This window comes from Cyanistes caeruleus, chromosome 23 (assembly GCF_971803275.1).
Source record: "Cyanistes caeruleus chromosome 23, bCyaCae1.hap1.1, whole genome shotgun sequence".
NCBI lineage: Eukaryota > Metazoa > Chordata > Aves > Passeriformes > Paridae > Cyanistes > Cyanistes caeruleus.
The window spans coordinates 5,616,993-5,682,239 of NC_141723.1; the positions used below are offsets into that span (position 1 = coordinate 5,616,993).

General features: G+C 48.6%; 1 long non-coding RNA gene across 2 annotated transcripts; it reads right to left on the bottom strand.

The window, feature by feature from the left end:
• Positions 1-30,438: 30,438 nt before the first annotated feature.
• Positions 30,439-41,583, bottom strand: LOC111939412 (uncharacterized). Of its 2 annotated transcripts, none has more exons than XR_002869273.2 (4): positions 36,935-41,583; positions 32,492-32,701; positions 31,239-31,638; positions 30,439-31,031 (listed from the first exon to the last, which is right to left on the bottom strand). It is a non-coding gene; the product is annotated as an uncharacterized LOC111939412 (long non-coding RNA). The 2 variants fall into 2 exon arrangements; XR_002869274.2 differs by lacking the exon at positions 36,935-41,583 and adding an exon at positions 36,420-36,924.
• Positions 41,584-65,247: the final 23,664 nt, after the last annotated feature.

A 65,247-nucleotide genomic window follows, 5' to 3' on the forward strand; every position in this document is an offset into this window, starting at 1 on the left:
CAGGAGCACCTTGGCTTCAAAGGGAAGGAGTCGCTGTGGATTGGGCTGCAGAACACCCAAAACCCCCTGGTCAGTATTGATCTCTATTGTAATAATTAGCCCAAAATTCACAGTTTTATCCCTCTCCTGACTCTGACACCAACCAGAGCTGCTGAATTACCCACCAGGGTCTGGAAATGTCCGTGGACACCCCTCTCCAAGCATTGTCCTTTGCTGTTTTCCCTCTGGCCCTTGTTTTAGGGGCCAAACCAGGTGGGAGAGGGAAAGCAGGAGCTCTGTCTTGGCTTTTTGGTGTGGAGAGCTGCTCTAATTTTAGCTCTCTGCTTTATAATTAAGGCTTTGAGCTGGTTTTTCTCTGCTTCCCCTCTCTGTGGTCGTGTTTACCAGGAGGAAAATAAATAGGAGCTCTCCCAAGGCCAACTCTCAAATTTTACCCTTAGAAAATGTTGGGTTTAAATTGCCTGTGGTCCTGAAGCTCTTCCCAAGGCCCTGCCTTGATCTCAGTTTAAGAGCAGCGCTATAAATAAGTACAAGCGATGGTAAATCTCCGAGTAATGTGGTTCTAAGCTCTAAAAAATCAGCACAAAGATGCTTTGCAACCCAGAAATTCAAACTGCTGTGTCAAGCGTGCTAAAGCTAAAGCATGGAAGAGGTAAAACCAAATACATCCTAAAGCCTTAAATTTAATCCACCCCATTCTGTGCCATGAGGAATCATTTATTGCTGTAAATCACCACAAGAGATGATTAATTGCCTGGCATTAGCACCACGTTCTCTGGTGAAAATATCACTCCAGCCATGGCATCAAAACATATTTCAGCTCCTCTCCCCAGGATGAAAACAGGAGCACGTTCCTGTGTGTTAATCAAGCCCTCCATTAATCAGGGTAAGACACTGTAATTGTGATTACAGTTAGGAATCAATTAATGCTCACCTTAAAATAAAACAGCGCTCTCAGCTGCAGCAGGTGCCCACTCTGTGGCTTTAAAGCCCTTTTTGGTCTCCACAGCACCCCAAGCCCTGCCTTGCTTTGCAATCAACTGGACTTTGTTGTCTTTTCATTTCCTCCCTTCAGAAGGTTCTGCTGCTGCTTCCAGAGCAAACAATTCTGTCAGTCAGGGGCATAAACATCCCTCAGAGGCAGGGAGATTTGGCTGGTGGGGCTGTTAGAGTGAGATGTTAAATGTGGGGTTTTGTCTCTCCTGATCCCTGGAACTAATGCCATTTTTGGCATCCTGCTCTGGCCAGCCTGGCCCTCTCTGCAGCCTCAATAATGTCCTGATTTTCCAGGCTCAGTGCTCAGCTGGGTCTCTCAGCTCAATGTAAACATTTGCAGCGCAGAGGAGAGGGACTGGCCCGGGACTGGGGTGTCACAGCAGCCTTGGGGGGGATGTTTATTCACTTTATACCCACCCAGACTCCGAGGTTCCCTCTCCAGGGCCAGAATTCCTGCTCAGCTCTGACAGACTCAGAGTGACCACCCACAAGGAGCAGCTGCCCCTCAGCCCCTGCTGGGGATGAGCTCTGGGACAGGACTTTCAGGACTTGTCTGAGTTTTTGGGAAGAGAAATCAGTGGCTGAGTAGCTGAGGGGGCTCAGAAGAGAAGGGAGCTGATGGTCAAAGGACGTGACCCCACATCTCCGGCTGGGAGGAACTTTCTGCTCAGAATAAAGTGGCACAGACAGCAAAGAAATCTCTGCTTTGGGGCTTGCCAGCCTTGCCCACAAATTGTTGAGAGAGGAAAGGTGACCATGGGTTCCCTGGGCAAGCTGTTCACCCTTTCTGTGCCTGCAAACAGCCCTTGCTGCCCAGTGCCAGCGAGTTCGTCCCAGGCTGCACAGGCAGAGAGCAGAAAACCCAGAGCAAAGGTAGAAAAAAGCTGGGCCACAGAAAAATAACAGAGTTTGGGACTGTTGGTTCAGCGTGAAACTTTCTTCTGGTGCTTCCCCTTTTCAATTAGCGAATCCAGATGATTTTTTTATGTCTAAATCTGATGAGCAAACGCTGCTTTGCTTCCTTCTCCAGCAGCTCTCCTCTCAAGTGCCACTCGCCTCAGTCCTGGCCGCTGGTGGAGAATTTCCCCGAAGGAAACTTCAGCTTGTGGCCTCTGGGAAGAGCTGTGGAGTAGGAATTGCCCTCCAGCAGCACCGACACCTCGTGTCCCCTGCCAAGGAGCCAGATGGAGGTGGGCTCTAATCAGGTCACTGCAGGAGAGGGGAACCGAAAGACTTGGAGGAGGCAAGAACTGGGAAAGGCTATCACAGCTATTTCTGATTCCTGAAGAGGAGAGATTAATTTAGATCGTCGGGTGTACACAAGGAAAGAGGAGGGGGAAAAAAAAAATCTGTTGGAAAACAAAGGGGCCCAGTCCTGACTGTTCTTCTGGGCTTCGTCATTAACTGCGCTGATGAAAAGGGGAACAAACGGCTCCTGCATCATTACCGAGCCCAGCCTGTCACACAAACTGCTCCAGACACGGGGCTTTGTTCCCAGCAGAAAGGGAAGGCACAAATTCCCTGCATGCAGAGAGAAATGTGGGATCTCATGGGGCTGATTAGGGGACACAAAAGTGACGCTGCCTCGCAAAAGACGGCGCTGCTGACGCACAGCGAAATCCAACGGCGCGTTGTGACCCCAGCCCAGAATGGGAGAAGGTCCCAAGGTTCACAAACTTGGAGCCAAGTGAGATGATTTCTGTTCAATTCTGTCCCTCTCCACCAGGGAATTTGGGGAGCAAACCCTCTTCTGAAGAACAAACCTCCAACATGCTTCCAGCTCCTCCTGAGGCTGCTGTGAAGCGGTGGATGGTCAGGGGTGCTGGGCTGTAAAGCAGTGAGAGGGGTAAAATCCTGTGCTCTGCGTGATCTGTGCTCCCCTGGCAAACATCCCAACCTGGAAACGCTGATGGAAGAGCAAAGGAAGAAGCTACAAAGGATTGTGCAGCTGAAAGAATTACAGAAATTCGGGTGTCACATTTTCAAGATTAACTTTAGAGTGATCCTGCTCCTTGCAGTTGAGGGAGGCGAAACACTTGAAGCATCAGGTGGCAGCAGAGCAAGCCCTTGGATCTCCTCCTCATTTTCTTGCCCCTTTTCTTCTACAAATTTCCCCAAATTAGCAGATTTTACTTTTCTGGAGGTGGCTAAGAGAGCTGTGAGCTGGGTGAAACTCTGAATGAATGGAAACTGCTCAAAATAGGAGCTGAAATACAGAAGTGAAGTCAGGTTGGGTGTATTCACAAGCCAATTCCAGGAGTTAGTAGCCCTCTTCTCCATTCATCAGGCAAAGGTTGGTAATTTCTGCCGTGGGAATCCTAACACAAACACAGTAAAAGAAGTGAAAACCTCATGTAAATGAAGTGAAAACCTCACATAAATGTGGTGTAAACTTCATTTTGGACTTAATTCCTTTGCCTCACCTTTTCCTGTCAGAGCAGAGAGAAGGAAGAGTTGATAACAGAGAGAGGTATTGAACCAACCTTTCCCCTCCTGAATTTAAGTTTAGCTCAGCCTCTGACCAAAGGCTCTGCAAATCAATTAAGGCTGACAAGCCCAGCTCTGAGTGCAGCCCCAGGGCAAACGGTGATGTCTCAGCGTGGAGAAAAATTCTCCAGTGTTTCTGACCTTGGGTGGAGTAAAACACTCAGAGCATGAGCAAAACAGAAGAAAAATCATTTATTAGTGAGCAGCAGAGCTGGAGAATAATCAGCTCCCTACAGCTGCTGGATGGCTTTGGCTGGGATGTGACCAATTGTAAGATTTTTGGAGGAAAAATTGAATTTCCAGCATGATTTCCATCCTTCCTGTAAGAAGGTCCGTGGGATTTCTCTGGAACACCCAAACTTAGGGCTCATTCCTCTCTGGGAAAATGCCATTTGGTGCTGATGTCAAATGTGCACGTGCCCTGTTCCTTTTGGTGCTGCTCATTCCCATTTATTTGGTTTGATCCCGGTCATTTTCACCTTTTGGGCGCACGAAAAGATGGATTTTGGCTGACAAAAGCAACCCCTCATCCCTGGTTTTGGAGCCAAAGTGTTTTCATCCCTCTGGTGATGACAAATTGCTGCTTATTGGGATCACTCTGATGGGATAAGGACAGCCTTGGGGGACTTCAAACTTCCATTATTTTTTAATGGGAGGAACTTTAATAGAAAGGCTGAAATGCTGCTTCTTATTGCGGTGCCTCAGCACTTCTGGAGCCATAAATTCTCCCCTCACCCCTCTGTTATTACTGATGTATCAATTCTTTCTACTTCTCTGAGCACTTAAATTGAAATAAAATAAGGTTTAGGCTTTATGTATTTTTAATATAATGAAATTCAGTTTAAAGTTGTAGAAAAACAGTCCTTGGCATGGAGTGCTTTAGATGAAGCCCTCGATAAATGAGAGCAGCAAGAGGGGAAATGCAGGATTGTAAATCTGGGAGGGGGAAATTCCCATTTTTGTCCCTCTGGCTCCCTCCCTTATTTCAGATCACCCCCTTTTTCCTGTTCATTCTGCCTGGGTGAGTTCATTCTCTGTTTTATCTGGTTTATTCCCTCTTCTCAGCCAAACTGCTGAGGCACAGAGAGTTTTTTACATTCCACGTCCCCCACTGCAACAGCAGAGGGGCGAGAGGTGATTTTAGGAATAACCAGGTGAAAATCTCACCTTTTAAACGTGGGAAGAAATGAAAGAAAACCATGTATTATTGTTGTATTGAAGCATTTTCTGTTTCAGTGTTTTTATTGTTGCATAAAATGATGTCAGCCCTTAGGAGAAGCTCTGAGATGATGAATATATTAAAAAAATGTATTAAAATTATATGAAATGTACATAGGACTAGAAATAAATATATAATTATAATATAAATCAATAGATAAAAATAGATAAATATAATATAAATAAAAGATATGAAATATAATAAATATATAATTATAAAAATGTTTATATAAATAATAAAGTTATAAATAAATAACTATAACTATAACTAAACTATGTAGATATAAAATAAATATATAAATATATATTTATTTATATATAATATCTATATATTTATATATAATTTTTATATTTATATATAATATTTATATATTTATTTATATATAAAATATATAAATGTACAATATTACTAAAGTAAATATAAATATAAATATTTATAATAAAAGGAGAATTATATTAACTATTAATATAATATAGAATTATATTAATAATTAAAATAGAATTATATTTATTCTCGATATGTAATTATATTAATATATTATATATAGTATTGTAATTATAAATATAAAAAATATATCTGTAGAATACGTTGTCCCAGGTTCATTAGAGGAATTACAGTTTCCATAATTGCCATTTGCCTTGTCCCATTGTCCCCGTGCTCGCCATGCCCGCCCTGGCACTGGGGGAGATGCATTCTTTTATTGTTCCTGATCATCTGAGGATTTTAATCTGCATTCTTTTATTGTTGCTGATCATTTGAGGATTTTAATCAAGCAGGAACTGACACAAAACACTCCCAGCGAGCTCTAATGGCTTTAACAATGATGGATACAAAGCTTTTCCCTCTGGAGGAGGTCAGGGAATGAGGAGTGGCTGCAGCTCCTCCATCTCTGGCTGGATGAAGTCACAGCAGCTCGGGGTCACTGGGGGAGCCTGGGGATAAAACTTGGATTCCTCATATTCTACTATATTAATCTTATATAATGATATAATTTATATATATATAATATATATAATATATATCTATATATATATAGTATATATCTTATATATAATATAGTATATATCTATTATATATAATATATTATTGTCCTGGAGTGACTTTATGATGCTTGTATCCCAAATTTTTGAAAGATCATGCTTTCATATGTTGGGATCTATCAGCACCTCCACCTGGGAGGATTTGTAAGGTTGGCTGCCATTTTTTTCCCCCAATAAATTTAATTGGTCCTTAAAATTTTTTTGTTTCTTTCCCTGTAAAGAATTTTGTGCCCTTTTGATTAAATCAGGAAGAGCTTGGTGGGAAAAACAGTGAAATCTTTTCTTTCCCAGCCCTCCTGGTGCTCCTAAATCTGATTTTAAGTGTCTTCAGTCAGGATCACACAGGATCTGAGAGTGCCAGTTGCTTCCAGGACTCTGTGGAGCAACTAAATAAATTAAAATGGGGGGGGGGGGGGGGGGGGGAAACCCCCAGGAAAAATAGAAATACACAAATTTCACAAGAAAATATCCTGTGTCCAAATGAGGAGCAGCATGGCAGCAGCTTGCAGGGAGCTTTCTGGGCAGGAATTTGTGGATTGCTTGGGAAGGACATCCAAATGTCAATTAACACAGGCAAAGGCATCATTATCAGTGTGCCCGGGGGTCCCAGCCCTTCCTGGCTGCCTTTTGGAGCAGTAATTGAGCAAATGAAATCACCCTGGGCCACTGCTGCTGCTGTCAGGTGATGCAGGAGTCCTCAGCAGGGGCTGTTTGCAGAGAGAATCCCAGAAAAGAGGGATAAATTGTGGGAAAGGAGGAAAAACGCTGCCCACAGAAGGTGGGAGCTCTGTGTCCAGCTGGGAGCATCGGCCTCAGCTTCTAGGGAGGGTCTGAGGTGCCTCCTGCAGAAATCTGCCTCGTTCCTCATCCTTTCCAAAGCCTCTGGGCCTCTTCCCTGCCCTCCCAAAACATCCCAGCTCACATTCCCTGCTCCACATCCCGTAACACTTGTTGGGCTGCGGGGAATAAAACCTTCAGGGACAGGGCTTGGAGCAAGCTGGGCCAGTGGGAGCTGATGGGATTTAGGATCCCTTGCAACCCAGACCCTTCCAGACTCCTGAGGATGCACAGAAATATCCCCCATGGATATCCCCCATGGATGGGAGACACAGAGGTGCAAACCCCCTGGAAATGGATCCAGCAGCAGGTCCAAACCCCCTGCTCCGGGTGTGGCACAAATCCAACTTTACCAGTCCAGGGAGGGCAGAAAGCAAATCCCAGCTGCTTCCAGTGCAGCAGCCCTGGCAGGGGGCCAGGCCTGCACTTAGTGGGATGGTTCTGGAAAAGGGAGGAGGCTGAATGACACTTTTCATATTAATATCTATTCCTTCCCTGTCCCCCAGAGTGCTAAATTCAACTTTGCTCCAGCCGTGCCAGCCCAGGCTTGTATTTTCACTTTCCAGCTGAGTTTTGGGATGGTTTATTAAGGCAGAAACAATTAAATCAAGTCCTAGTGTAGCTGTTAATTATAAGGAAATAGGGGCCTATTTCAATAATCCCACTGTTGTGTTCTGCTTTTCTTTTGAACTCAGTTTTTTAATCAGATAGAAATAGGAAATGGGGATGCTTGGAAGAATCTCAGCATCCAGATTTCCAAGCCTGGTGCCTCTTTTCCTTTAAGCCTTAACCCAAAAGCTTTATTTTTAAAATTGCTCTCACTCTGTGGTATCTCTTCAGAGCTTCTGTTCCATTTGGCAACTTGAGCAGCTCATTAGGGCTTCTTGCTTTTATTTTGACTTGGGTAATGAGGGCTGTAAAGAATTGCAAGTCTATATTGGTATTAATGAAAAGCAGAGTGCAAAGGGCAGAGCTGATAAATCCCGCTCTGTGAACGGGCTGAGAATGAGGCAGGAGAACATCTCAGCCAGGATTTGGCTCTAAGTTCCCTCAGCAGGGCCCAGCTCTGCCAGGGATGCTTTGTCTGTGGGGATAAAATCAGCCCCTTGATTTTCAGCCTGTTTGGTGCTCCCGGGCAGCAGGGAAAGCACTTCCCAGCGCCTCCCGTTTTCCAGGCTGGCTGTGAGCAGCAGGTGGGTGAGCTGTGTCCCAGACTGAGCAGATGGCTCAGCTCTCCCTGCTCCTCAGGCTTCCACCTTGACTCAGGGCTTTGCTTTTTCCAGGGTGAATTAGGGACAAGGAGGAAAATCCCTCCCCTGCTGCCTCTCCTTGTGGGCTCTGGCCAGCCCTGCTGTCCCTGTGCTTCCCCCAGCTCTCCGGGGCAGGGTGGCTCCTGTCTCACCTGGATTTCTCCCCGTTGCCATGGCAGAGGCTGCAGGCACAGCTTGAAATGCTCTGCTGTCCCCTCCACAGGCTCTGAGCACGTGTGGCTGCTTCTCCCGCAGTCCCCGCACATAAGTATTTCATGGCTGAGCCAGGAATCCATTTCATCAGTCAGAGTGCCAGCGTGCCCTGGTGAGGGCTGGCTTTGCAGGACTAAGCCAGGCTTTGTAGGCTCAGGGATGGTGTCAGGGCCTGGCTTTCCTTCCCTGAACCCCCCGTGAAACCCAGGCTGGCACTGCCCACATCGCACCAGGAAAAGGCATCATTTGTCATTCCCGGCGTTCTGAGGCTGGCCTGGCTCCAGAGAGGTCTGCCAGAGAGGAGGATCAGCTTGGAAATCAGGGAAAAACCCTTCCCTGCGAGGTTGGGGAGGCTCTGGAATGGATTTCCCAGAGCAGCTGTGGCTGCCCGACCCTGGCAGTGCCCAAGGCCAGGTTGGAGGTGTCAGTGTCCCTTCCAACCCCAGGCCAGTCCTTGGTTCTGGGAATGTCTGGAAAAAACCTCCGAGGACGGGCTCACAGCTCCATGACAGGAGTGTGAGCTCGTTTGGGAGGCTGCTGCTGCTGGATCTGGCTCCTGGCAGGAGAGCTTTGATCCACAGCTCCTTGGAGAGCCCACTTGTTGTGATAACCCAGCCAAGAGCTCTGAGCATCCTCCTGCTGTTCCCATGGCAACGGGATGCCTTCTCCATGGTCACAGGGACCTGTTTTAGGGACACCAGGGGTGCTGCTGAGGACACAGGCTCACCCCAGGGAGCTGCTGGCCCCATCACAGGAGCCCTCTCAGGGATTTGCTGCTGCTGCTTCCCTGGGGAAAAGAGATCTGGGTCACTCTTCAGGATGTGCCCCATGAAATTCCATTTATGCCACGTTTTAATGTGTGACATCTGTCCAGAGCTGCTCCATCACCTCCAGCTCCCGCAATCCTGGAGTTTTATCTCCTGTTCTATTCCTATTCCATCATTTTTAAAGCATTCAAACCCCCTGGGATTTGAGCCGGTTACGATTCCTCTAAAAAAAGCATTTAAACAAACCCGACCTGGAAATGTGCTCAGCTCCCCCAGTCAGGGAAAATCCCGTGGGCAATTCCAGAGGTTTTTAACTCCTTCCTGAGGAGCTTGGTGATGTTCTGCTGCTTCCAGGAAGGGCAGGATGAAAGCAGAGGGAAGCTGCTGGCTCCTGGTTAATGGAGCATCATCGAAGCCCTCACCTCAGCTCTGGAATTCGGGAGCTCCTTTGGTCACTCATCCAGCAATTCCTGGAGTGCTTTCCTCCTCTCTGCTTTAACTCCCTCACTGCTGGCATTAAATAAGGGCTGGGAAGCTCCAGGAGGTGAAGGGTGGCTCTGGAGAATTCTTTCTCTGGTGGATTTATCCCACCAGGCACAAATCCCAAAGGTTTGGTATAGCTGTCAGGGTTTTTTTTTTTGAGTTTTCAGGTGTTTTAGAGGAAAAATCCAGATTTTGATGGGAAAAGTGGTGAGGTGGAAGAAACAGGAGAGACCCTGTGACAGGAGAGACCCTGGCCCTAAAAATCCAGGAAATAGAGGCTTTTCCCTGATTTTTCAGGAGGTTTTTTATTTGTTGGTTCTGGACATTTTTTCCCCCCAATTCTTTGTTCTGCTTGGCTCCATCCACCCACCTGCCTTTCCCTTTTGGAATTACCCCCAGGAAAACCAGGTTTGAGGCACTGTCCCTTCCTCCCCAGGGGTCTCTCTGCCACAGTTTGTGCCAGGGAGGGATTTCTACCGTGGCTCCAAGCTCTCCTCTCTCCACCAGTTGATCTCATCTATCAGCAAAGCTTTTTTTAAACCTTTTGTTGGCAAAAAAATTGTAATTTTCCCTGCATTTTCTGTCATCTCTAAAGGCAGGGATGGTGCTACTGTCCCAGAATTGTAATAACTTATCTCTCCTTGTTGCCTTTGTGTCAGGTGTTATTATTAATCCTTATCAGTCTGTTGAGGGGAGGAAATTAAAAGGTCTGAAGGGACTGAAACTCAGAAAAATTTGTACTTTGGTCACAAGCAGAAGCAAAACCGAATGATCATGTATAAGATTGAGAAGTGTATTTCAACCTGATTTCTTTTCCTTTTGGAAATAAGCAGTAAAGAGGCCAAAAAAACAAAAAAAAAATTAAGGAAATTCTCCCTTCATCCCCCAAAAAGAGTGGGAAGCCAAAGGAAAAGCACAGCAAACCCAGACAGGGCAATTCAGTACAGCATTAAATTGCAGAGTTAAATATATTTAACTGGGGAGAAGTTATTTGAAGTTGCTGTGAATAAATAATGGATTTCAGTTTTCATAAACAACTCATTTTCCTTCACAGAAAGCACCCAGAGCAAACGTTGCTCTGAAATTGTTTAATTACCAAGCCTTGCACTGAGTTATTTGTTATGAACTTTCTGTCTTTCAGCATCTTTCCTTCTTAGATTAAATCTCATTTTCCCACTCAAATGCTGGGGTGTGAATGGAATCAGCATTTTCTGTATTTAGAATGGAACTGGGTTTCTGCATTATTAAATGAGGGATCAAATAGGGAAAAAAAATGGGTTTTTCAGGAATCCTGGAGCTTGTTTGGCTTTTCTGTTTCTTGTTTTCAGAAATGCTTTTCAATGCAAGCACAAGGAGTGGGGTCCACTTGTTCTCCAGCTGCAAAAGAAGAAGGAATTTTGCTCCAGTCCCATGTCCATGACCTTGTCCAGCTGCTCATAAAATGGGATTTATTCAACACCATTCCAGGCTTTGACCTGAAAGGTTAATTTTAACCAAACTGGCCAATTTACCTTTAATGGGATTTATTGGCACCCAAATAGGAATCAATAAGAATTCCCCATTACTGGGCTTGTAAAACCAGCACCGAAAATAGAAATAAATAGGAATTAGTAGAACCAAGAGAACAAAATAACAGAGCTATGCCTGGAGCTGATCCTTTGGTGCTTAGGTTTCCACACCCTGCAGGATTTTGGTGTGGGGTTGGTGACCAAATTCCCTCCCTGCAGTTATAAAACTTCGTTTTGAAGAGGATTTCCTGCAGGGCTTTGTGGAAATGCGATCTCTGCCCCAGGAATGTTCCTTTCCAAAGGCATCTCTGGCTTCTCCCCCTTTCTCCCTGCCGAGGCAGGAGCAGGGATGCTGTTTGTGAGCTGTTTCCTCCTTGCCAGGAGATTTTTGGGGCTGTGGGAACTCCCAGGGCAGGGCAGGGTGTCTGCACAGGTGAGCTGCTCACTGAGGCTCAGCTCTCATTCCCGGTGCTGCCAGAAATTCCCTGGATATCCCAGGGAAGTTGATTAATCCCAGAAGAAATTGAGTTTCTTCATCCCTGCCAGGCTCTGGCTGGGGCTGCTGCAATGATTTGTAGCTGCTGGAAGTTTTGGGGATGTTTAAAGGGGGCTCAGGGGGGACTCTGCACTCCACAATTCCCTGGCAGGAGGGGCTCTGCTCCCAGGGAACATCAGGAAAAGGGGAAACAGCCCCAGATGGTGCCAGTTTTCCCAGAAATTCCCCTGTGGGTGACTCTGGGAGCCTGGCAGGGAGGTGAGGGGACCCCCAATGGGACCCTGCCGTTTTTAGCTGTTTCTGTAAAATGCAAAGAACGCTGCAGTGAAGATGCCACTGATTTACCTGCTGGAAATGTGCGGTTTTTCCCTCTGAAAAGTTGTGTTTTCCTCTCTCCTCCCCTTCCTCCGAGGCTCCTGCCATTCCTCACACCTCCATTTGCAACATCACTAAATTCCCTGGTAACAAATCTCCTCTAAACCCTGCTCTTAAACGTTTCTCTGCTGCCATAAATCCAGGCCGAGGAGCAGATTGGAGGGGTGTAAAAAATGCCACATCAGGCAGCAAAAACGGGGAGATAAGGGGCTGAACAAGCTAACAGGTGTTTGATCATCCCTCACGTGCTGCCAGAGCAAACAAACCTTTAAAAATAAGTAAATGGACAACGTGTCCTTTTCATCTGCTTTATCTTGTCTGCTCTGAGCAGGGAGATTCATAACTCGCTCTCCTTGGGCCTCGTAAATTGTTTCTATTATTCATGATTAAAGTCCGGAGCAGAAGGTTCTTGCATATATCAGCAGACACTTGTTAGAGACATCCTGATGTTATTAAGACATAGATTCAGCCAAAGGTCGTTAGGAGAGCGTCCAAATGGAAACATCACATGGGAGACAGGGGAGAAAATTAGGGCTGAATGTAAAATAGGAGCGGGGAAGTGTCAGTGGGAAGCAGAGCAGGACAAAAAGGGGGCAGGGGGGCACTTTTGGGGCTGGGGGCAAGAGGGAGGAGGTGCAGCACATCACCCTCCCCTCCTGGTGGGGTTTAACCCCTAAAACCCCACCCAGTTTATTCCAAGCATCTTTAAGCTGGGATTTATCAGGGCAAATTTTAAATCTAAAGCCACACTAGAGCTTATCCCTGACATTTACCACAAACCCCTCCATGCCTGGCAGGAATATCCAGATGTTCCAAGGCCTCACAGGGGCTGTGCCTGCAATTCCAAGCCTCAGAATGCAGCTGGAGGCCTGGATGATGTGGGAATGTGCTGCTGCCGGCCCAGATGAGCCCTCCAAGCTCTGCCAACCCCCTCCTGCTCGAGCTGGAGGTGCTGGGAAAACAAAGTTATTGATTCATTGATTGTGCTTTAATTGGAACAGATCCACAGAGCAGGAATAGCTGCAGCTCCCAGGGGTCCCAGGGAATATCCAGGCAGGTGCATTTGTCACATGCTTGGCTAATTTGGAGATCTATAGGAGGAGCCTGAAGGGGAAATAAAGGGTATTGAGAGATGAGGAGCAGATTCCCACATCTGGGAGCAGATTCCTGCCTGCCAAGCCCCTCGTGTGTGTGTTTTGGGATGCATTTCTGTGTCCCTGAGAACAGCTCCTGGCAGGTATTGCAAGGAATATTCAACTGGCAAAGCATGGTCTGTGTTTCAAAAATGCAAACAGAGCTCCACGTGCCTTATCTTCGACTGGAGTCAAACCAGACCCGATAAAAGTATAAAATAATCATTGTTTACTGTAGAGCCTGCCCCTGTGTGTGCTCTGGGAACAATCCCTGTCCTGTCCCAGCTTTCTGGAGGTGATTCCTCACCCCCCAGACTGCCCAGCCCCAGCCCCAAGCTTCGCTTTTGTGCCTGGATAATGACATCTGGCAAAAACTAAACCAGGAGCTGGTGGGGAGCTGCTGCCCTGGCAGGGTCAGGAGGATTTTCCCAACTCTGCCATGACATGGGCCAGGGACAGTTCCCACACAGGGACCCAGCTGATGTTCAGGGCTTTCAGAGCAGCACCAGGTGGGGGAAATGTGATTTTTAATGCCAGGCACCACACTGAACTGACCACCCCCATGTCAGTTCTGGCCTGAAAGTGTCTCAGTGTTGGGGCAGGTGTTTAATTAAAGAGTTTGCCTGGCCTAGGAGCCCAGGAAGCCAAAAGGAGATGGGTTGGGAGCAGAGACCCAGCCCAGCTTTTGCCTTCAGTAGGAGAAGTTCTCCCACTGAGTTGGGATCTCAAACAGCATTTTATAATTAAAATTTAAGGAAAAAAAAGAAAAGTATTCCCATTCCTTATTAAAAAGGCAACTTCATCTTCTTTTCTGGACTTTCTCCCTGCAGAAAATGCTGTTTTTAAGGCACTGGTGGTGTTGGCACAGGCGTTGTGGTGAGAATTAACAAACACCCCACTGACAGCCAGCCATTGTCTATGGCTCCTTTCTAATGTGATTTAACAAAACTGCCAGCAAGTCAAAATTAATGCAAATGAGTGCAAATTCACATATTCCAAAAGGATTAGAATATCATTAATGTGGGCATTAAATATTTAAACAATATCTCTATGAAAGAATTATGAGCTTTCAAAGCTTGTCTGTGTTTTATGACCACATTAAAGCAGTTGTAATGACATCTTCTATGCTGGGACTTGGAATTATCCTTTTTTTAAAGGATCATCGTGGCCAGAGCCCCCAGTGTCCCCCCAGGCCGTGGTGTCCCTGGGTGTTGTTATCCAAGCTCAGCTCCCGTGGGTGTGTGGCTGTGAAACCCAACCCACGTCACCAGCAGAGCTCTCCAGGGTCATTCCAGCTCTGTTCCAGGGTCAGAGCTCGTCCCTGGCCTTCATCCATGTGGGATCCAAGTTCTGGGAAGGTTTTCCTGGCTGGGAGGGATCCTGTCCCGACAAACAGTGCAAGAATTCCCAGAGCTTTGTTCCCTGTGCTTTGCCACCTGCTCGTTCTGTGTTCCAGCTCCCAGGGATCTCTCCAGCCAGGGCCCTGCACGGACAGGGATTGCCTTGCTCATGGAATTAGTCTAATCCATGCTTTATTTACACATCTGCCAGCCCGAGCTGCATCTGATACTCTGCTTTCCCATCTAAGCCAAATTTAAGCTGAGTGATAAAACAGAGTTGGGTTCCATGACCAGCTGCAGTGAAAAGTTCTGATTTTTTGGGAATAACTTGATGGAAAGTCTTCCCAATTTCAGTTACAAGAGCAGGAAGTCTTGAGGAATTTCTCAGCTGAGAGAAGAGCTTGCAGGAAAATCAGATGGCCACAGATTAGATGGAGACAGGTGGGGATCAAGGCACTTATTTGAGTCCAAATGTAAAATTAAGATATTCCTCATGAAAGCTCAACCTATCCTGAGCCTGTCAGGCCTTTCCCTGGCTCTCCATGAGAACAGGAGTTCAGCAGGGTAACCTAAAGGACCCAAATGTAAATATTTGGGATGCTCCCAACACCCACAGTGATGTTTCCAAGCCCAGGAGGGCTGTGACAGGCAGGTCTGCAATGGGATCTGAGCTCAGCTCTTCACTCCTGGTACCAAGCACTTCTTCTGTGCCATTTCCAGCAGTGCCATGTGTGCCTAACAAAGGGATTAAAATTAAAAAATCAAAGGGAATCAAGTGCACTATTCCTCTCAGGGAAAGGAGAGAGGAGTGAAGAAGCCACTTGTGTGACTTAATGTGTTTTTTGAGGAGCACTCTGGCACAGTGGGGAGGATTGTTTGGGAGAGAGCCACAGATCCAGAGGAGGGGAAGATCTCTGGTGATGGCAGTGAATTGTTCTCGAGGCTCTCAGCTCTGCCAAGTGCTGGAACTGGCAGTGGGAAGTGCAGGAAGCTCGGTGGGCTGAGATGCTTTCCCAAACATTCTGTGCCTCAGAGCTCTGCTTCTCCTCACAGTTTAAAATAAACTGGGCTGGTACCTGTGCTTGGATTGAGGGAGGAGCTGGAATGAGGGAGGTGACATTGGATGATCCCCGTGGGTCCCTCCCAGCTGAGGATTTTCCAGGAGTGTTCCTTTAGTGGGGAATATTTCCCTGCTGAGCTCGTGGCCCTTTTCCACAGGGCTGCAGGGTGCTGGGAGGAACTGGGGAGCAGCAGGAAGCCAGGCTGGGTGCACAGGGCTGGGCTTTGGAATCGTGGCACTGGAAACCTCCCCCTTCCCCAGGAGGGAATTTCCTTGTGCTGCTTCCAAAGCCAGGGCCGGGCTGGGCTGCTCATCCCTGGAACATCAGAAAGAGCTTTCCATGGGGCAGGGAGGGATCCAGACAGGGATTCAGACAGGGATCCAGAGATCCAGAGAGGGATCCAGGCAGGGATCCAGGCAGGGATCCAGGCAGGGATCCAGGCAGAGATCCAGAGATCCAGACAGGGATCCAGGCAGGGATTCAGACAGGGATCCAGACAGGGATCCAGACAGGGATTCAGACAGGGATTCAGGCAGAGATACAGGAAGGGATCCAGGCAGGGATCCAGGCAGGGATCCAGGCAGGGATCCAGGCAGGGATCCAGAGATCCAGACAGGGATCCAGACAGGGATCCAGGCAGGGATTCAGACAGGGATTCAGGCAGAGATACAGGAAGGGATCCAGAGGTCCAGGCAGGGATCCAGGAAGGGATCCAGGCAGGGATTCAGGCAGGGATCCAGAGATCCAGAGAGGGATCCAGGCAGGGATCCAGGCAGGGATCCAGAGATCCAGACAGGGATCCAGGCAGGGATCCAGGCAGGGATCCAGGCAGGGATCCAAGCAGGGATTTAGATGGATTCAGACCCTGCAGCAGCACAAAATGCAGAACCCGAGGCTCTAAGGATGGTCAGACACCACCACCATCATTGTGTGACTAATCTGATCCATCTCCAAACGTATTCCTTGTAATCAGCAATCTGTTTCCTTTAACTACAGGCACCACTACGTGACCAGTACATGATCTAATTAAATGCAGCACATTAATGATCCCCTACGTGGATTTGTGATCCTGTAATGAACGGTGGAACTACACCACGACTCTGCTTGATTTGGCTGTGGCTTGGATTTTAAAATTATTTTCTCCATTTAATGGCCAAATAATTAATGATAAATCCGTGCATGACGCTGCTGTGAAATCCTTGATGAAACCTGCTCTGAGAAGAACATCAAGCTCAGCTAAGGTGGTAGAAATCAGAATTAATTCAGCTCTTGCATGGATAATAGTTGGTGGGAGGCTGAGCTGTGGCTCTGTGCTTACTTTGCCAGCTCCAGGTTTCCTGTTTTGTTGCCATATCCACAAAAACAGCGCTGGGAAATTGGGGGATGGAGCAGCGGTGACACCTGAGAGCTGCAGTTATTTGCTGGAATGTCAGCTCTGAGATTCTCTGTGATCTGCTGCAAACCTCGTGGTAGATTAAAGACAGAAACTGGGATGCTGGAGACAGAGCTGGCTGCAACTTGAAACAATCCCATAAATATTTATTTATGCACAGCTGCTCTCAGGGGTGACTTGCAAGGGGCCTCCATCCCCCTTCTCTTCTGATTTGTACAAGCCCCATAAATTGTCATTTTTTTGACCACTGCTTTCTTTAACAGCTAATCCAGCAGCTTGGTTTCAAGTTAGACATGAGGAAAAGCTGGAGGATTGTTCAAGGAATAAATAAATGCTTTGGTAAGAAGTTCATCACATGAAGGGAACAGACTTTCTCAGCAAGGGGTCAGGGAAGGCTGATCCTGCCTTGGGGCAGCAGAGAAGCTCTTCCAGCCCCTTCTCACCCCAGTTCCGAGGAATCTGTCAAATGTTTGTTGAATTTTCTCAGCTGTTTGTGTAAAGTGAAAAACCTAGGCCTGAACCTCAAAAAACAGAATGTCCTCACACAGAAGGCAGTGGGTGACACCCAGAGAAAAACAAGCCTGACAATCTGCAGCCCTGCTTTCTGCGCTGGTGCCATGGAGCCAGGAGGCAAATTTAGACATTTTCTGGGTTGGTTTGGGGTTTTCTGTGCTTTGTAAGTCTGGTAATTGGATTGGATTCAACTCTTCCTTGCTGGTGGTTGGTCCTGCTGCCTCAAACCTTCCCTGCAGAACCCTCAGTGCCGCTGCTTCCCCTCCTGAAACTCGGGTTCCAAAATGAGGTTTGGAGCTGGGTTTGTGTCCCCCGTGCCAGGCAGGCACAAATGCCAGGCAGCACAAAGTCACCGCTGTCCCTGGAGAGGGGACACTGCTCTGAGCCTCTCCTGAGCTCCAGGGGAGTCCTGGGGGCAATTTCTGGAGCTCTGTTCTCAGCTTTCCCCAGCTGAGATGGAGCTCAGAGAATCAGATCGATTTTCCTCTCCCTGCAGGCACCCGAATTTCCATCACAAAGGGTTTGGGGTGAGGGCACAGAGAACTCAGGCTGATCTCAGGCACACGGATTTTGGGAACGATCCCCTCTGGAGAACCTCAGGCAGTGGAAGAACCAGGCAGGGAGGGGGCTGAACCTCCACAAGGTTGCAGTGACTCCAAGGATGCTCAGGAATTGGTTGCTTTGCTTCTTTGAGCAGGCATTTTATACATGTATGTATAAAAACACCGGATAAATTGGGACGGTGCACGCTGCCTTTGCTCTGCTTTGATCAGGGTGTAGCTCCTCCAGAGCTGCCCTGATTAAATCAGAGTGAAAATAAATTGAAAGGGCTTCTGTCTGATTTGTGAGACTTCTTCAGGTGTTAAGGGGAGAGAAAAAACATCCAAGGAACCAGGAAGAGAGGATTTACCATTTCATTGCCGAGGCAAACTCCTGCTAGCACAGAGGACAGTGAATTGAGGGGTAGGAACTGTGGGATTTCAGTGTTCAGACAGCAAAGAACGAATCTGCTGAGGAAAACACCGCAGAATCATCACCACCACGTCCTGCCCAGCACAGGAAGGACAACAAAGCGATTTTTCCCTTCCCAGTGTGGATTTCCAGAGGTGCTGCAGGTCTCTCCATCAGCACCAGCACCTCTCCCCAGGGTTGGAATATTGAAATCCCCGAGCTGTTCATCTCACTTCCCCGCCGAGGACAAGGGATGTTCAATTCCCGGCCACAAAAAGGCTCTGCAGGGATGATTGAGTTACTCGAGTCGCTTAAAAGCTGCCTGGAAGCTCTGAAAGGCCCTGACAGGCAGGGAGGGGAGGTCAGGGGTGGAGTTCATCACCTCCCTAACAGAATTAATCAAGGGGACAAAATCAGGACACGTTTGCTATTGAACACCGAGTCAAAGCATCGCGGTGTGGTCCCGATTTAGAATTCCCAGAGGGGAGTGAGAAAGGCTTGGGGAGAGTCCAAGGAAGGAGAGCAAATCCCTTTGTTTCTAAAAGGGAGAGAGAAGGGTTGGTTCAGAAAAGCTGCAGAAACAGAAATTATTGTCAGGTCTCCCTGATTTTAACCTTTTGTGAGGTTATTAAAGGTCTGAAATCCAACGGGGGGGATTGGGAAAAGAGAGGAATAAATGCCAGGAAGGTGAGCGAGGCAGGAGCATCCTCGCAGTCCTGTTGTGCCAGCTCAGGGCTCTGTGCGGTCCTGGGAGCTCTGGCAGGGCACAACAAACACCTGCAAATTTCTGTTCAGTAGCGGGGGGATCCCACAGGGCTGACAGGAGACTTTCCCTGCCCTCCTTCTTCCCACGATTCACTTCCAGAGGGGCTCTGCAGGCACAGCCCTGTCCCTGTCCCTGTCCCTGTCCCTGTCCCTGTCCCTGCTCCTGTCCCTGCTCCTGTCCCTGCTCCTGTCCCTGTCCCTGTCCCTGCTCCTGTCCCTGCTCCTGTCCCTGTCCCTGTCCCTCTCCCTGTCCCTGCTCCTGTCCCTGTCCCTGTCCCTGTCCCTGTCCCTGTCCCTGTCCCTGTCCCTGTCCCAGCCCCTTGCCAGGATCGCCACCCAGCCTGCTCCTTCCCAATCCCTAAAACACCACCAGCAGCTCCGCTGGGCCACCCAGATCCCCAAAAATGATGCTTTTCCTCTCTTGCTCAGTGTCCAGAAAGCCTTGAAGCATCAGAAGGATGAATAAAGCAATATATAAACATTTCCTGTTGGCTGCCTGCAGGCTCCTTCCCCCTGTGCTGACCCCGGTTTGTTTGTGCCAGTTTGGGATGGACAAACACTCCCAAACCTCTCTCTGTTGGCTGCTGTAAAACACAGGCAGAGCCTCAGCACTGAGATAAGCAGAAATTTCACAGAAATAGGCAGGAGACCCTCAGAGGATGTTGCCTCTGGGGAAATTTGTTCAGCAAGAGGCTTTATTTTTAATGGGAAATGGAGGAACAAAACACAGAATTGAAGCTTTTTGCTAAACATTGCACGGGGCCCACAGCCCTGCTCGCTCTTTTGGCAGCGTTTTTGCAGCCTGCTGTTATTCATGCCCCAGATTTGCTTTTTCTCAATGGGTTTCCCGAGATAAAAAAGTGCATTCTGAAAGAAAAAAAAAAAAAAAAAGGATAAAAAACGTATATTTCTGCTTTGTAACCAACCAGGCTCTCTCACAAGTCTCTTTTTTTTAAAAAAAAATGAGCAGCACATTTCAGGTGTGCAGCTGGATTTCCTGATTCCCAAAGCTGCTTGGCAATATTATCAAGGCAATGGTAGCAGGCCCAGTTGCAGTAATTTGATTATTAGACAAAGCACGCAGAAATTTCCGTGTTTCCTTCCCCTTCTAAATCCAGTTGTTCCTGAACCTTTTACTGCTGCATTTGGTGAACTTTTGCTGAGGTTCAGGGCTCCTAGCAGAGCAGCAGAAGCCGTTCAAGTTTCCTTAGCACCAGACTGATTCCAGAAAAGCAAAGGCAGAAAAACGTGAGGAAAAGCTGTCTTTGAAATGGAGCCACGTCTTGATTGCACCCAGTGGCTAAAAGGGGAAGAAACTTGGACAAAAACTCCATCTGGGAGCTGTTCAGTCTGCATTTTCAGGCAGACTTGCACGTTGCTCCAATTTCTTTTCTTCCTGCCTCGACCCCAGCAGAGAACTTGGCCGATCTGTTTGGGAGATCAATGTGGAACGGAGCCTGGAGCTTGGAAAGCTCCTGAACAAAACAAAGATGTAAAAGCAGCGAGGAAACGACCAGGCCTGGAGTTCTTGAGGGGGCTGAGGGTAAGCACTCCCATGGAGGCAGCACTAATTTACACATTCCTGGGGAAAACACCCACACAGGGGCCACACAGCCAAATATTTCCTTTCATCCACTCCAGTGCTTTCAGCACGGAACAACCTCTTGCTCCTGAACCGCCCAGTTCTCCTCTCACTCCACGCCAAGCATCAGCTTTTCCTCCTTTCCAGCAGTGAAAGCAGGGCTGAGGAGAGCTGCAGAGCAGGGAAATATGAAAATAGATTGTTTTCTCAGGGTTTCTGCTGAGAGGACACACAGCTGATGTGTGAACTGCCCTGCTTTTTACAGCTCCCAGCTCCAGTGGGGCTGTTCAGGGTGAGCAGCAGGGATCCAAAGGCTGTTCCAGCTCAGAAACCAGGCACCTTGGGAGGAAAGCTCCAAACCCACCAGAACTCAGTGTGGACAAGGACTGAGGGCAGATCTTGGCTGTGGAGAGCCCTTGCCCAGGGCTCAGGACACCAAAGGGGGAGCAGACCTCACCAAGCACCTCCCAGCAATATTGGTGAGGGCTCTGTGTTTGTTTTCCCTGCGGGGAATCTTTGGTATTTCCACATTTGGTGACTCTGCTGAACACCCAGCCTGGAGATGCAGCCCTGGGTGATATCAGGGTGAGAACTGACTGTGCCAGGGCTCAGCACAAACATTCTGCTGAGCACCAGGAGAAATGGAAACCCGGGGAATGTGTTTACCAGACACACAACCCCGGAGATGCTGCTCCTCCTGTTGCCATGGTTACTACACTTGTCTGACAATATTAGGAGGAAAATGCTCACATTGATTTCTCCCCCCTCCCCTTGTTTTCCCTCTGAAGTAAAAGATGATACCTGGGAATTAAATGAATCCCTGGGCTAACTGCAGTTGTGTTTCCAGCACATGCACAGGGATGGATTTTTCCCCTTTGGACTTCACCAGCCCAAAGCATTCCCTCAAATTCCCAATCTGCCACTGCTCCTCTCCCCTTAACCCTTTGCCTGCCGTGCTTTCCAGAAGGAGGATCACTCCAGGGCTAAGGGAAGAAGGATTATTGAGGAATTGATGGTACTGGGAGGTGGGCATGGTTTGTTTAGAGGCAAAATTTCCAAGCAGTGTTGTTTCTTTGGTGCTCAGAGGAGCGTGGGTGCTCTCATTTCACTTTATAACTCCCATTCAAACCAAGTCAGCTGGGAATCCATTCAGAGACCAGCACTGAGCCGAATCTCCCGTGTTGTAAGGACAAATATAATCACAGGAAATGCAGCTTGGCCCCTCTGACCTTGTTAATGTAACACTCTGATGGCCCAGAGGAGTGTCCCACTTTCACAGCCACCTTCTGTCCCCTGGGCACACCTGATGCTGTTTGAAGCAGCCTCAGAACTGATTTGAGCCACACTGGTACCAAATTCCTCAGGTGTGAGAGGTGGAGAGGGACTTTTCACAAGGATGTGCAGTGACAGGACAAGGGGGAACAGCTTCAAAGTGACAGGGAGGAGATTTAGAGGGATAAAAACCCTTCCCTGTGAGGCGTGGTGCTGCTGCTGGTGCTGCTCTGGCACAGAGGGAAAAGAATCCAAGAGGAAGATTAATCCCTCCACTTAGCAATTAAAATCAATCTTTCCTTATTGGAATCTGAGAATCTGAAAAGCTTCCAGCACTGAACAGTGAGGAAGGAAACTTGCTGAGTGCCAGAGGCTCTCAGTCCATCCCATCAGCAGCACCCCTGAAAAACTACAAAATAACATTTGTACTCTCCCTAAATTAGGGGTTTTGTGTCTGCAGCTCATCCTGAAATGGGGCTGAGGGATATTAAGGAGCCACAGAGCTGAGGATGGGGTTGCTTAGCAATCCAGCACGAGGATTCCCAGGAATCGCTGCCAAGCTCAGGTGAATGGAATGTTCCTGTCACAAACTGGCACAGAACTTCTGAGCATCACTTCACTGTTCCATTTAAACCTGAAACATTTGGGCACAAAGATCTTAAACATCCCAGGCTTTTTTATTTTCTTCTTCTTTTTGCCCTTTTAACGCTTTCTGTCCCTCAGTTTATTCCTCCCACGCTGAAGAACTGAGGCAGCAGTACAAGATTCCAAACACATCGGTGTCATTTTTACCTTTGCCAGCTGCTGCAGCAAATTAAAATCACCTGCTGGTGATAATCCCCCTGCCTGGAGGCTTAATGATGCCATGAACTCTGCAAGGGGAGTTTTTGGTGTTTGATCCAATTATCCAGAGCTAAAGATGACTCAGGAAGGAGAGAGGGATGATGCCAGGCTTCTGTGTCATTAGATGGTCACGCACAAGAGATGAGCCTTTGAACAGGATGTATCACAGACTTTTACCACAAAATATGATTTAGGCAGACAAGACTGAAGGCTGGGGGAAAGGATTTCTCATTCCCTCAGCCCACCAATGAGAAAATGAGGTGCAGTGATGCACGAGGACCTTTAAAAGCCACGGCAGTGCCGAGCTCAGCTGGGGACTCTGGGATGGCTGATTTCAATCCTGCCTGCAGAGCCACGCTTTCTCCTCCTGTTTCAGTGGCTCCTGCTCTTTCTTTCTGCTTATAATTTCCACTGCACAATTTAACCGTTATTGCAGGCCTTTGGGCTATTTCTTCTGGGAGAATAAAAGCTGAATGGGAGCAACACGTGCAGGAGCTGCAGCAGCAGTGAACCCTCCCTGCTGCTCCCCCGCTGCCTGGCAGAGCTGGGGCTGCTCCCTTTGGACTCCAGACAGGTGACAATAAACAGAGCAGGGTTCCTGGAGCTGCCCCATCCCTGGAAATGTCCAGGCCAGCTTGGAAGGAGATGCTGCAGGTGGTGGGAGGTGCCCAAGGTTGGGATGAGATGAGCTCTAAGGCTCCTCCCAACCTAAACCCTTCCATTGTCTTAAACAATGTTTGTCATTTCCCCTTCCAATGTGTTTGAGAAGAATTCAGGTGAAAAACCACCGTGTTTGCCCCCTCCCTGTGATATTTAATCAAATAACACTTCCTGAAGCCAAGAGGAAGGTGCTCTAAAGGGCTGTGCTCAGCAGATGGGGTGGCAGGGGCTCAGGCTGCTCCAAGTGCTCTCCATCCCAGCCCCACACCTTTCCTGTCACTGCTGTGATTTTACAGCCCTGGGAAGTGAAACAATAACGTGAATTGATTTGGAGAGCTGCCCATGGAGTGGGCCATGAAAGGTGGCCAGCAGCTCATGGGGTCAGTGAGTGAGGCCTGAGAAGAAGAAGGAAAATGATGCTTTATTTCCTCTGACATCAGCACCAGCCCTCCTGCACCCGGCCAAAACACAGCCCTGGAAACCAGAGCTCCAAATCCTTCAGCTGGTTCGCTCCAGGAGAGATTTCTAAAATGCTGAATTTCTGTACAAGTCCTTTTTTTACCCCCGAAAACAACAGATGCAAGAGAAGAACACAAAGGGGGATGAAAAGATCTGTTTTGATGAGTAGGCCTGGGAGAATTGAGAGCGAGCTCTGAGTGGGCTCTCTTGGCCCATGTGCTCAGAGCAGAGCATCTCCCGTGCCTGGGCTGATTCCACATCCCACAGGACCCTTGGCCTTGTGCTTTCCACCAGCTTTGTCTTTTCTCGTGTAGTGGAGCAGGACCAGGAGTGTCTGTGCTGTGAGCAGGGCTGGGTGGAAGCTCTGGGCCGTGGAAGGGGACGAGGAGAAGCTGCTTTGTGCAGAAACCCACGTCCAGCACCGCTGGGGGCAGGCACAGCGGGGTCCTGGTGCTGTTTGCCGTGGGGTGACACCCCCAGTGCTCAGCTCCCCCCAAAGGAGGCTGCCAGCAGCCAGCCAGGGGCTGAGGCAGCGCTGGTGACGCCCAGCATCGCTCCAGGAGAGCTTTCCTGGCCCTTTCCCCCCCTGACCCTCAGCCCAGGCTGAGCAGAGGAGCTCCTCATCTCCCCAGGCAGCTGCTGGGCTCCACAATTGATTTGTTTCTCCTCAGCAGGTCTTGGGGAGGCTCCCAGGGAAGCCCTGGGCTGCGAGGGAAGGCTGCTGGCCCCCGTGACAAGTGACATGATGGAGAAAATTGCCGTGTCAGCCCTGATTAGGGACAGAGTTTCCCTCCAAGCCCGAGAAGGTCCAGGCCACGGGAGCTGGGAATCACCTGGAGCTGCTGGCCCTGGGCTGGGTGGGGATGTTTGGGAGGACACCCAGGGGAGGCTGCTGGGGCCTGGGGGGATTTTCGAGCACATTTTCATGCTTGACCTGCTCGTCACCCCTCCCTTTGCCAGGAGACACGGGAACAATGTGTTCCTTTCTGGGCCAGGGTGCCTTGGTGCTTCTGGCTGCTTCCTGGGGATGAGATCATGGAGGGAACTCAGGGAAAACAATTCCTTTTCTCCCTAATTAGAAACTACCAGCACCTCTCACTCTCTCTAGGCCCACTGAAAACCATTTTCTGGCTCTTGCAAAGCCCCTTCCCAAGGCCTGGCTTTGGAGACACGAGGCTGGGCTAAGCTGGCTCCAGCTGCAGCCTCTGCCACTATTTTGGGTGGCTCTGAGGGCATCATCTCCCTGTTCATCAGCCCCAGAGCACCCTCTGCTCCCTCCTTGCATCAGCTCCTGATGCCTCCACACACTCCTTCCTCCATTAGACAGGAAGAACTTTGGAAAAAGTTCCAAACACCACCCTAAAATCTGCATCCCAAGCCCGCCTAGAAAGCCTTTTTATACCAATAAATTTCCATCCCACCTGACAGGGACCATAGGCAGCCGCCACCCTGATTATTCACAGCACAGAAATCTCCTTTGACAGGTTTTGGTTTCCTTATTTCCCCACATTAATTGTTTCCCTGGGAGCCTGGAGCAAGGTTCTGTGCTAAGGAAAAGGAAGATCTGGCAGCAGAAGTGGGAACAGTCCTGCCTGGGCTGTGTGCTGGGACACCCACGTTGTTCCTCCACCTCCAGGGAATATTCCTGCTGATGAATTTCCTTGGAAATGCCCATTGCTCTTCCAAATTCTTTTAACTCCATTAGTTTATCACAGCTTTCTGATAGTAGTGTTTGGCAGAGCTGGTGAAGAACCTCACCGGGGTCAAAAGAGAAGGAAAGAAGCATTTCCCAATTTTCTCTTTTGCCCAGTTTTCTCCATTCCCAGGGCCAATTCACTTGCCCTGCAAATAAATTTGTCAGGAGCTGTGTTGGGCACCCTCCCACCAGGGCTTGTTGGCCATCATCAGATCCAACAGGGAATTTTAGCTGCAATTTGAACATTAAAAGCAGCAGCAGCCCCGTTAAGGGCAGGAGGATGGGGAAAAGGGGGAGAAGAGCTGGGATGGTTTCCAGGGAGGGAAGTGTAGGAATCCCTGGAGGATCTGCTCCCCTCTGCTCCCCTGATGCTCCTCAGGACCCACAAAGGGATGAAGAGAACCTGAGCAGCTGGAAAATGTTTCAATTCTCAAAATCCAGCTGCCACTGACATTCCTGGCTTTGCCTTCCCTCCTTTGCCCTTTGGATCTCCTCTCTTGTAGCTCCTGCCACGGAACCCTGCAGGAAAGAACAATTCCCTTATTCCTGTGGAAAGGGAAAGGAATAATCCCCATCCCAGACCAAACAGATTTAAAAGGATCTTTAGTGTCTGGAAGTGACAATAACGACCCTCACCAGCAGCAAAGGGAGGCTCCTCCAGGAAGGCCAGCAGCAGCCTAAATGTTGTGTTTTTGTGGGGAAAAGCGATCTTTACAAACACAGACTGCCCAGGGAAGGAATATTTGCATGGATATTTTCCTTCTGGCTGATATCACATCTCCCTGCCTGGGAAATGAAGCGAGGGGAGGTTTTTTTGCATGCTCTGCATGGACGAGGTAATGGGAGATTTTGTGCTCTAAGTGGAGATAGCGGGATCACATCGGGCAGGTGAGAAATTGCCTCTCGCTTTCCTGCAGCCACTATCACCATCCTGAAACAGGGAGGGGGGCTGGACACAGAAATTATCTCCAGAAAAAATAAAACAGCTTTTAAAATAGCAGGCCTGGAGGAACAGGTAACTCATCCACAGGAGCAGTGCAATACAAGAGGAAATCCAGATTAAATATTTAGCAGAAGCAACAAACTTTTAAGACCACATTTTCCCCCAGAACATTCTTTTTCTCCTCTTTATTGTTCTTTTCCTTCAGCTCAGCTTGAATGCTTTGGAAACAACTCAAGTGATTCTTTGCAGATTAAAGCAGGGATAGGAGGTTTTTGGTGCTTTTATTATTTAATGTACAAGTGATGGAGCAGATTGTCCTGTTGGTGCAGGTGCAGCTCCAAAATCCATCCAGGTAATTGGGATTTTTTCGTTTTTTTAAGGAGCCATTATGGAATTTCTCATTCACATCCCATCATTTGTGAGGTTTCAGCTCTTCTCTCCGTTCTGATGTTGGGGTGGTTTTTTTAATGGGTTTTTAACCACTTCAGAGTTTTTTGTTTTGGATTTCAATTGGTTTTAATTAAAGTAAAGATGTTAATGGCACACATAACGTTCATGAAAATAGCAGCAACGTTGCCCCAGTGACTCACTTAAGGAAAGCACATCAGGTTGTGCCTTTATGCTGAAATATGCTGGATGTGGTGTTTTCCCATTTTACCTCTTTACAGCCTTGGAATAGACTGGGACTGAACTGAAATTCCAAACAAAAATCTTGGAATGGCTAAAAACCCATGAAATTTGACCTTTCCCCCTTCCCTTGGCTGGCAAAGCCCCTTATCTGGGAGGAAAACAGGCCAATAATTGGGAATTCAGCATCACCACGTGGTTGTGTAAGCATGAAAGGCAAATCCAGGGAAACTGGAATCAGTATTCCAACACACCTGGTGGAATTTGGGGCTGCCCTGGTTTATCCTCTCGCTGCAGTCTCTGAATTCTCCTCTCCTTGCAAGCCCCCAGGCATCAGTAACATATTTATATATTCCTGTGTACTAAGCAGCTCTTAATAATTACGTCAACCCTTAATTTGCTGGGGCTCGATTCCTGCAGCAGCTCATTGACATTGTTAAGGTTAATAACTGAGATTCAGGGGACAGGACACATTACAAACCACATTGATTGTGGCAATTGTTGCAGCAAACCAGGGGAACAAGAGGCAAAATGTTATTTAACAACATTCAGGCAATAACTTTCCCATGGTCAAATCCTCTGGGAGAACCACAGAGCTCCATGGATGGAGGTTCTGACAGGGAAATTCAGGCAGTTTGGGCTGGAAGGGTCTTTCCTAAATCCTGGGGGATTTCTCATCTTGCTGGAAGAGCCAGGTTTTGGATCCAGTACAGGCAGTGCTGGTGGGCTGGTGAAAACCAGCAAATTTTCTCACCCCAATGGTCTGTCTGGACTACAGCTCCTCTAGGAGAATCTCCTTGAGGGAAAAACCCCGTGGAATATTGCCTCAGCAGTGGTTTGACCCTTTGTTCTGAGCATGACCTTAAATATTTCTGCTTTTCCTCCTTCAGAGCTGGAGCCAGGCAGGACCTCTCCTCTCACCAGCACTGAGCAAAGGAGTGATGGGTTAATGTATGTGCTGAAGTGACTCCTCAAATGAATCTTAATCACATGGGCTAATTAGAGGCTGTGTTTGTTAATCAGATGTGAATAGCAGGCTGATTTCTCTATTTAGATAAACGTCTGCTGAAAAACCTCTTGGCAGATGGGCCAATGTTTGCTCCCCCCCAGCCTAAGTGGGCAGTTGAGCAGGTTGCAAACATTATTTCATAGCCAATTAGGGAGAAATGAAAGCAATTCTGGTGTCCACCACAGGGCCCAGACACTCTCCCATGGTGGGAGGCAGGGAAGTGGTGTGCATTGGAATCTGCAGTTGGAATTCCTGGATCCTCCTCGGGCTCCTTGCCATGAACTGGGCTGAGCTGCTGCACAGGATGGCTCAGAACTCTCTCCCCCACAAAAGAAATCAGGGTGGGATTTACTTGCAGGCTTTACAAGCTGATAAGGACCAAGTTAAACTCTTGGGGATGCCCTGTGCAGGGCCAGGAGTTGGAATTGGATGATGCTTGTGGGTCCCTTCCAACTGCGATTCCATGATTCCAAACAAAACCAAAACCTGGAGACGGCAGCTGCAGCTGATCTTGTGGCTAACATAACTTCAATCCAAGTTTCTGCTGCCCTTGAGTCCTGAAAGCAAGGGAAACAGGGGAATTTAGCCTTGAAAGGTCCTGGACACTCTGTCCCTCGGGCTGTGGGTGCTTTGTCTTTTGCCAGCTCTCCTCTCCTCATCACCCCACGGATCTTCTCCAGTGTGGGGAGGCTCTGGCTGGGGCATCTCCCCCCTCCTGGCTCCTCCAGTCAACAGCTGAAAATGAGATTCTCAATGTGTTTGGCTTCCCCTGCACTCTCCAGAATTACCCTGAAGAGTATTTAAATATCTCTCCTAATAATTACACCGAGTTCCCTGCTCCCCATATTCCCAGCAGCTCCTGTGCCAGTGGAAGTGCTGAGTTATCCTGCTTTTATCGTGCCTACCTATGGATTACAAATAGATCTTATTAACTGCTCCAAGCTGACACATCTATTGGAATAAAGGGGCTCGTTTCTTCCCAGGCAGCAGAACAATCTTCCTGTTATGCTAATAAATACAGGAATTTGCATAAATCTAATCAGATGGGGAGGCTCAAACTGAGCCCAGCGCTCCTGGGTGCTTGGGGGAGCTGCTCCTGCAAGGGAATTTTGGGGAAATGGTCACCAGCAGCAGGAGCAGGGCAGGGACTGGGAGGGAAGGAGGTGAGAGTTGTCTTCCATCAATCCAGCTCAGTTTCCAGAGGGATTGTGGTGCAGAGCCCCCCGTCCTGGGGTTCACAGCCCCATGCATTATGCATTGTATGCATTAAATGTTGTACTAGAGATAAGAGAAGGCAATTTGCTCTGAGCTCTGATTGTGCTGGACTGTCCCTGTGGATGAATAATGAACCCTGGAGTGGCACTGCCTTGTGCTTTTGTCGTGTGGCAAATACAGCACCCCAAAACCCCAAAACCCCAAAACCCCTGGCCCTGGCAGGTGCTGGGAGCATCCCCAGCCTCACAAACCCCCTTCTGCTCTGTGGTGAGCAATCCCTTTCCCTCCAACCCCATCCAGATAAAGAAACCAACAACAATTCTGTGGATTTGGGGAGAGAAGCTGCTCAAATGCTGGACCCATGACCTTGTGTAGGGTTTTGTGACAGCTCTGTGTCAGATTGAGCTGAAACTGGGGGTTTTTATGGGGCAGAAAAGGGAAGTTTCTGCAGCCTCCTCCTTTTTAAAACTGGCTCAGTGCTGGCAAAGCTGGAAAGATGCAGCTTCTTTCCCCTCTGCACTGGTATTAATGACAAACGTGTCATTAATAATTCTATCCCTGCTCATCCCCTCCTGCTTTACCCTCCAACAGTCTGGATTTGCTTTTGGAGGGCAGGAGAGCGCTGCCTTCCCTTTTTAGCACACGTGCAAATGCTTGGCAGATGTCTGATTCCCTGTGGGAAGCCTCCCTTGGACTGAAACCCAGGATCTGCTGAGCAGGGGAGGCTCATTTAGCTGGAGAGGCAGGTGAAGGCAAGGTACACCTTCAAGGCAAAAGCAGATGCACCCTTCTTGCAGAATGAGCTTTAAACCACATCTCCCACCATGGTTTTGTTTCAGATCCCATCTGGATTCCTGGCTGGAAGCCTTGCTGATGAGTCCAGCCCTTCCCGCTCCTGCCGAGGAGGGGCTGGTGCTTCTCCAGGCAGAGCAGCCTGGGAGCTCTGATTCATCCCTCTGGAAAACACTTTCCAGGCACCTCTAAGTGCTTCAGGAGCAAAACATCGCTCCAGCTTGGCTGGGGCAGCAGCTGGGGACTCTCCTTGGGCTATTCCAGGGATGGGGCAGCCCCAGCTTCTCTGGGAACCTGTGCCAGGGCCTCACCTCCCTCAGAGGGAAGGAGAGAAATGACCCTGCTCTCCAGAGATGGAAAATCACTTTCCATCCTGTTCTCCTTTAGGTTCAGGCTCTGGAGGTGCCCCTGCCTGAGGGATTGCCCTCAATTCATGGTTGAGTTTAAGCAGCAGAGCCCCGTGTTTTCAATGTGTTGGAAAATAGGATTAAAAAAACTCAATTCAAGACCTTATAAAAGGGGAGGATGTTTTAATTCTCACACAGAATCTTTAAGCACATTGCTCCACCTGCTCCTTGTACAACACTTGTAAAGCAAAATATTCCCATCCAGACAGAATCCCTGTGAGCAGCACCGAGGTTGGGATGCAGTGACTTGGTTTGTCGTGGCTCCTGGGCTGAATTTTGGGATCTTCAAAGCCTTGAGCTGCCCATCATTCCCCAGCACAACCCTCCCCTGCAGCAGTTACAGGTCAGACAACAAGAGCAGCATCGGTGTGGGTGAAATAAAGGCAACCCTGGCCACCAGAGCCCTGCAGGATTCACTTCACCCCCAGGCAGGTGATTTATCCCAGCAATGATGACTCCAAATTTTATCTGTGAGCTCCAAGAGGCTCACAGACCACTTGGAAAAAATGCAGGAAAGGACTTGCAGACACTTTAGCAGGGCAGGGCCCTTGGAGGGACTGGGAGGTTTTCCTGAGAACGTTCAATGTCGCCTTAAATTAGGCCATAAAAAGTAAGTGCTTTTTAAAAGCAATCTTGCACAGTAGGGTCTGCATTGTCAGAGCTTCCTGGTGATTTAAAGGTTCTCCTTCCTCGTGGCTCCTGCAAAAAAACCAACAAACGAGAGCTTGGCTGCTGTGAAAAATACCCTTGCCTGTAAATCTAGAGGAAAAGCTATATATATATATATAAATATATCTATATATATAAATATATATATAAAAATGTGATAAACATCTATAAGGCAGAGCCCATTAAACTGGGAGGCTGACAGCAGAGGTGGGAAGCACTGTCAGGGGAAGAGCAAACCTGGATTTTTTGGTTAGGGATGTCAAGGTGGCTGCTGCTGGGGTGTTTTTCCTGGTGTTTCTTGTAGTATTTACATCTTTTTGGGGAGGCTGACACTGGCTGTGATGAACAAGAGAAAATCCCACAGCACTGAAGGGCCTCGTTTGTCATCGAGCTGCTTTTTTTAATTTTGCCTCCTTCTTTCTGTGGCATCATTCTGGTCACCCTTGCTGGGTTTCCAGCATCTCCTGTTTTATTTTCTAACTTTTCCTGTGGGAGAGATGGTGCTGTTGGGTGGGACTTTGGGGCTGAGCTGGCTCTGTTCTTCTCCTGCTGCTGCTGATCCACATCCCCACACGTGCCTCCTTCCCATTGCTTGACTTCAAATTTGTCTCCTTTGGTGATGGTGCTTTATTCAAATCTGTTTTAATGACAATATTGTATTTTATTTTATTTTATTAACTGCTGGATCCAGTGACAGCTGCCCTGCATGGCCAGCAGCTCTCTCCCAGTGCCTCTTACAGAGTTTTCTTACCCCCTGAACCCCTCTGTCATTAGTCCACCCCTGGCCTTCAACTTTAATCAGCTTTTGCCTCCCTGTGCTTGGGGCAGCTTCTCCTGGCTGTTCCTGGGATTCCCAAGGAATGGGAATGGGTTTCTCTGTGGGGCAGGGCCGGGGCTCAGCTCAGCAGAGGGTTAAGAAAACAATGTGGGGAGGAATTAGTGCAGGGCAGCAGAGCCTGGCCTTTCCCAGAGCCTCCCTGAAAAGCCCTTTCAGAGCCATTTAATGTCCCCTGTCAGGGGCTGCAGGGGCTGACCCAGGGGACAAGAGCCCTCCCAGTCCTGTTGGGTGCTCTGGGTCACCTCACAGGGGTTGGGTTTTTCTGAAAATGTGCACATGGACAAAAAGACATAAAGGTGGGGGGGGCGAGGGGGTGGGAAATCAGCTCGGTAAATAACATTCCCTTCCCCATCAGGAGCTTAACAGGGAAGGACAAGACCCAAGCCCAGCTCCAAAAGCCTGGTCCTAATCTCTGGTGACATCTGGAGCCAGCACCAGGCCGAGGAGGAGCTCTGCAGCACGGAACAGCCGAGAGCAGAGGAGAACAGAGCAATTTCCATCTCCCCAGTACTTCTGCCGTGCCTTCAGGTGTGGGAGCTGTGCCTTGCAGCTCTGCCAGGCACCAGGAGCTCTCCTGGCTCCGTTTTGCAACCCCAGCTCTGTGCAAGGGCTTTGTGCCAAACAGCAAAATCAGAGCAGACTGGAAGGGCACCTGCATTCACTGGGCATGGGATTGCTTTAATTCCTGGGCAAACTTCTTCATTTCTGGGTGCAGCAGGATCCTGTGCACTGCTGGGGGTCGCAGGCGCTGTGGGTTTGGGTATGAGAGGCAGAGCACTTTGCACATCAATAAATGAGTGGCTCCCGGAGTGACTGGAGAGATATCCTGGGGCTGTCGTGAAGCAGAATCCAAGGGTAGGATCTGGAATGGGAAATTCAAATCCTGATAAGAGCATTTCTTGCTTTGACCCAATTTCTATTCAATATTCCCGGGCTCTTATCAGCTGGGCTTGTCAGGATAACCCCAGTTCCTACATCTGCCACAGCACAGCCCCAAACTCCCACACGTGCTCGGGGTGGGGAATGGTGCTGTCTGTTCCCACAAACAAGTGTATCTCATCCCTGCAGGACACAGGGCAATGCCTGTCCTGCTTTTCTGGTGATAACGTGCTTGCTTTCTCATAGGAAGCAATTTGGGAATTGCACAGACCATTTAATTTTCTCGCTGTTTTGTCCAGGCCCTGCTCTTCTCTTCTCTCTCACAAATACCCCTCTGTAGAGAAAACAGAATAGAAAAGAGCCTTGGGAGAAAAGCAGAATATTCAGTGATTCAGGAATCCTCAGGGGATAGCTCTGCTTTTACTGCAGAGTCACCACCAGGAAAAATTGTAAATCACTTCTTCTCTGCCTTCCTCTCGACGCCTCGCTATTTAAAAATGTAATTAGATCTGCATGTTCCTTGGTTTTAATTTTCATTATGTGTCTGGAGCTGTGTTGTTAAGGTTGTTTGATGTTGGTTCCTAAGTGAAAATAACTCTGCTCCATCCTGAATATCCCTGCACTCGATTCCATTTTAGACTGGGGAAATGTATTATTTTAAAGATAATAATTACCAAAATAAAAAAGCTCTAGAAGATATTTAATACATATTTTCCAAAGGATTTCTGGCCTGACTAAAGAGGCTGGGGCTATTTGCAGAGTGTGATGACAGACAGACTTCCACGAAAAATTCCCTGCACTCTCCTTGGGTTCTTCTTTGGATGGAGATCTCAGGGGTTGTGGACAGAGGGAAGGTGGATTGATACAACCTGAAACTTTAAATGGGACAGACAGGAGCAAAACTATGGATGTCCCATCCTGGAAATGTCCCAGGCCAGGCTGGATGGGGCTTGGAGCAGCCTGGGGCAGTGGAAGGAGCCCCTGCCCATGGCAAAGGGGAGAAGAAAATGCTCTGGGTTTTGCCCCTGGAATATTCAGGAGTTAGGAGTTCTGGAGTGCTGGGCTCTGTGGGAAAACACAGTTTTGCAGTGTGTGACTCTCAGGTCAGGGAATCACTTTAAAATAACCACGCTGATGAATAAAATAAAAATAAAAAATAAACTCAGCAGGCCTGCCAGGTAAATCTTGTATCCCCTCCAGTCCCAGCAGTCACTGCCCAATTCCTGCTGTGATCCAGCCCTCTTTGCCACACTGCTGGCACATCCAGCTTATCCATCAGGGAAATGTTTCATTCCTGCAACGGGAGCTGCCCCCCCTGCTCATCTCCAGGAGTTTCCCCTCTGAAGCACATCCCTGATTTCCAGCCAGAGAGAGGGCTATTAATAACCAGTCATTTAATGAGCTTATTCCAAGATCACCCAAGCAAGGTAAATACTTTGCTCACCTCGTGAGAACCCAAGGAACCTGAGGTGATTTGGGGCCTCTGCTCAAAAAGGGGGTTTTATCCTGGGTTTTATCAGATTTTTCAGGAGACTGCTTTAAAAAAGGGATGGAATAAAGGAGTTGTGAATGCACTGCACACTCCAGGATCTTTGTGCTGCTGGCAGTGGCTCACAGGTTTGTTTTGGGTTGGTTTGGTTTGTTTTGTTTGTTGATTTATTTTTTCTGTGAACACAAACAGTGAAACAGGCAGCAGATATTCAGGGAGATGGATCAAAGGCATGAGCTCTTCTGTCTTCTCATGCAAGGAGTGGAAATGCTGGTCAGGCACTGAGAGCTTTTAGCAGCAAAGCAAACCCATTTATAAGTTCTTCCAGCCCTATGGGGAAAAGAACCTGGGATTCTGGGGTGGTCTTTCTGCAGAATTCCAAATTTTTGGACCATTTTAAGCACCAACGACTTCTCCAGGGCCAAGCTGTGCTTTGGAGAGGCCACAGCAAAGCTCATTTCTCATGTCCAGGGATTCAGCCTCCTCTCTTTGCCTGATTATTTGGGTGCAAACCCTTCTGTTGATCCCAATTGCTCTGTTTTTCCCAGAGAGCTCTCTGGACCACACACATTTTAATGTTTTCCTCTGCTGTTGTCTCAAATCTCTCCCTTACTCTTTGATGCTCTTTTTGGGCAAAGTTTTCCCTAAATCCTCACAGGTTTCACAGCATGGGGACATCTCTGATTATCTCGAGGCTGTCCAAGGTGCATCCTCTGCGTGCCTCCCTCGCCCCCTCTGCAGAGAATCATAAAGAGAGCTTTTCCCTCCTCAGAACCCATGGCCTAGGAAACAGAACTGAGAGCTGCTCCAGGTACTGTAGGAACAAGAATTTGGTAAAACTCGATATGATGATGCTCTAGTTTAGGCATTTCTGCTTTGCAAAGATAAAAGAATCGATTTCCACCTGCCAGCAACTCCTCCTGGAGCCTCTGGGCAGGGCAGGGAGGAGCTCCCTGTGCCTGCTCTGGGTTGGGTGCCCACTCCTATAACCTTTCAGAGCTGGCTCCTGTCTCCCAGCATTAAATTTCTCATTATCTGCCTGCTCAGGGACCAAGACTTTCAGGGCCAGGGCTGCTTGACTCAGATTTTGTCCAACAACTGATGAAAGAAGTCTTTGCTCTGCTTGGGGTTCTCTGGGTAATGAATTTATATGGATTGGGGTTCTCTGGATAATGAATTTATACGGACTTGGAGAGGAATGGTGGTGGAAAGGTTGAATTAAGGTTGTATTAACTGAGATAACACTTGATTAGCAGCAGCTCTGGGAGATCAATCCATGAACATTCAGATGCAAAGGTGAATTTTCCCTAAAATTTTCACCTCCTCTTTAGGGCAAGAGGGAAACGGGAGAGAAAAACTCCTTTTGGCTCAGGTGTCATTCTCAGGAAATGGAAATTATTGCTGAAGCATTTGCAGGGCTTGAAAGGATGAAATTTTCCTAAGTGACAATTAACATGAAATATCTGACGGTTTTCTCTGCAGAGTGACAGGCAGGATGTTTCCAACTCCAGCCAGCCAAGGAACTTTCCTCTTCCCCCTCTAGCCATGTCACAGCAGCTGAATAATTTGCTGTGTCTTTTGTAATGATTTTTCCCTTGGTTTGTTCCTCCTCCTCTCTCACTCCCCCAGTACTGAAGGCAAGTTTTGGCCTTTTTTGTGATGAAAGCAGTTAGGAAGGGAGCTCAGCAAGAAAAATTCAAAGTTTTTTCCAAGCAAGGCCAAACCATGCAAAGCAAAACATTTTTCTCTCCGGAGGAACAATCCTTCAAGAGCCAGGTGCCTCCAGCTCCATAAATTTTGGTGTCAGCAGAGCAGTGACTTGTGAAAGATGAACTCCAAAACAGGTACAGTGGAGAGGGACATGTAAATGCCTCTGCACTTTCCATTCATCTCTCTCAGAAAGCCAAACAGAACATTCCTCTCCCCTGCCTGTGTTCCTGGAGCCAGGAAGGGACTCAATCTGCTGCTGGAAAAAAAGAGATCCCAGCCCTGCCATGGGGATTTCCAGCTCAGCTTTTCTCCTGGAACATCCAAAGTTAGAGTGTGCAGCTCCTGCTTTGCATTATGGAAGGTCTGGGAATCATTAGTGCCCCTGAGAGACCCAAACCCTGCCTGGGAGTCTCTCCCCACCCTGTCCTGTTGTGTGGAATTCCTTTTTTCCTTCTCCTGTTTCACATCCAAGTGTTTCTCCCTCCCTGCTGGGGGCCCTCACCTGAACGTGCAGCATCTCAGAGCTCTGGAAACTCTGCAGAATTCTCCCTGGGAAAGGAGGGGAGGACCAGGTGTTGCCATGGGATAGTTGTGCCAGTCTGCTCCCAAAATACAGGCTGGAGCTGTAGAACTGCCCCAAAGCCAAGGCCAAACCAGAGCCTGGGATGTGAGGATGCTGCAAACAACATCCACCAAAGGAGAAATCCTAATTTTTTAATGCTTCCCCCCCCAGTTTTCTGTACCACAAGGGCAGGGAAGAAGGAGATATAAGATATTCATGCCCAATATCCATTTTTTTTACATATTTACACCGTGCCTTTGTTTTAGTTCACCAAATCCTGCCTGGCTGCTCCAATTTATCAGCCCCATCTCAGCTGCAGCTGGCCAAGGCCTTATCATTTAATTTTGCTAACGTCCCTCATTCCTAATTCATAAACCCAGCTCTCTGACAAATTGAATTTGTGTAACACAGTAAACAAAAGGGCCTCTAACTCCAGTTTCCTGTAATGGACTAACCTTGTTGGGAACACGATTTAAGTGGAGCAGCCAGGCCTGGGAAAGGGGCTCGGCCTCCCTGGCAGCCACTGAGGGCCCAGCCTGGCCCTTCTGCAGCCAAAGCAAGGGGAATTTACACCTGCTGTGATTATTTCTGATGATATTAATTACCTCCCAAGCTTTCTGCAGGGAAATGGGGGGGAAACCTCGGTGTTCAGTGATAAATGACAGGTGAACTCAGCTTTATTCTGAAAGGGCCCTGCACAGCCTGGGCCCAGAGGGGCTGAGCAAAGGCAGGGATGATGGAGCTGTTGGAGATGAAACAGAATTTCAGAGCCTCCCTGGAAAACCTCCCTGATCTGTGTTCCCTCCACAGCAATTCCTGCTGCTGCCCCATTTATCTCCCCTCACCAGCACGTTTTTCTCCCGTGCTCAGCCTTTTCCTAATCCCTCTGTTTATTGTTATTCTCTCCCTGGGGAGCAGCCTGGCTCAGCTCCCTGGGAGTGAATGGGAGTAGCTCCACTGCCTTCCTGATTTAGCACCTGGAAGCAGGGCTGGCTCCAAGCCTGCTGCTGATAAATCTGGAAACTGGCACCTCAGGATGCATTTTTTTATTCCCCCCCATTTTTCCTCCCATTTCTGTCAAAACCTGAGCGGCTCCCACCCTCTAAATGTAGATTATAGAGAAAAAGAGAGAGAAAGGAATTCTTGTCACTCCTCTGCATCCAAACACAGCATCCAGCGAGACAAAGTCTAATTTTAGAGTGCATCACAGACAGCAGCATCTGAGTAAACTCATCTCTGTCTCTGCAGCACTGGCCCCCGGGGAGGCTGTGTGTGTACCTGCAAGCAGCTGATAATAAATAACTCTGCAAGGTAGAAACAAAAATAAGCAAGAGATCCTTTTCCTTTTGTGGTCAGCTCTCTCCTGAGGCAGCCCCGTTTCCAGGGGGCCTGGTGCTCGGAGGCAGTGCATGGTTGATGCTCTTGAAGTGATATTTAAAGAAGGAAAATCGCCTGTGTTGCCTGCAAATAGAAAGGGCAGGGGTTTGATGGCACCTTCCTGCAGCAGATCAGCATCACAAATCCTGCTCCCCTCTGAAATTTATCTCTTCTACATTTTCTTTTCCATTTGAGGCTTTCATTTCAAAGCTCAACGGGGGAGAGGAAATAATCCTGACCATGGAGAAGAGATATTTAACCTTCCCAAACACCTGAAAAGCAAGGTTCTCCTTCTGGGATTTACACATGGAAATGTTAAATATACACATTTGTGGCTGAACTGTTGAGACAAGAGGAGAGTTTTGACCCAGTTGGGTTTCCCTGTAAGGCAGCAGGGTTTGTGCAGGGTGGAACAACTCAGAATAAAATCCAGGGGCATCCCAGGCAGAACAAGGGAATATTTTTGTGAAAAAGGCACTAACCTGGTGCTCAGGAGTGCCCAGATCCCACCCCTCAGATATTCACCTTCCTGGACCTCATTTCCAGAGCAGAGCAAAGAAATCCTCCAGTTTCCAGCCTTTCCACATCATTTTCCCCTTCAATTGAAAGAGCAGGAGCAGAACAGTGTTTTAGGATGCCTGTAATTATCCCCCTTGTCTCCAAGCAGCCAGGAAGTTTTCAGGAAGTGCCAGGGGAGCAGAAAGCCTGGAAACAGCTTTTGTTTCAGGAGCCTCTCTAGTGCTTTATTCCCTGCTTCTCACCAGCCCATAATTACCTGTGGGAGCTGATGGAAACACCAGCCAGGCTTTTCCCCTTTTCCAGAGGTCCCAGGAAACCTCTGGAAACACAACCTGTGGGCAGACAAGAGGGAAAAAGGGGTCTTTTATCCAGAATTCCTGGTCCAGCTCCCGGAGATTCCAAGCAGACCCTTCCCCAGCTTTGAAGCTGTTCTCTCTGCAGTTGTTTTAGAGCCAAAGTGGGCACAAAAATACCTTGAAGAGTTCAGGCACTCGCCACAAATCCCATTTTAGGCTTTTCACGTGTCCTTAAGTTCCCGTTTCCGTGAGGAAACGAATTATACACAAAATTTTCGGCTTTTCAGGAGGAAAATGGTCCCCAGGTCTGACTTCTTGCTAATGTGTTGTCAGGGCACAAAGGGGGATATTTAATGCCAGCGCTGGCAGATTAACAAATTGCCTTGTCTGGTGCTCTATGGGATGTCACAGGCCTGCCAGGGAAATGCTAAAACTCTTATCTTTAGCAGGAGCTGGCAATGAGCTGGCCTTTGGATTACAGGGCAATTTAAACCAAAAAACATAGGGCAAATGTTACTTTTTAATGTCATGCCAAGTGACAGATCCAGAACCTCCACTTGCTGCTGCAGGGGGCTGGATCCCATCATCCAACCCAGCCCTGAGCAGGAGCTGCCTGGTGGGAAAACTTTAATTTCAACTTGAAAAACGTCACCCACACCAGCATGGGGCAAAGCAAGGATTGGGGGTGCAGTGAAACCTCGCAGAGACAGGGGCACAGCCGTGCTTGGATCCATCTCATTGTTACAGCCAGGCACAGGCAGTTCAAACCCTCTCCTCTGCCCCCCAAATCCCTGTTTTTCCTGGCAAATGGGCTGACATCAGCCCCTAATCAAATCTCCCTGAGCACTTTGCTGCTGCAGCTTCCAGGGAAGATAAGGTCCCAGCTAACCCAGTTATGCCTGAGAGCTCCCTGATGGAATTACCCATGTCACAGCATTTCCTGGAGCACCAGAGGGACAATCTGTCCTCCCCCATGTCCTCTGCTGCTTGCAGAACCACCTGGCAGCAGAGCCAGGCTGTCAGAGCATGGTTTGGGGTGCTGCTCCCCCTCTGGCACACAGCCCCAGCCTTGTTTTAACCACCCTGAGAGCTGCAGGGCTAATGAACTGAGGGGGATTGGGAACTGGCTGGACCATTCTCCCAGCCTTTCTCCATCCTCCTTGGAAAATTTCCCCCTGAAGTTGTGCCCCCAGATCTCAGCCAGAGGAAATCCACGTCCTGCAGGGCTCAGGGACACAGGGAGCAGTGACAAGCTCTCAGCCAAGCCCCAGTGTCCCAGTAAATTCCACCTTCAGGCAAAAGATGTGTGAGGTGTGGTGGCTAATTTAAACCAGAAATCAATTATTCTGTGTCATCATCCCTCTGGATGGCACTTGAAGAAGGTAATATTTGAGTGAGGTTTGCTCTTAAAATAAGCAGAAGTAATTCCCATTTTTGGATATTTGAATACATCTGGTTCTTTAAAGGACTCTGGCTGGGCAGAGCTGCTGCACTGCTTCCCTCTGGCTGCTCCAGAGACTCCTGGGACTCTTAAACCACTCCCTGGAATGATCTTGATTATCTCCAGTCGCTCGTGGAAAACCCTCAGTGTTGCTGAACTCTTGTTCCCAACAAGCTGGAAGGTTTATTTTCCATCAGGGGCCCCTGAGGAACAGGATCCTGTGAGTTAATAAACACCTCTGCTGCTGCAGCTCGGAGTCAAATGGACACAGATCAAAAAGTCAGAGGAGAGCCCCACTCCCCTGGCCAGGAATTTCTCTCTTTTTTTTCTGTCCAAGGGCAGGGACTCCTTCCACCATCCCAAACCCCATCCAAGCTGGCCTTGGACACTTCCAGGGATGAGAAAATCTCCATGCTGGGATTTGGCAGCTCCCCTGAGCCAACCCTGGTTTTTTGTGCCTGCTGTGGAACAAAGGATGAGCAGCAGGACAGGAATAGGTTGCTAGAAATGCCTTAGGGAAGGGGTTATTACAAATCTGGTTCTTGGTGTTTTCTTTTCCTGGAGAACCCGTTCTAGGGCAGTGCTGAAACATCTCAGCCTGGTATTTTAAAAGGTCTGTAAATATTTTGAGGAATTAAAGAAAAAATTCCCCTGGCAAGTCCAAGGAAGTTCTGCTGAGCATCCAGAACCAGGAGAAAACACATTCCCTCCTTTTCCATCTCCCCCAGAGGAGCAGGGCCGGGGGCTGGTGGGAGCTGCTGGTGATTGCAGGATCCCAAGGGTGTGATTACAATTTGTCTCCATTGTGAACGCTCCAGTTTAGGAATAATCACTTTTACTCCAGCTCTGTCCCTTTGGCTCTGCATTTAAAAACCCTCCAGAGTATCTTTGGAGCTTCAGTTCCACCAGTCCCTTGCAGAAGAAGGGGGGTCAAACACACCCAAAATCTTTGCAGAAAATCTGGATTTTCCATCAGCCCACCAGCAGCAGCACAGGGGGAGTTAAGCTGAAGCCACCAATTGAGCGAACAGTCCTGTGTAATGTTCTTTCTGCTTTCAGGAGCACGAGGTTTCAGCCCTCCCAGCTCCTGCTGGTTCCTGCAAGCATTGATTTGTTCTCAGGAGCAGGAGAAGTTTTGCCACGTGGCTCTCTGAGAGCTGCCCCAGACATTTCCGACAGAGGAAATCAGTGAAACTTCTGCAGCCTCCACAAAAGAGACGAGTTATTCTTGCTGCAGACCTCAGTCTGCCTTCCCCTTCCACTGGGGCAATAAACACATCATTTACTGATTAATTCTGTGACTCTGGCTGCTGACTGAGTATTCTGTGGATTTCCTCTCTCCCTTCACAGTTTGCTGTGCTACAGCAGAGCGCTTCACTCCAAGTGAGAGCTGTTCCCAGCTCTGTGTGCTCCAGCCCATAAATACCCACTGGGACCCAGCTTAAACCTTCAGGTTGTTGGAAAAAGAAAAGAAAAATAGATAAATCCCTGCCCTTCAGTTTTAGAACAGTCAGCACAGACTATTGCAGTGCCCCAGCAGGAGATGGAGCCAAATTGTGTTTTCTCAGAGGTTTCACACAGATTTGTGCTGTGCCTGCACCCCCTTCACGTGGTCCTGGAGAAATCTGGAGCCTGTTTAAAACCTCAGCCCGAGCTACTTTTGGAGCTTGCAGCTCTGCTCAGAGCCTTTATTCCCTCCCTGTTAGTCACTGCACATCTGGGGAGCCAGATTTTGTTGTCAGAGAGAATCAAGGAGTGCAAAGAGAAAAACATTAAAAATATATAGAAAGCTTATAGCAAGGGGCTCTTGCTGTCCATGCCAAGGATGAGAGATAAATAGAGTTGTTCTCTCTTTTTGCCTCACTCACTCTTGCCCATGCTTTGCTGGTTTTCTCTTACTCTCAGTTTTTTCCCTTTCATATCCAATTTACCTGTTCAAAGGGGCTTGTTGGAGCTGAGTTATCAAATCTCCAATTGCTCCAGGGTTCCCAGGTGTTTTCAGCCTGGGAGCTCTGCAAAATTTTCTGCTCCACTTGCCCAGGGCTGCAAACCCTTGGTCCACCCTGTTAGGCCTTATCTGTGTGGAGCAATCTCCCCAGACATTCATTTAATCCAATATTTATTTGGTTGCCCCGATTTTTCTGCTCTTTCGAACCTTGGATAGCAAGAGGGCTGACAAGAAACGTCTGCATTCTGCCTGTAGCTGTATTTATTACAGGTTTTGGGGTTGTTTGGGGTTTTTTTTCACAGCTTTAAGTGCCCACCAGTGGCAGAGAATTGACAGAAATTTAAGATTTCCTCTGCTAAAGCCCAAAGCTGCCAGCAGAGCAGGCCCACCATGCCAAGTGGAGCATTTAAATCTCTGGGATTGATTAATCCATCCCCAAAACTCCCTGAAATTATGGTAAGGAGGGGAAATCAGAGCAGCAGGTGCAAACCAGGAGCTGCCTTGTGCCACCCTCATCAAATTGGGAGCCTTGAGTTCCTGTTTGAACCGAGCAAAATAAACATTCTCAACCCAGGGAGGAAAATGCCAGGAGACTCCTGAACCCAGCAGTGTTTGCATGGATAATTTTAACTGGCACTTTACAGTGTGGCATTTCCTCCCTGTGCTCCAGGCAGGAAAAAAAGAAAAATCCATCCCCAAGTTGAAAACCATGAAAGGGAAAAATGGATTTTGATAGAGCAGGGCAAAAAAAACCAAAGGATGAGTGTGAGCAGAACTGAAACAAACCATGGGAGATCCAGAGTGAGCTTTTCCTTTCTAGCCCAGACACTTGCAGCTGCAGTTTGTGTTTGTTCCCTGAGAATTTACTGATTGTGGAATATTCAGTGATCCTGCAGCCACAGGCTTTACCTGGGCACCCCCCAGTTTCCTAAAAATTAACCAGGAGCTGATATTAACTATTCCCATTTTCTGATCTACCAATATTAGAATTTTGGGCTCCAGATCCCGAAGCATCCCAGCCAGGCACACAGAGGAATTTTCTTCCTGCCTGTCCTCTCTATATTTAACTCCCCGAGGCTCATTAACCACGAGCCTGCACCTTGTTACCACATCAATCCCGCAGAGTTATTTTTCGGCTGCAGTTATGCTTCAATTTGGAGTATTAATTTCCTTTAACTCTTGCCCTATTAATCACTTTAACAATCAAATTAAGACAATTATTTTAATGAGTTAATGGATTAGACGGAGCAGACGATGCACATTTATAACCACTTGTTCCAGGGCACTTTTACCAAAGTCAGCCTCGTCAATAAAATATGAGATCATAAACGAGCTCCTATAGGGCTGAGGGAAGGGCTGGCAGAGGTTTCTGTCTGACTGATTTAAACCCGTCTGTCTCAGCTCTCTGGGAGCTTTTATGTGCTCTGGGCCTATTAAAATCAAGTGCCAGGCACTGAGAGGCAGAGCTGTTATTTTTTCCTGGGATATTAATGCTGAATGGCAAGGTGTTCACTTTTAGATCACCTCCAACGTGGCTGCTCTGGATATGTCATGGAAATGAAGCTTTTTCCACCACGTTTTGTCACATATTTTCTCAAGGAGATGCTGCTCTGTGAAGTTCCATCATCCCTCCAATGCTCCACAGCTCTCTCCTCCTCAGCTGGGAATTTCAGCCTGGGAATTTTAGTGAATTCCCCAAGCATTGAGCCCTGACACATTTCCTATTTCCCTGATTTAAAACATGATTTCTGGTGGGATTGTGGGCAATTAAGCTGGCATTTCCAGGAGATGGAGAGAGGAAGAGTGGAGGGACCAAACCCAAGCAGTGCAAAAGTTTCTGGACATGTTTTCATCCCACAGGTTAAGGTGGTTTGAAAAGGCTGAGATTTTATCACTGAGGAGGCTGAAGAGGAAAAATTTTAATGTTAAAATGTCCTGGCCATAATCAATGGACAGCAGAGCCCTGAAAGGCTTCAGAGGATGAACAGAGGATGAACAGGACAGGGGGAAACAACACCTGAGGGCACCTGAGGGGAGCCTACATGGACCATGGAGAGGGACTTTTTACAACTCAGGATGAGGAGAATGGTTTCAAAGTGACAGACAGGAGGTTTGGATGGGATGTTGGGATCTTGGGAAGGAATTCCTCCCTTGGAGGCTGGACAGGCCCTGCCCAGAGGAGCTGTGGCTGGAAGTGCCCAAGGCCAGGTTGGACGAAGCTGAAACACCAAGCAGGGACCCAAACTGAGGCACTTCAATCTCATTTGAACAAATTTCTGGGCCTGAATCCTCTCCCTGCAAACAGCAGGTGCCTGATAAGAGGAAAAATCTCTGGGTGAGCACCTTTGGCCCCTGAGGAAAGGATTCCCTGCCAGCCTGAGGCAGGAAAATGCTTCCCTCCGGATTTCCAGCCCCTGCCACTGAGCATAGACAGCAGGTGATGTTTAAAATGCCTTTGCACAGATCCATCAGCAGGGCTCTGCTCTCAGCCCAGTCCTATGATGGATCTCACAATTGCTCTGCACAGAAACCCATCCATATTCCCCGAGCAGCTCCTGCGAAGATAATCCTTCAGTTATGTGCCCATCCATCCCAATAAACTCCAGGGCTTACAGATCTATTGGAATCTTTACAAGGGATGTGAGGGGAGATAAATTACAACTTCCCAGTTTAGGGCATCGATTCCCAGAGCAAAGGGATGAGCTCGTGGGGGGGACAGGGAAATGCATCAGGGAGATGGACATGAAAAATCAAAACGACCAGGGGTGAGCTGGGGGAACCAAAAAATGTGTTTTGAGCACATAACTCTGTGTTCCTGCTGCTGGGGGAGTAGGAGCTGAAGAACAGAACCCAATAAACCCATTGAGCAGAGAAGTTTATTATTTATGTATTTATATATATTATTTAGATATTTATATATATTATTTATATATATAATTATAAAATAATATATAATACATTATTTCTATATTCATATATATTATATATTTATATAGAATATATTTACATTTTTATATTATATAATATATATAATGCATATATTATGTATACATTATATATTATATATAATATAATATATAAATAAATATATATATACTGTATATCCCACCAAACTCATCAATGACCTCAAAGGTCTTTTCTTTGTTCATTCTGTGACTCTGTGCTGACTCTGGGGACACTCAGGGCTCCTCCTTGGTGATTCCCATGGGCTGGCCAAGAACTCACAGAACTCACAGAACTCACAGAATTCACAAAATTCACACAATTCACACAACTCTCACCTTCTCCTCCCACATTTTGGAATAGCATCCCAAAAATCATCCCCAGCAGCCCCAGAGCCGGGGGTTTATCGGGGCACATCGAGCTCACTCCAGGGCTCCATCTAGATCCAGTCCCCATGGCACGGGATGGGCTCCCTTGGAAATTCACTGAGGGTTTTGCCTCTTTCACAAAACCATAAATAAATCATTATCAGATTCCAGGGAGTTAAGACTGAACCCTTTGCCAATGCAGAGCTCAGTGATTTTAAAGTAACTGCTGAGTCCAGTAATAAATTTTAGAGGGAGAAGTCGCTGACCTTTGGAACAAAATTCAACTCCTACATCTGTTGAATTCCTTTCCAAGGTTTTCTTTGCCTAAAAAGTCTGCAGAATGGAAAAGTTTTATTCAGAGAAAAGTTTTATTCAGCAGAGCAAGTGATTGAGCGGATGAGCAGCTGCCCCTCCTGCAGACAGAGGTTGGTGTGCAGGAGGCAGCTCTGGAAATAAGGAGACATTTTTCCAGAAGTCCTCTGAGATGGGAGCAGCTTCTCCTTGTGCTGCTCCAGGCTGCAGGCACGCTGCTGACCCGTGCAGGCCAGCTCATAAAAATAAACTTGTGGTCTGAAAAAGTGCCAAATCTCCTTCCCAGTCTGCCCCAGCAGAGCCCTTGGCTGCTGTGCTTGGAGACTCATCCATACATCACTGGCTGTCCTTTCATTAGGGCTGCACAGCCTCGTTATCAGACCCTCATTTAGTGCAATTTGCAGAAAAACACCAGGTTTAGGCTACGAGCAAGAGAAGAACTTTTTTTTTTCCCCTCAGTTCTTTTCTTTGGTGATTTTCCAATTAGAGCTCCCAGCTCTGCTCATCTGGAACACATCAGGCTGCTGAGGAGCTCAGCCCCACTGGGGAAAAGCTTCCCAGAAAAGCCCTGCTGGATTCACTCATTGATAGAAATCCCTCCAAAAAGTCCTTTTGGCTAAATACCATCCCCTAAACTAAAGCTCTACTCATCCCACACCGCCCTATATATGGAATTAGGCAGCCAGGAAACAAGGAATTTCTTTCCTGTTCTTTTATGGGCTCAGCCTGAGCTCTTAATACCAAGCTGAGCTTTTCAGGGGATCTTAGGGTGGCTCAGATCCTTTGGAAAGGGCCCACCTGTGATGCAAAAGGAAAATTTTATATTTGAGGGGGAAGGGAGAGGAAAAAAAACCCAAAAAACCAGCATAAATTAGGCTTATTAAGATTCCTGCTTCTCACAGCATTTACAGGAGATCATTGACAGTTGGCCAGGACAAAATTTTGGGGTCTAAAGAAAAAAGGGAAGCTTCAGGATGCATTAATGCACCTTGCAAAGCACTTAGGAAGTGCTGGTGCCTCTGATGGAGTCAGGTATTGATCCAGAGCTGACACACAACAACCTCATTGCTCTTGCATTAAGGGGCAGCTGTTAGGTTTTGGTTGTGAATCCTCCTCTTCAGCCAATTTAGGATTTGTCAGCTCTAGCAAAAGCACCCAAGAGAAAAGCACAGCCTGACTAAGCAAATGTTCACCCTGCTGTGATGGCAGCATCCACAACAAATTCGGGGGGAAAAAATACAGCAATCACAAGCAAAGCAAACTCCAGGGTCTCTGCAAAAGCTGTTTTCTAATAAAACACCATCCCCTCAGGAAATTAATTTGTATGCTTAATTGGTTCAGGGAAATAATCTCCAGCACGATCCCTTAAGGACTTTGCCTTAATCTTCTTCCATTATCCCAGCCTTGCTGGATGGACCAGCAGCAGCTCCTGCTGAATTTTGGGATCGATGTGTAGCAGCGTTCCCATTTCTTTGGGCTCAAACTGGCCCTGATAAACTTGTGGGATCGTTCTGCTGTTTGTCCTTTTGAGGAGAAAGAGGAATCCTTGATTTCTGGCCGTGCTCCATCCCCTGCAGGAGCTGGCTCTGGCTCAGCCCTCCCTGCAGAGCCAGCCCAGGTTTGTCAGAGCCCTGGTTCCAGCTGGGAGCGATTCCAAGCTCCTGTGCCCTTCTCCCCACGTGCCAGGATATGTCAGGCTGCTGATGGGATCATCCCAGCCAGAGCTCAGAGGGAATTCCAGGCTGGCACCAGCGGGGATTCTTTGCTTTGCTGGATTTGCCTCCATCTCTTTGCTTAAGAGATCAAAACCTTCCTAAAAGTGGCTGCAGCCACCCCAGCTGGGCTCCCCCTGTGGATCAACCCATCCTGGTGAAACCCCAGAGCCCCAAACCCATCCTGGTGAAATCCCAGAGCTCCAAACCCATCCTAGTGGAATCCCAGAGCCCCAAACCCATCCTGGTGAAATCCCTGAGCTCCAAACCCATCCTGGTGAAATTCCAGAGTCCCAAACCCATCCTGGTGAAATCCCTGAGCCCCAAACCCATCCTGGTGAAATCCCTGAGCTCCAAACCCATCCTGGTGAAATCCCAGAGCTCCAAACCCATCCTGGTGGAATCCCAGAGCCCCAAACCCATCCTGGTGGAATCCCAGAGCTCCAAACCCATCCTGGTGGAATCCCAGAGCTCCAAACCCATCCTGGTGAAACCCCAGAGCTCCAAACCCATACTGGTGGAACCCCAGAGCTCCAAACCCATCCTGGTGGAATCCCAGAGCTCCAAACCCATCCTGGTGGAATCCCAGAGCTCCAAACCCATCCTGGTGGAATCCCAGAGCTCCAAACCCATCCTGGTGGAATCCCAGAGCTCCAAACCCATCCTGGTGGAATCCCAGAGCTCCAAACCCATCCTGGTGGAACCCCAGCTTGGCTGGGAGCAGTCCCAGGGAGGCTGGGAGGGCGTGGGGTGAGCAGCAGGTACCAGATCATTCCTGAGGGGCCAATCCTTTCCTTGCCTGTGATTCTGGAGCTCAGATCCTGCCAGAGGAGCCTCTGTGCTGACTTCTGCCTTTTCCCAGCTCTTACAGGATGAGTTTTACTGCTGGGAATGTCAAAACAAAAGCAGATTTTGGTGCAATCTCCACACAATTCTTTCTGAATCGCTGCAGATTCAGAAATTATCAATACTGATATCACCAGAGCAGCTCCCTCCTCCTCAGATCCTGGGGGCCTTATTTTGGCTCAGTTTTGTCTTTTTCCCTTCTCCAGAACACAACCCCACTGCACCTCAATCACAACAGCAAGTCTGGCTTACATTAGATTATATAAAAGCAAGAAACTTTTGTATTTTCCTGTCTTTTTAGAGGATTGTTTGTAGCCCACACAGCATCTGCTTGAGAGCAAGATGGAGTCACAGAATTTCCCTTTATCACTGGGAAATTGGGTGATGCTCACGAGGGAATTAAAACTCAAGCTGAGAAAAGCGACTGGAAAAAGCTGTTCCTTGGATTTCCGCTCTGCTGGAATGACAGCGAGGGCTGCTGAGTTCCAAGGAATCATTTGTGACATTAAACACCAGCTTTGACAGACCTGGAGTGCAGGTGCCTGGAGCTCCTCATGTGGCTGTGGAAGATTTCAGCTCTTAAAAAAGAAAAGGTGGAAGAGGGAGGGGAGAAACAAAAGTTGGTTCCAGCTCCCGGGATTTGGGAGAGAATCCCAGACCATGCAGGACACGTTTCATCTGCACTACAGCTGGCCTCTTTCTCCTATTTATAGGTCAAGAAAATAACATTTTTGAATCCAGGAGCTGAGGCAGTTGCCAGGGGAAACTCGATATTCTAGAGGGAAAATTGTTCTTACAATTGTAAAACTTGGGGGTTTCTGTAACAACCAAATGTAAACCAAATGTGACACGAGGAGGAGGAGGAGGAAAGAGTGGGTGGAAAAATGGGAGGATGAAGTAGAAAGTCAGCTCAGGCTTTGGTGTGGAGTCCTGCAGTCAGTTTTATCCCTTTCCACAAGGAATTCACCACCCTGAGCTGGGAGAACCCTCTGGGAGCTCTGTGCTGGAGTGCTCCCAGGGCTGCTCTACTTTTGTGTGGCACAGGAACGATAAAATAACACCCAGGCTGAATAAAGGGGCTATTTCAGGGCAAAGTTCTCCAGCTGAGGCCCTGAAGAGCCAGAGCTCCTTTCCAGCCAGCTCTGCAGGCAGACCTGAGCTCAGGCTGCTGCTGCTCCAGAGCCTGCACAAATTGAGCAGCCAAATTCAAGGGGGCAGAGCTCACCCCACCACCCCTCATGTGCAGTTCTGATCCTGCCCCCCAGCTCAGGAAATGCTGGCACTGCTCTTTAGAACATCACTGCTTTGGGGTTGGTTTTTTTCTGACTTCCAAACAGAAGAAAATGGATTTCTTACAAAGAACTGATGAGAAGCAGACGATGTTTGTGCACCCACACACAGCACACAGGCACTGAGCTGCTCTGGACAGGGAGAGGAATGGAAAATCCATCTGAAAACACAACAATTGGCTCCTCTTTGCAGGTGTGGGTCAAACCCAGAGCCGGCAGAGGCAAGGTAGGAGAGCTGCCTTCAGTGGCCACGCAGGAGCTCCAAAGGCTGAGCAGGACCAAAACCCGGCCAGAGCCGTTCCTGGGGCTCAGAGCCCAAGGCAGGACAGGATTTTCCATTCTGTCACACATCTGCATCGATCCCTCCGGGCTCTGGGGCTGTTGTTGGCTGCAGGGACATTGATCAGGAGCATGAGGATGGGCAGGGGTCAGGTGGTGCCATGCCCTGCTGACGTGGATTGGGAGCTGTGCCCTGTTTTAGCCCGCTTTGGGCTGTCACTGTGACCTCCCTGGCCAGGGGACAGTCCCCAGAGCCTCAGCTCTCTGCCAGAGGCTGAGCAGAGTGTTTGTGTGATGCCTTTTTCTGTTTTTCACACCCTGTGCTGCACCATGTGTAACTCTGAGCTCTACAGAGAGCTCTGGCCAGCTTTCTTCACATTTTGGTGAGACCAAACCATCCTCCTGGGCCTGGGAACCACCAGCACAGCCTCAGGCCCCAAAAGGATAAACAAAAGTGAAGCGTTGGGAGAAGCAAACCAGGGGAATGTGACTTCATTACCTGAAGCTGTAACTGGACAATAAATATGCAAATAGACCAAACTTTTATCTGCCTGAAAAACTTACTTCCTTCTCCTTTCTCTGTCCATCTTGGGCATTAATTCTGGCAGGGCTGTGGGGACAGAGCCTCCCAGGAGCTGCTGCTGCATCCTCAGCTGCTCCTGTGACACGGGGCATGCTGAGCTGCTTCCCATTTCACTGTGCACTCTTAATAAACGCTTCCCTGCCTGCTGGAATTGATGTGTTGTAGGAATTCGTGTCAATTCTGACAACACTCCCCAGCCTCACCACGGGGGTGAAGTGCCTTCAGTGTCAAAACATCCTGTTGTGATGTTTGCAGAGCACTTTGAGGGGCTCCTTTCAGGAGGTTGTCTCAAAATGGGATTTGTTTTCTCAACATCCCAATCATCTGAAACATTTTGACAGCCTGGAGATTATTGTGGTGGATTTTGGAAAGTTTTTCTCTCCCTTCACGCACGAAAATGTGAAGGTTTTAATTGCTGCCTTTCTAAAGAAAGGGAAAATCAGTCTCTCCCACCTCCTTCCCCTCCCATCTGAAGGTAACTGCATCAAAATATATTTCTTGCTTAAAATTTGTTTGCTGTCCTCTCCTACTAATGATGTTTTCCTCCCCACGTCTCACAGCATTTATGTGAACAAATTAATCTCTGGAGCTCCCAAGATACAAAAAAAATAAAGAAATAAATTTGACAACTGGGAAGCCAAGAGATTAAGGGGGAGATTTTGGTACCAAAGCCAGGTAAGGATGGGATTTTGTTTCTAAGGCACCAAGGTCACAAAGATTGCATCTTCAGGCATCAAAATAGCTCTGAAATCTGCCTGTGACTTGCACAAAAATCCAGAAGAAGGTTGAAAGCAGATCTTTCAAAAAACCTCCAGAGGTGGAACCGACTCTGCTCTTGTCAGCTGCATAAAATATTTCCCCCATGGAGCTGCAGTGGAGTCAAGAGAGCAAGGAACAGAGCCTGGGGTGTCTGGAGGCTCTTCCACAGGGCTTCAATCCCCCATGGACCCGGCACACGTTGCCAGAGGCGTTTGATGACACTGATAAATGTTTGCAATAGAAAATCACAGCTTGAACCCTTCACTTGCTCCATCCAGCTAAGCTCAAACCAGCCAATGTTCAGGAAAATTTCTTCTGAGTCACACTTTGGAGGCCAGCAGCCCTGATTGCCTGCATGATTCACACTGGGTCGTGCTGAAGTGACAGCTCTGGAGCAGGGGGGCGTTAATTTGTCCCCAAAGAGCCCCAGTGACACAGCCCGTGCCCAAGGTCAGCCCTGACCCTGCAGCAGCCCTGACAAATCAGGAGGAACAGAACACTTTAAATGCAGGGAACACTGAAAGCTTGCTGGAGTAAAACAATAGCTAAAGAGAATAAAAAAATCCCATAAAGTTTCAGTGGTTTTGATACACCAGCAAATTTAAACAACCATTGACCGCTCGTGAGCGCAAAGAAAAGAAGGCAGGGTTTTAAGTGAGAAATACAGGCTGGGTGATCCTGCCCCATAAACATTTCTCTTGGGCAAGGGGGACACCATTAATTCTGGTGATTCTGCACGCCACAGGACAGCCAAGGAATCGCTGGAGTCATGTATGATGAAACCTGATGGTGGGGGATAATTCCTGCCCATCGATCGGGGCTGATTTATGGCCCCTCGCTGCACTGTTGCCAGTGAAGTTTATGTGCTGTGTGATGTTCAGAGTTAATAGATTTGGAATTATGGGCCGTGCAGTTGTTCCTGCTGGGTTTACAGAGGATGTGGCACAGCTGGCACAGCTGGCAGGCGCCGCAGCACCGGCGTTTGGGTCCTTGGGGAGGAGAGCAGAGGAATCACAGCAACTCCTGAGCAAAAAAAAATGAGTTTTAAAAAATGGCCACAGCTCAAGGGTGTAAATCAGAACTCAAAATCGATGGGGCTGCACTGAGCTGTGCTGGGGAGGGCCTGGAGCAGGGATCTGGGCACACAGAGGGTAAATATTGCCTTCCTTTAATACAGGAGTGAAACACAGAGCCTGGGGACAGCCCAGTGAGACTGACTGGGTTATTCAGTGCTTTGATACTTCTAAAAATCATTCAGTATTCTAGTATTTCTTAATAAGCATTCCAAAGTCTTGAATTCTGCTCTCAGAACACCTGAGCTGGCATCTCCCAGCCCTGTTTTTCCCCAGCAATGGGATTATTGGAGAAATATTGTGGTGGCTTTTGGAAAAGTCAACCTTTGGTATTTACAGTTTCATCTCTTTGACTGGGGGAGGGATGAACCCAAAAATTCTGTTTATTAAAATAAACAAAGCCTATTTGTGTGGAGAAACAGAGCCCATTTTCTCTATTGTTTTGTACACAAACGAAACATGACAGAGGGATTCCTACAGCCCAGTCACATCCATTTAATGGCCTTTCATTCAGGAAAAAAGAATTTGATTGGAGTTTGCAGTTTGTTTCGCAGGGAGATGTGGCTGGACCAGCTTTCCAAGGGCTGCTGGAGGTCCAGGCTGAGATTCTGAATCCAGAAGGATTCACATGAGGGAGGAACAAGCAAACTCTTCTGCCAGAGAGGAGGGAGCGTGGAAACTTATTTCCACTCTGTGTTTTTGCAGGGAGAGGCTTCCCCTGCTCCACTTCCATGGAGCTCCTGGGTGGCACAGTGAGCAAAAAATAACTTGGAGCAGCTTGTGAAAGTCTTCTCCCAGAGGGGGAGAATGTTTTCCTGTCTGCTGTCAAGTTGTAAGCACATCTGAGGAGGGGAATGGCTGTGCTTGGCACCCACAGGGGTCAGGCTGCCTGTGCAGGCACCGTTCACACCTCAGCCCCGAGCCAGACTGAGCATGTGGAGGAGCAGCATGATTTATTACCGGCTCAGAGCATGTCAGCAACATTTGGGTTCAACCTCTCCAGCAACAGGCGCTCTGAAATCCTCCTGGCAAAGCTGTTCCTGCCTGGGAGCAGAAGGCTGACAGAAGTTGGGGTTTTGCTCTTGTTTCCCGGGTCTGTGGTAGGGCAAAGCTGGGCTCAGCTGAGCTTCCAGGTAATGCCCCATGCTGGGTTTTGAGGCTTTTCTCCCACAGAAAGGAATCAGGAGGTGGAGCTGGGGTTTGAGCTGAGGAAATGGGGTCACCCTGCAGAGCCCAGCAGGTGGGACAGCAGCACCCAGCTGCCCCTTGGCTGTGTTTGATTCCTTTCTCTGCAGAAGGGATGCAGGATCCCCCCTCCCATCCTTCCCAGAACAGCTCTGCCACCCCTCACCCACTGGGTAAAACCTGAGGATTCCAATTCCTCGGAAATCCTCCCCAGAAAGTGGGAATTCCAGTGTGGGCACGCTCAGGATCCATCCCAGCTGAGGAGATTAGAGCACACACCACCAGAATTCCTGCTGGGCCCCCAAATCTTTGCCAGCGTGTCCTGCTCAGGCTGCTGGAAAGGGCCCACAAGGCTCTGGATTCCCCAGGTGCCAGGACAATTCTCCTCTGCAGGTGCTCTCTGCTGGGTGATGCCAAGGACTGTTTATCCCTGAGAACATCAAACTGTCTTGGACAGACACAAGCAGCCCTCGAGTCTGGCTGGTGCTGGAAGAAAGGACCAGAAATTCACACAAATTCCTGCTGTTTGCAAGGCTTGAGAGCAAAGGCATTGCCCTTGTGGAGGGATTGCAGCAATTCCAGCATTCCCAGGTCCTGACACTGAGGTGAGGCTGAGTGCTTGGAATTTGGGGGTTCCACCTATGGAGGTGAGTGTTGGCATCCCCTGTGATTTATGGGGATCCCCTTTTTCAGCCTCCAAACACACCCAAAAATGTTCCCCAATAAAGGGCTTGTGAAGGCAGACAGCTGAATCAGCCCCATTTCCCAATTAGCAGTTTCATTCTGAGCAGTAATTAGGGCGCTGCTGTTCAGAGAGTTCAGCTCTCACTGACCCACTTCCATCGTTCAGGGGAGGCCCAAAGGGACCCTGAAGTCTGCAAATAAATCAACAGGAAAAAGTGAAAAGTCAGTCCCAGCCCATGAGCTGAGTATTGGTGACCTGGGAAATGCTTCATAAACCCCAGAATTGCTTCCTCTAGCACGGGAAGAGGAAATATTTCAGTTGTAATCCTAGAAGAATTACAGGAAAATGAGGGGCTCCAGGGCAGGGGAAGGATAGGCTGCAGGAGGGAATGCACAAATATTTCCCCTAAGAACTCTTACATTTACCTGACTGAGCTCTATCATCCTTTGGAAACAACATTATTCTTGTGCAAGAGGAAAAATGTTCCTTTTTAGGAGATGTAAACACAATAACTAAAGCCAGAGCCTGTAAAGAATCTTGGGGTTGAATTCACCATCAACACACCCCAGAGAAATGAGATTTATTATTTGTTCCTCATGTGGGGAAGTGGGGGGAAATCTGGGAATAAAAGCCACTGGAGATCAGCACATCCCACCACAACAAAACCAGCAGCAGCAGCCACAGGTGGAGCAGCAAAAAGATTTATCCTAAAGAATGAAAACACTGAAATTCCTGCTGCTTTACAGACAGGTGAAAGCCGAGTGCAGGTAATTCCTCCCAAGCCACAGAAAGAAGATGTGAAATTGTAAAGAATTCAGCTGGAATAATCCATCTCCCTGAAGGCAGCATCCCTGCAGCAGGAGCAGCCAGAGGGAGGTTTGGGATGCAGATGGTGCTGAGATTTTGGATGGGGACTTTAGAAAGCAGAGAGGAGTTTCCCAGGCCACACTTTCTGGCTGTAAATGAGGATTTCCCTCTTTCAAGGGTCTCATTTCCACGTGTCTCGCTTCCCTCTTTGTTTTCTGGAGCAGAAATTTTCATTGGAGGTCACTGCTGGAAAACCCAGCAGATTGGGGACTTGCAGGAATGTCATTTATTTCCCTTTATGCAGAAAAGAACAAAATGCTGTGGGGAGCTGGGTCCCATTTCTCAGCTCTCTGCGTGGCGTTGCACTTGATTTAAGTGGCAGAAGCCTTAATTAGGGCTCTGAACAGGCCCCTAACGGAGCAGCCGGGGGAGAAACATTTGTCTGATCAAAGCAAACAGAATTGGATTCCTTTCCCTGAGGGAGCAGGGAGGGAAATGGGGATGACAGAGTGAAGACACCGAGCCCAGCAGGACACAGCTGGAATTTTCCTCTGGTGACCTCTCTTTGGAAACATCTGCCGGGGAAGCTGCAGATGCAGACAAGCAGGAGGCTCTGGAGAAGCAATGGAAAAGCTGATTTTTCCTGGGCTCCTGATCCCCACAGGAGCAAATGAAAGTTGTTTCACAGGCCAGAAGCTGTGGAAGAACTCAGGTGGAAATTTAAGGACAAGATTTTGGAAAGAGAATCTGCTGCCCTGAAAGTGAATTCCTGCTTTTCCCTTCCCAAAGATGCCCAAAGATGTTTTTCCCAGCCCAAAGATGAGGCTCCCTCCTCGCACTCATCCCCCTGCACATGGACACACAAGCACAGCTCCTTTTTCAGCTGCCTTTGGAACACAAACAGTGCCAATTAGCCAATGTTTTGTGGGGAAAACAGAAAGTCAAAATATTCCTGCAGATCCACATATGGCCAGATCCTTGCTTGGTGTCAACGCTCGCAGCTCTGCTGATTTTTTTGGAGCTGGGCCACACTTTTCCTCCTGCTCTGGCTCCGTGGAACTGAGCTGATTTTGGCTTTTCTGTGATACAGATCTGGGCCATTGTTACAAATGACTGAAAGAATCTGGAGCGTGGATGTTTATCCTGGTGAGCAGCCCCGTGCTGGGGCTCAAACCCCGTGGAGCAGAGGGAGCAGGGCCTGCTCTGCCTCCCCCTCCTCATTTTGGGACCAATAATTCTCATTTTCAGATGGAATTTAGCATATGCCTGGAAGCTGCCCGCTTGCCCCCAGCCAGGAAATTGCAGTTGGCAGCTCTGGCTGCTGGCAGGGCTGGAGGCAGAGTGGACTCTCTGTGCAGGCCCACATGGGAGGCCTGAAGTGCAAATTCTTCCCAAATATTTGGTGTTTAATCACAACAGAGGTCAGGGAAGTGTGGAGGGAGGAAATTCTGCTCCATATTTACTGGGAAATGAGAAATCCCCCTCAAAAACCTGCCATGACTGGATCAAAATAGGGGTTTAACACAAGGTTTAATCTGTGGAAGCTGAGACTTGAACACAGCAAACTTTAAACCCAACCCCTCATGTCAATTAAAATATAAAATAAAATATCTTTCCTTAAAAAGAACTCTCTGAAGGCAGCACAATTTACGCAGAGCTCGTGCTGGACCATGAAGTGGAAGTTTTCCTGCCTGGTTTGTCATTTGGAGGAAGAAATGGAGTTGAACACTAACAGAACTCTCCAAAGAGCATTTTAAAACGAGGAGGGGAGGGGAAATGGCACAGAAACCCACAGACAGGAGGAGAAATAGTAAAAATGCCAGTGAAGCTTGAGCAGCCACACGGTAATTTGGGATCTTTGGGAAAAAAAAACTCCAAATATTTAAAATGAGAATGGTGGTGACCTGTTTCTCCATGAGAAAATTCATATTCACACAGGATCTGAGTGAGCCCCTCGTGCTCTCCTGGGACCACAGATTCAAGTCCTGGGTGGTGAATTTTGCTTTCTCTCAGGTGGTCATTTAGATGTGGGATGGCTTTTAAATTTTGAAATAAATGTTCCCTTTGGAAATCAAAAATTGCTCTCTGCCTGTAGAGTTAATCATGAGGTAGCTCTCATAATTAATCAACTCTTTATTTTATCCTTGTGCAGAGGCACAATCTGGAAAGTGCTTGGAGAAAATCAGAGTTTCATGAGGGGAAAAGGGAGTAAATGAGTAAATCCATGTGGATTCCTGAGTGTGGGGAATCCAGGCATAACTTGTGTCAATGGATGAATGCACCATTTGTGATGGGAAATAAAACCCCTTGTGAAAAAAAAAAAAAAAGAATGTATGAAGCATTGAAAACTCAGGTTTTTGTGAAGTCCCACTCTGCCATTATTTGGGAAGCCCAAAATGAGGTTGCACACAATGTATCGTTTATTGGGATGATTTTTCCTGACGGTGCAGTTTGGAGAGAGGGGAAATAATGTGGGAAGGAGAGGTAGAAGCAGCTTGGAGAAGGAAAAATGAGACAAACACCCTCTTCTCTTCACCCCATGGTGAACAGGGCAATGCAACTCCTCTTTCTTCCCAAAACCTGGCCCTGCACGTTCAAATGTTGGGCCTGTAAATCTGATCAAAGCCTGTGCTCGAATGTCATGACCCAGGAAGGGCAGAAAATGGAGTTATTTTTGTTCTAAAAGCCTCTGCCCAACTCTCTGTGGGAGAGGCTCTGCCTGCAGCTCTGCATATGCAGATTTTTTTATTATTAATTATTTATAGGTCACCAGGAGTGTGCATGGAGCATCAGACACACAAAAAAACAAGCTGGCACCTCCTGTGAGTTGTTTCCCATCCAAGTCTTTCAGCAGGAAGTTTGGAAATCCAGCATTTTAAGGGCAAATGTGCTGATCTGACAGGAATAATTTGTTTTCCCGTTGAAATGGGCACAGACTGGCAGGGAGCAGCTTTCAGGAGGGAGGATTCCACTGGAGTTTTGTCATTCTCTGCCCTTTCCCTGTTCATGAAATGGTTTCTTTTTGCTACCAAAGGTGTGAGATGCCAAAGGCAGAGCTGGATTCTTGCAGAGCCACGTCCAGTTCCCACATGGCTTTTCCATCACCTCTCCCTGCTCCTCCTGTCTGCCACAGACAGCCACGCTCTGTCCTGTCCCCTCCCAGCAGCTCCAGCCCAAACACATCCCCACACCTAGGGAAACCAGAGATTTATCCAAAGGCCTGGCTTGGATGGACATTCACCATCAGGATGATCCCAAACTGGGATCCTCCCAGCACTGTGGCTGCACACAAAGCCCCCAGAAATCCTGGCTGGTGACGCTGGTGCTGCTTTGGTGTCCCCAGCTCCGCTCCTGGGCTCCCTGGGGCCAGAGAGGCATCAAAGGAGTGGCCTTCATCACTGATGCTGCTGAGTTACGTGCCCCTGCTTTATCCCTCAGGCTGGAAATAAATATTTTTCCGTGCCTGGCGAGGCTAAACATAGCATTGTGCTCCATTCCCAGCTGATTCCATTTCCCCTTCAGCACTGCTCTGCTTTCATCTGCCTGTGAACACCCAGCCCTTCAGATGGCTGTGGTGGAGACCCTGGATCAGGGCAAGCTCTGGACAAGTGGTTTCGTCTGGGTGACAGAGGAAGGTGTTGGTGACATCCAGTGCCTGGCACATGTGGGAAAAATCTGAATATTGAACAGCCTATTGAATAGTTCTCTTCTCTTCTCTTCTCTTCTCTTCTCTTCTCTTCTCTTCTCTTCTCTTCTCTTCTCTTCTCTTCTCTTCTCTTCTCTTCTCTTCTCTTCTCTTCTCTTCTCTTCTCTTCTCTTCTCTTCTCTTCTCTTCTCTTCTCTTCTCTTCTCTTCTCTTCTCTTCTCTTCTCTTCTCTTCTCTTCTCTTCTCTTCTCTTCTCTCTTTTGTTCTCCGATACCACCCTGGGCTCACCATCACCCTTCCCTAAGCCCCTACAGAGCACAGACCTCATTAGGAGATAATTCAATTAGATAAGGCCAGCTCTGAGCTCCTAAAGTGCTGCAGGAAGGAGGCAGCTGAGGGCAGCCCCTCCTCTGGGAACACACAGAGGGAAATGTCCCCGTGTGTGTCCCTGCAGTGCCATCCAGGCTGGGCAGCCCCTCCTGGCCAGGTGTCCTGTGCCACCCCAGGGTCCCCCCTGGTCCTGCACACACCCAGCTCCTTCCTTCTCCTGGAAACGCATTTTATTTATGGAGGGAGTTAAAAGAGACTGAGTCCCTGCAGGGGCTCAGCTCCAGGAGAGGAGAGGAATTTCCATCTGCTACCAGTGGATACAGGAGAGGCCAAAAGAGGGCTGCCTTTGAAACCTCTCTGAAGCTGGGGGTGGGTTTTGCAAAATAAAAGCCGAGGCTGGGTCGGCTGCAGGGCAGCGCAGGAGTGAGGGGAGGTTACAGCAGCGTTTATGCTTTTGACCTGCATTTACATCTCTCACCCTCTGCAGAATTCACCAGAGGGGGATCAGGAACCTGCCCAGAAATCCAAAACAGATCTACAAATATACAGAAATCCAAAACAGACCTACAAATATACAGAAATCCAACCCGGACTGCCAGCAGAGCGATGCAGGAGCACTTCTGAGCCTTCCTGCCCCAGGATGAAACACAAACCTCATGGGCCACCCTTTTATTCCCCAGGGAGGAGATGGCTGTCCCTGCATCCCTGGAAGTGCCCAGGGCCAGGCTGGGACAGTGGGAGCTGAAGGGACTGGAGCATTCCCTGTGTGAGGAGGGGGCTCAGGGGGTGCTGAGGATTTATTTAAACAAGGATTTATTGCTGCTCCCAGTGCGGGCATTTCCTCCAGCCCCAGCTTCACCCCCACAGCGGGGTGTTTGCACACATTTCAGCAAAATCAGAGTTTTCAATGGGTTAGGAGAGGCTCAGCAGGGTGCTGGAGAGTGGCTGGAGCCCTCCCTCTGGACCTGGGCATTTGCATCCCTCCCCAGCTCTGCAGGCAGGAGCCACTCTGCCTCCGAGGCGTTCTAAATCACATTTAGACTGGTTTAAATTGCCCAAGCCCAGCCTCCTTCCAGCGGCTCCCTCCAGTGGCTGGCTCCAGGAGCTGTTTTCCTGCTAAACCCGGCATTTTCGGGAAGCCTGCATTTGTTTATGTGTGAGAAACATCAAAGCCGGGCGCACCGGGGCATTCCCAAGGAATCAAACTCCCCGAGCAGCGAGCTGAGTCCTTTAATTGAGCCTCTGCCCGCTGAAATGTGGTGGGGAAAGTGTTGTGAGACAAGAGGGTTTCTCACCAGAAAGCTGAGATGGAAATAATAATGGAAAATATTAATGGGAAATGTTAATGTTGCTTCAACAAGTTGCCACTATCAACCTCCCTAAACTTGGATTAAATCCCTTAGAACAAGTGCAAGCTGAGTCCAAAGGGTATAAAACACCCCTGGTTTTGCTCTGTGAGATTCTCAGCATTTCCCAGCCGCAGTTTGGTGTGATGGAGATGATTCCTGAGCTGGAAAACAAGGGCCATTGCTGTAGCATTTCAATTGGAAGAAGGATGCCCTGATCCACCGGGCTGTTCCTTAGGCACAGGAATTGCCAGTGTTGATTCATTTAGCTCAGACCCAGGCAGGTCAAAATCAATCATGTCAAAAATACATCACCTGCATTCAGGGAGTTTTTTAAAAGGGAATGAGAGGTGCAGGCTGCAGGAATAAATCACAGCAGAATGGGGGCTTGCTTGGAAACAAACCCATCATTTGCTCTGAAAGGATAAATATGTTGTTTGCTCCGAACATTTCCGCAATATTTAACAGACGGCTTGGCAAGGAGACAAGGCTTGGCTTGGAAAAGCTGTGTCTCCAGCTCAAAAAGATGGGGCTGAGGATCAGAGCCCCCCCTTTTCCAGACCTACAGCTCCTTCTTTACATTTTGAATGACACCTTTGCCATGGGCAAGGCTTGAAATTGGGAAAAAGATGATTTTCCCCACCAGCACCGAGTGGAAATGTTGTTTATATAAAGATCTCCACTTGATCCCCAAACCTGCTGCCCCAGGGCTGAATCCCCAGCATGTCTCATGCCAGGATCAGCTTCCAGGGCAGTGGGAATCAGCTCTCTGTGTCTCCTTGGCTCAGGAGGCTGCCAGGAGCAGAACCCAAGTGTGATTAGCTGCGAGCACATTCCCAAGCTGACAAAAGCCACGGATGCAGAACCCTCCAGCACCACAGAGCTGTGAGTTATTGTAGCTGCTGGTCAGAGTAAATCATCCCAGCTCTGCTGACGAGGCTGCAGCTCATCCAAGCTGCCCCAGCTGGAAATTCACCCCTTTTCCTCTGCAGCATTCTGGAATCTCCAGGGAGACAGGGCTCAGCGAGAAGGGTTACACTGAGGCAGAAGCGTTAAAGGTGAAGGGTGAGAACTGAGGCAGAGCTTGTAGGGATGGTCTCACTTCTTCCAGCAGTGCTTGATGCACAGATTTTCTTTTATTTGGGGTATTTGAAAGAGAAAGAAGAACAAGCACTGAAAGAGGAAATGCTTCTTCCAAGAGTTAAACTTCCCAGGCAGCAGCTCACCAGGAGCTGTGCCCCAGCTCAGGGCTGTGAGCCTCCCTGGCACTGGAGATTCCCATGGCTTCAACCAGCAGGCTCTGGGAAGGAACATTTCCCACCTCAGCAGCCCTGGAGCCCAGGGAGAGGCTGGGAGCCACAGCCAGAGGAGCCCCAGCATTCCCAAATTTCAGGTGGGGATTGCAGCAGCAGAGACTGTTCTGCCACAGCAGCCCTGCCAGGACCTGTGCTCCCCTCTCCCTCCAGTCCAGCTGCAGGGAAAACCTGGGAATGAACAGCACGAGGCAGATTCTGTCTTACACCCCACTCACCTCTGTTCCCAGTTTTTCATTCTAAGGGATATTTCTTTTGCCTCGCTGCTGCCAAGTTTCTGTTTTCAAGCAGCTCTCCCAATTCCTCAATGAAAAATGAATCACAGAGCTGAGTCAGGCCAGAGCTCAGGCAGCTGATTTCAGGATCAGCCAGGAACCAAAGTGCCTGCAAGGAGCAGCTCCACCAACCCCACATTTCCCATGGGAGCAGCCTGGATCCAGAGAGCTCACCTGTGATGTTGGACATTTCTCTGGAGTGGAGGGAGCAGATCCCATGCCGAGGGAACACAGCCCTCACACCTGAGGACAAGCCCTTAAAAAGGCTGGTAGGATTTGTGGGAAGTTTCCCAGTTCCTGCTTTGCAGCCAGGAGCTGGGTCCCGACTTTGTTTTGCAGAAATTATTGGTGAATCACATGGAGCTCCTGGCGCTGGGAGGATGAGCTGGCACAGATCCCTCGGGGCATAAAGAGGGGTTTTGTTGTGTGTGAGTGGCTCCTGGTTCCACTGAGCTCTCCAGCCAGCCCAGCAGGAGCAAATGGCCAAGCAATTCCAATTCCAGCTGCATTCTTTCCAAAGCTGGGCTCAGGAAAGCGGGGAACAGGTGGCTGTGACAGATGCTCAGGGGTTAAAAACTCTCCAGGGCAGAGGATGTAGAGGAAACCACCGCGATCCTCGCTTGGGATAGCCTCCAGGTAACCTGAATCCTGCCTTGGCTCTGTGTTTGGGAATTATTAGGAGCATTTCTGTCCCACTTTCGGAAGGAAATCAGAAGCACTGAGCTAAAACTGCTGCCTTGGTTATCCCAACATGCAAACCACCAACCCTTTGTCCAGAATCTCTGAATTCCTCCTCTCCATCCCCAGGGTTGTCACTCGTGATGAAGTGGCCAATATGAGCCAGGAGCTGAGCAGACAGCAGGGCATGGATGGCATTCCCAGATGGAGCAAAAGCTGAGTGATGAACAGGGAAATGTTCTGACTGGGGCTGCTCAAGCCACAGAGTTCAGCCCAGATATTAAAAAGGAACGTGTTGGACGCTTTAGGCCAGGAAAGAGATATCAAGGAGATGCTCTGAACACGGTGCCTCATTTATCAAAGGGACAAAAGCACAGGTTACCTTGTCAGGGAGCTCTCCCCTGGGCCCAGGGAGGAGGAGCTGGATTAATATCCTGGACATGGAGCAGGGAAGGCAGCGACTCTGCAGCCTCGGTGCAAAGCAGGAGCCCCAGGAGCTGTGGGGAGCTGAGCCATCCCCACCCCTCTCCTGGCTGCAGGTTTCCCTCTCCATCTGTGGAGCAGGAGGCACTTGGATTGCATGTCCTGGTGATCATCCAGCAAGGCAGGAGTGTGGATTTTCACAGGAAGCAAAAGGAGGAGGAAACAGTGACGGTGTTTGGGAGAGCTCAGAGCTGTGGCTTCTGGCAGGTGGGAGGGGTGGCAGAAGGAAAGAGTTCAGGTTTTTCACAGCTTGTGGATCTACTGGAGGGTTCCTTCCACATCCAAAGAGCCCAGACAGCAGCTGGGGAAGGCAACAAACACTGAACAAAACGGGAATCCTGCACCTTCCCTCTGTTCATTAAACTCTCACCCTTAACCTGGGATTAACCTGGGCTGAGCTCAGAATGTTCTGGTGGCAGATCAGCACCAGCTTCAGCTCTCAGAAAGGACACACAGCCAAATCCACCGCACCCACACGGGCCTGGACTTTCAGCATTGCCACCCTGGGGGCAAACCCAGAGCATCCTTTCCTTGTTCCACAGGGGAGGCTTCAGGCACAATCCTCATGCTTGGTCTTGAGTGCATGAGATGAGATCTGGGATCTCTTCCTAACCAAAGAAGAACTGGGGGTTTGAATCAGACTGTGCTGCTTCTGAGCACTGGTTATGACTGGACACCTTTCATCTTTCCCCAGGGATGCATTTTCCATGGATCTGGGAATGCCAGACTGCAGGAGCCTGACCCTTGGACACGGATCCCATCCCCAGCTGCCTGCCAGGCAGGGAAGGATATTGCTTTAATGCTGCCCTTCAAGTATTTAAGGAATCTTTTAGGCAGCTTTGCAATTTTAAAGGTTCTCAGTGATGCAAACACCTTCCCCTCTTGCCTGAACTCTCCGCTCGGGCTGCAGCGTGTTCAGAGCCGTCTTAGCCTGACCTGATTTGAAATGGAAGAGGTTTTAAATCCCAAAACACGCAGAGAAAAGCCCCAGTTTTAATGATGCCCAGTCCCGGGTGGATCCCTGTCCCCAGGCTCAGCCTCCTCTCCCCAAAGCCCGCTGCTGTGGGATGGGGTGGGCTGGCCTGGCTGTTTGGATGATGCAAACCAGCGCTGCCACACATCACTGCCCTCCCCAGGGAGCAATTTGTCCGGCCCCAGCCTCAAAGCACTGCTTCATCCAGACAGGGAAGGCATTAACTGGGACTGTGAGGCACCTGGAGCCACCCAGAGCTGGGGGGAAGGCACAGACAGCAATGCCACTGCAAGGTTACCCAGCAGCTGCGCTTCCACTCTCACTTCTGAAATGTTAGAAGGCAAAAAAAAACCCAAAACAAAACAAAAAACACCCCCAAACAAATAAAAAAAAAACCCAAACCAAATGTGGAAAAGTTGTTTGTGTCCTGCCATTTGTCATAACCCTGCTGACAAGTTCTGTAAAAGGCGAGTTTTCCTGGGGAAGGAGAGGGGTGAACACAACCAGCAGCATCAATGGGGAGCAGGAATAATGCAGATTTTCGGTGGGACTTAAACCTGCCCCTTTTCCAGAGCCTTTCTTCTTACAGCCGAAGTCCCCTCAGCCCCAGGGCTTGGTCCAGGCTGCGTCTCCCCTCCAAATCCCTCCTAGAACAGAGTTTGTGTTTACAACAGGGAGATGAAAAGCCAGGGGTAGTTTTCATCTCTTCTCTCCCCTTCAGGAGCATCATTAACAGGGGCTCCAGCCCTAAATAATCCCCCTAATCTGTCAGATCACAGGTTATATACATGAAAGCGAAGAGCCTGAAGCTGCCCAGAAGCAAATCAATGTCTGGGCTGGAGGGGTCCCCAATTAAAGGCAGGGAGAGCTGTGGCCCGGGGGGTTCAGCACAGTCAGAAGGGTCCTGCCTGCCCTGGAGGGGCAATTCCTGCAATGCTTTGGGGCTTTTCCCTCGGGACAGAGGGCAGGAATTTTCCTCTCCCAGCAGCAGAGTCGTGGGAGCACCAGTTCAGGGCAGGAAAGGCTGCCCAAAGCTTTCTGACTCCTTTTCTGACACCCCTGTGATGGTGTTGAAGCGCTCTGTTGTAGGTGATTATCTCTTGTTTTGAGATTAACGAGTTCGCTGAAGTTATCTGGGTGCCAGGAAAGCTGCGCTGGTGTCCCAGGGATGGAGGTGGAATTTCATCTCCTCGCAGCCATAACTATTAAAAAAGAGTTTATAAATCCCTCTTTCTCCAGCCAGAGACTTTCAGGAAGCCACAGGAAGCCCAAAGCATCAATTAATGCACTGCATTTTTCCTC